Genomic DNA, 64,407 nt, shown 5'->3' with positions numbered 1-64,407 from the left:
TTTTTTTTTTTTTTTTTTACGGTACACGGGCCTCTCACCGCTGTGGTCCCTCCCGCTGCAGAGCACAGGCTCCAGACGCGCAGGCCCAGCGGCCATGGCCCACGGGCCCATCCGCTCCGCGGCATGTGGGATCCTCCCTGACCGGGGCACGGACCCGCGTCCCCCGCATCGGCAGGCGGACTCCCAACCACCGCGCCACCGGAGAAGCCCTACAAATAAAATTTTGAATACAATGCTCAACATACAGTCAAGGATAACTATGTGCACGGGGAAGCAAAATGCCATCAGTGAAAATCAATAGAAGCAACAGATCACATAACTAAACACGGGGACTTTTTTATTAGAACTGTCAGAAACGCACTGTAAAATGACAGTGCTTGCTGTGTTCAAGGAGAGAGAAGCCAAGCTTGAATATTTCAGTAGGAAACTGGAAAGCATAAAAAGTGACTACGAAGATTTGAAAAGAGAACAACCTAGAAAAACTTTTTTGAGTTTTTAGAAATTTTATATCTAAAAATCAATAACTAAAATTAAACACTCAATGAATATGTCCATGTTCTACCCAGTGAGTAGATTCAGCTAAAGAGAAAATCAGTGAATTGGAACATTGGGAAGAAAAACTATCCATAATAAAGCATGGAGAGACAAAAGTATGACAAACACAGAATAGAGAGTAGTAAATACAGAGGCTACAATGAGGTGGTCTAATGTCCATTTAAATGGAGTCCTGGAAGAAATGAGTGAGAATGAAGTGGATGCAATATTTGAGGAGACAGCCATTGAGATGATTTCACAACTAATGAAAGACATCAGTTCTTATAGTCAAGAGCCCTAATGAATCTCAAACATAATAAGCAAGATGAAATGCATACCTAGAGTTACTGTAGTAAAATTGCAGAAAATCAGAGATAAGAAGAAACTCTTAAAATATAATAGAAAAGAAGACATTACTTTCAGTGGAGTGCCAATTAAATTAACTGAGTTCTCAAGAGCAACAGTGAAAGCCAGAAGGCAGTGGAATTGTGTATACAGTTGGCCCTCAGTATCCATGGGTTGTGCATCTACAGATTTAACCAAGTGCGGAATTAAAATATCTGGAAAAGAATTCCACATGGTTCCACACAGCAAAACTTGAATTTGCCTCACACGGCCAACGATTTACATAGCATTTACATTGCATTAGGTGCTATAAGTGATCTAGAGATGATTTAAAGTATATGGGAGGGTGTGCATAGGTTACATGAAAATACTATGCCAGTTTATATAAGGGACTTGAACATCCATGGATTTTAGTATCTGGGGTGGGAGGTCCTGGAACCAGTCCCCTGTGGATACTGAGGGACTGTGCTGAAACACTGTAACTGTTAACGTAAAATTCTGTACTCAGGTAAAATATCCTTCATGAGTGAAGGTAAAATAAAGACAATTTCAGACAAACCAAAACTGAAAGAATTCATCAACAGGCATGCACTAACGGAAATTCGTAAGGGGATATTCTAAGCAGCTTAGAACTGATCTGGATGGAAGGATAGAGATGTAGGAAGGAAGAAAGAGGCAAAAAAATAGTAAGTATATTAATAAATCTAAGCGAACATTGACTGTATAAAACAGTAACAATAATGAGGTTAAAACAACATATGGAGTAACGTAAGATGGGAGGAAAGTAAGTGGAGTTAAAGTGTTCTAAGATGTTTGTATTACCTAAGAGGAGGGTACTTTGAAAAATAACTATGCATATTGAGTTTCTAGCATAATCACTAAAATAGAACAAGTAGCATTTATATTTTTCAGACTAACGGGGAAATAATGGCATTACAAAAATCTCAAACAAAAAAAGGAAGAAGGAGAGAAAAACAAATAAGTGACACATATTGAAGCACAAAATAAGGTGGTAGATTTGAATATAAAAACATCAGCAATTACATTAAAAGTAAAGAAATTAAATGCCCCAGATTAAAAGACAATGATTATCACATTGAGTTAAAACAACCAACCATGTTTTATTTACAAAAGACACATCTAAAACTTAGGCATACAGAAAGATTGAAAGTAAAAGAAAGAAAAAATATATGACTTGTAGAACGTTAACAAAAAGCAAGTGGGTGTATACTATTATCAGACAAAATAGACTTGAAGACCTGGGATATTATTAGAGATGAGAAGATCACGAATTTATGCTAAAAGGCTGAATTTACCAGGTAGATTAAAGAATCCCTAATTTTTATGTTTCTAATAATATAGCTTCAAAATATGTCAGGCAAAAACTTGACAGAATAACAAAGAAAACAAATCTAGAATTAGAGTGGGAAATTTTTACATACTTTTCTCACTAACTAATAGAATCAGACAAAAGCATCATGAATAATTTAGAATTTTTTGTTTAGTTTCTTTTTCCCCTCAGCTTTATTGAAGTATAATTGACAAATAAAACTAATGTATTTGAAATGTACAATGTGATGATATGATATAAATACATTGTGAAATGATTACTGCGATCAAGTTAATTAACACAGCAATCACCTCACATAGTTACCTTTTCTTTTCGGGGACGGGTGAGAGTGCTTAAGATATACCATCATAGCAGCTTTCAAGTATACAATACAATATTATTAACTGTAGTCAGCATGCTGTGAAGCAGATTCTCAGAACTTCTTCATTGTAACTGAAAGTCTGCATCCTTTGACCAATATCTCCCTGTTTCCCCCTCCCTCCAGCCCCTGGCAACCACCAATCTACTCTCTCTGTTTCTATGAGTTTGACTTTTTTTTTTTTTCCAGTTCCATCCATGTTGTCACAGATGGCAGGACTTCCTTCTTTCTGGCTGAATAGTATTCCTCAGTATCCATGGGTTCTGCATCTACAGATTTAACCAAGTGCAGAATTTAAATATCTGGAAAAGAATTCCACATGGTTCCACACAGCAAAACTTGAATTTGCCTCACACGGCCAACGATTTACATAGCATTTACATTGCATTAGGTGCTATAAGTAATCTAGAGATGATTTAAAGTATATGGGAGGGTGTGCATAGGTTACATGCAAATACTATGCCATTTTATATAAGGGACTTGAACATCCATGGATTTTGGTATCTGGGGTGGGAGGTCCTGGAACCAGTCCCCTGTGGATACTGAGGGACTGTGCTGAAACACTGTAACTGTTAATGTAAAATTCTGTACTCAGGTATATATATATATATATATATATTTATATAAAATAGGTATATATATATATATAGGTATATATATGTATTCTGTATATGTATATATATATTATAGGTATATATATAGGTATATATATGTATTCTGTATATGTATATATATATTATAGGTATGTATATATATAGGTATTCTGTATATATATATATGTATATATACCACATTTTCTTTATCCACTCATCCATTGACAGATACTAAAACAGCATTTAAAGGAATACTTATAGCTTTGAGCAATATACTAGAAAAGAAGAATAAATATAAATAAACGAAGGATCCATCTCAAAAGTTAGGGGGAAAAAACTGGATAAAAGAACACTACGAGGGCTTCCCTGGTGGTGCAGTGGTTAAGAATCTGCCTGCCAGTGCAGGGGCCATGAGTTTGAGCCCTGGTCCAGGAAGATCCCACATGCCACAGAGCAACTAAGCCCGGGCGCCACAACTACTGAGCCTGCGCTCTAGAGCCTGTGAGCCACAACTACTGAAGCCTGCACGCCTAGAGCCCTTGCTCCGGAACAAGAGAAGCCACCACAATGAGAAGCCCTCACACTGCAACGAAGAGTAGCCCCCGCTCACTGCAACTAGAGAAAGCCCACGTGCAGCATCAAAGACCCAATGCAGCCAAAAATAAATAAATTTATTAAAAAAAAAAGAACACTATGAGAAACAAAGGAAATACAAGGAAGAGCAGAAATCAATGAAATGGAAAACAAACACACAACAGAGATGACTAACAAAACCAAAAGTTGGCCTTTGAAAATCAAAATAAGTTTGATTAACTTTTGGTGAAAATGATAAGAAAAATAAGAAAGCAGACAAAAATAATCAAAAGCATGAATTAAAAAGAAAAGCTGGGCTTCCCTGGTGGCGCAGTGGTTGAGAGTTCGCCTGCCGATGCAGGGGACGCGGGTTCGTGCCCCGGTCCGGGAGGATCTCGCATGCCGCTGAGCGGCTGGGCCCGTGAGCCATGGCCGCTGAGCCTGCGCGTCTGGAGCCTGTGCTGCTCAACGGGAGAGGCCACAGCAGTGAGAGGCCCGCGTACAGCAAAAAAAAAAAAAAAAAAAAAGCTGCTTGGGAGATTCGGATTGACATATATACACTAATATGTATAAAATAGATAACTAATAAGAACCTGCTGTATAAAAATTAAAATAAAATAAAATTCAAAAAAAAAGCTGCATTGGGACTTTCCTGGTGGTCCAGTGGTTAAGATTCCACACCTTCAATGCAAAGGGTGCAGGTTCAATCTCTGGTCGGGGAACTAAGGTCCCACATGCTGCGTGGTGTGGCCGGAAAACTTTTTTTTTTTATTAAAAAATTAAAAGAAGGGCTTCCCTGGTGGCACAGTGGTTGGGAGTCCGCCTGCTGATGCAGGGGACACGGGTTCGTGCCCCGGTCCGGGAAGGTCCCACATGCCATGGAGTGGCTGGGCCCGTGAGCCATGGCCGCTGAGCCTGTGCTCCGCAAAGGGAGAGGCCACAGCGGTGAGAGGCCCGCATACCGAAAAAAACAACAACAAACAAACAAAAAATTAAAAGAAAAAAGCTTCAGTCTTTAGGCTTTAAAATAATAATCATAGAACATTATGAAAAATAATGTACAAAAATTTAAATCTATTTAACAAACCTGTATGAAGAACTTACCATGTGGCAGGCACTATTCTATATACTTTAAAAATACTAATTTATTTATCCTCACAACAACTCCACAAACTAGGTACTATTATTTCGTTCATTTCTATTATCATGCCCATTTTATATATGGCAAAACTAAGGCTGAGAGAGTTAAGCAACTTTGCCAAGGTCACTCACTTACGATCTAGAATCTGAAGCCATGAATCATGTTTTAAGAGTCCAAGGACTTTACAACTATGTTATGTGGAAATTTAGCAAGAACTTTAAAAACACTACAAAGCTGACACAAGAAGAAACAGAAAAGATGAATAGTCCTCTAGTTTTAAATAGTAATTTTATTAAAACAGTTATTTGACAGTTTCCCCCCAAAATTCAGATAAGGTGGTTTCACTGGTGATTTTTATCACATACTTAATGCAAAATAACTCTATTTTTGTATAAAAACCTTTCTAAGAATAAAAAAGATGTATACATTGTACAACTTCGTTTGTGAAGCTAGCACAACCTTGATCCCAAAACCCAACAAGGGTAGTATAAAAAAATGTATAGGCCAATCTCACTCATAAATATAGGTACAAAAAATTAAATAAATTATTATATAACTGAATCCACAAATATATGAGAATGATAGCGCTTCATGACCAAGCTTGTTTTATATCTGGAATGCAAAGTGTGTTTAATTTTACAAAAAGCAATTAAGTGTAATTCACCATGTTAATAGACTAAAGGAGAAAAATTATATTATTATCTCAATAGATGCAAAAAAGGGCTGGTTTTGAGAACATTCTACATTGATCCATGATAAAAATTTTTTTTTTGCAAACTAGAAATAGAAGGAAAATTCCTTAATCTGATAAAGACCATTTACAAAATGTGTAGCCCACAACATGCTTTTTTTTAATAAATTTATTTTATTTATTTATTTTTGGCTGTGTTGGGTCTTCCTTGCTGCACGCGCGGGCTTTCTTTAGTCGCAGCCAGCGGAGGCTACTCTTTGTTGCAGTGCGTGGGCTTCTCATTGTGGTGGCTTCTCTTGTTGTGGAGCACAGGCTCTAGGCACGTGCGCTTCAGTAGTTATAGCATGCGGGCTCAGTAGTTGTGGCCCACGAGCTCTGGAGTGCAGGCTCAGTTGTTGTGCACAGGCTTAGTTTCTCCGCAGCATGTGGGATCTTCCTGGACCAGGACTCGAACCCGTGTCCCCTGCATGGGCAGGCAGATTCTTAACCACTGCGCCACCAGGGAAGTCCACACAGCATGTTTTTAATGGTGAAATGTTGAAAGCTTTTCATTTGAAGTCAGAATAAAACAAGATATCTACCATCAACACCTTTTTTCAACATGATCCTGGTGGTTCTAGCCATTATGATAAGATAAGAAAAAGAGATAAAATAAGGATTGGAAAGAAGAAATAAAAATTTCGAATTTCTTAGATGACGTGGTCATCTATGTAGGAAATCTAAAAGAATCAACAAATAAATTATTAGAATTAATGAGCGTTTAGCAAGACTATCAGCATATACCCTCCATTCCCGTACCTCCTTTTTCTCAGCAAAAGTACAACTTTTAAAAAGATACACTAGAAATTTCTGCATTCAAATTTTAAAACTCTAAAGTTAATCAATATCTTCATCTTCTTTCCCAACTACATAAAGACATTTTAATTCTTTTGAGCTTTCCTAAAATATTATTGTTACCTAGTATTTTAGTTCTATCTTTTTTAAAAAAAAACCTTATAAATTAGACATTAACACTGTGTTATATGGACAGCGACTTTTAGATCTACTTGCATATCTACCAGTTTCTTTGTTCAACATTCCTTCTTGCATCTCAGACCTCCTATATGGAATAATTTTACTTTTCTCTAAAGTATATATTATAGAATTTTCTTTAGTGAGCATCTGTTGGCCATAAACTCTCCGACAGCTTGTGTCTGTTCTCGAAGAATGGTTTGGCTGGGAGTAGAATTCTAAGTTGGCTGATATCTCCTCTCAACATATTGCTTGTGTTACTGCACTAGCTTCTGGCTTCCTTTGCAACTGTTGAGAAGTCAGCCAGCAGTTCAACTATTCTTCCTCTGTAGGTGATCTCAGATTTCTCTCTGGCTACCTTCAAAGGACAAAGTCCTCATCCTCAGCCAGGAGATCAATGTACATGCTGGATTGCATGGTAGACCAGGGGAGGGGAGTGGGACAAACACATCATCTGAGCAGAGCTGCCTTGCTTGGATCCGAAGGGTCTTCTCTGCCTCTTTACCTGCTGCAGAAGCCAGATTTAGCAAGAGGAGAGGAAATGGGAACTCCCTTACCACCTTTAGTGACTAAAAGGGTAGGGGGCACCCAGATTTTAACTGGGGACCACTTGATCTGCAGTCAAATGCTCTACCCCTGAGCTATACCCCCTGCCACGTCAGCAAGGTCCAATTAACACCATTCCATGTGCTGCCCCAGTTGCCCCTTCAGAATGGGTTGGCTGAGTTGCCAGACCTGCTTTACTGCTAACTCATCCCCCTGCCTTAGTAGAAGCAGCGGGCTGTTTTCTCCCACAGCTCACAGCCTCTCTACTGTCAGTGCTGGAGGAGGTATAACCTGGGGAGCATTCCCCGAAAGCTGAAAGGTTCTATAGTGACATCTCCATTGTGGTTTCTGTGCTGAGCACCTGAGACTCAAAGTCCCCACTGGCCTGGCCAAGCATGCGACACCTCGAAGAGAGGACACACATGGACCGGATATGGGTCAGAGCATACAGTGCCACACCCTAGGATGCAGGCTGGCCTCTCTCCCATTGTCCCAAATCTCCATATCGTCAACCCTTTCACTGTTGGGTGAGATGAACTGTCTGAAGAAATGACTGTCTCTAAGCTCCCAGTTCGCCTTTCTGTGCTCTGCTCTGTGCTGCTGGGTCTGGGACTCTGTAAACCTCTCTTGTCCTTTGCCAGCTGGCTTCCTGGTTGGTCCTGCCAGCAGGGCTCTGGGGGGACACTGTTGGGCAGCAGCAGGAAGAAGTACTGTCCTTCCTGCCTACTGGGTTCCTGTCCGTGTCACCTGGCTGTGACAGTCCATCCCAGGGGACTGCCACCTGCAGTTTGGTGCTCATAGGGCCAGCTTTGTCATGTCACCTCAGGGACACTAGCACCTCCTTAGGGGTTGGGGTCCCGGATCCACAGAGACCCTGCCCAGGTTTGTAAGATTGAATAAGTTCATCCTCCTCCAGCTGTGTCCACAGCCCGGGAGTCAGAGTGGTTTCTTGCAGGCACTCCCTCCGTGATGCTTTTCCCTTTCACCCTTTCAGTCCTGTGATTTCCAATTGTTGTGGGTTAAATTGTGTCCCCACCCCCCCAAAAAGATGTGTTGAATCCTGGCCCCCAGTACCTCAGAATGTGACCTTACTTGGAGAGGGGCATCAAAGATGTAATTAGTTAAGATGAGATCACAATGGAGTCAGGGACCCTTAATCCAATATGATGGAGTCTTTATAAGAAGAGGAGAGACACACAGGGAGAATGCAGCCATGTGAACTTGGAGGCAGAGATTGGAGTGACGCATCTACACGCCAAGGTCGCTGAGGATTGCCAGCGACCACCAGAAGCTAGGGGGAGGCCAGGAAGGACCCTCCCCAAGAGCCTTCGGAGGGAGCCTGGCCCTGCCCATACCTGGATTTCAGACTTCTAGCCTCCAGAACTGTGAGACAATAAATGTCTGTTGCTTTAAGCCATCTATTTTGTGGCACTTTTTCACAGCAGCCCTAAGAAACTGACGCACAGATTTACATTAAGTGCTTTCTGTTAAAATGACCAGTGCAATTTTTGTCTCTGGACTGGACCCTGAATAATACAGAAATTGGTACCATTGGGATCCCAGGAAACAGACCCTCAAAGAGGGTACTGGGGATCCATTTGGTCTTGTTCTTCATCTTCAAGGCAGGGCCGAGTGTCTGACAGGACTCTGAGTCATAAGGGGTGGCCATCTAAGGTGCTGTAAGCTCCAGCTAGGCTCTCCTTTTGAGGGTGGTCTCTATAAGACACAATATTGTCAATTCAGCTCAAGGAGGAAAAAGGAACTTTCACAGGGGGCACCCGGACTTGAACCGGGGACCTCTTGAACTGCAGTCAAATGCTCTACCACTGAGCCATACCCCCTGCTGGCAAGGGAACCCTGTAATTAACAGACTTCTTTACACGTCCACTCACACACAGCCTGCCCATTCTGACTCAGCAGAGAGCTGTTACTCTCACTCAACTGTACCTGTCCCCCTTTATGTCATAGCTATCCTCCTTTTCCAAAAAGCACCATCATTTCTTGGCACCAGCTTGGAAGGTCACTGAAGGTTCTGTCTGGGACAACAAAGTCTGTACCTGGCTTGATACACAGGCAGAAGATGAAGCTCAGAGACTCATCGGCAGCTTTTCAGTTGAGCCCACTTTCAAATAACCTATGAAGTGGGACGGAGATAAGCATCGCTCCCAGCTCACCTCCAAATCCCGCATCTGTTTAAGGCACTTGAACTGTTTAAGGCACTTGAACTTTCACATCGTTACTTTAGCCTTCTGCCTCACGTGTCTCCTTCCCCACACAGCTCACTTCTTCCTGTCTTCCCTTTAGCCATCCCCTGCCATCCGCGACGGCATCAATTTTCTAAATTTTTTGTTTCTTTGGATTTCTCTCTCATCGCCCAATCACTGTCTTTTGTGTCATTCCCCAGAGGGGTCCAGAGGCTTGGTTGATTCTAGGGCAGGTGTCGGGTTGATGGCAGAAGGACTCGGCATTAGTTAGACGTTGGTGCAAAACCACATACCCCCAAACTCAGCAGCCTAGAACAGTAAGTCTGTATCATATCGTGCGGTTCCAGAGATTCTGGCATCTGGGGGTGGCTTAGCTGGGTGGCTCTGGTTCAGGATCTCTCATGAGGTTGTGGATAAGATGTCAGCGGGGGCTGCATCATCTGAAGGTTTCACTGGGGTGGGAGGAGCCACTCCAAGCTGGCTCACTCACACAGATGTTGGCAGGAGGCCTCTATCCCCTGCTTGATGTATCCTCATGACATGGCAACTGGCTTCCCCCTGTGTCAATCTCATCCCAAAGCACCCTCACAGACCCACCCAGAGTATTGTTTGACCAAGTATCTGGGCACCCCATGGCCCAGTCGGGTTGACACACAAAATTAACCACCACATATATAAGCGTATAATTAGTTTTGTAAGATCTTACCAAACTGTTTTGCAGAGTGGTTGTACCATTTTACATTCCTAGCTGCAATATACAAGTGATCCATTTTTCCTGTATCCTCACCAGCATCTGGTGTTACCACCTTTTTCATTTCAGTCGTGCTGATAGGTGTGTAGTGACATGCCATTGTGGTTTTAATGTGCATTTCCCTAATGGTTAATGATGTTGATATCTTTTCAAGTGCTTATTTACCATCTGTATATCCTTTTCTGTGAAATGTCTGTTCATATTTTGTGCCCATTTTCTAATTGGCTTTTTTGGTTGAATTTTGACAACTTTATGTATTTTGGATACAAGTCCCATTTTTAATACTTTCACATTCAGTAACAGTATTTAGTATTGTTCTGTGTGTCTTTTAAAAACCCAGACGGCATAATGCAAATGTATAGTTTTGCATCTTAAATCCTTTTGCACATGACATCATATTTTTAAGAGTTATCTATGTTGCTCTTGTATCTGGTACATTGAACTTGTGGGACCCAAGAGATAATAATAAAAGCAACATTAGGGCTTCCCTGGTGGCGCAGTGGTTGAGAGTCCGCCTGCCGATGCGGCGGACACGGGTTCGTGCCCCGGTTCGGGAAGATCCCACATCCCGCGGAGCGGCTGGGCCCGTGAGCCATGGCCGCTGAGCCTGCGCGTCCGAGGGAAAAAAAAAAAAGCAACTTCATTTTTGCCTTTCACCGCGGAGCGCCTGGGCCCGTGAGCCATGGCCGCTGAGCCTGCGCGTCCGAGGGAAAAAAAAAAAAGCAACTTCATTTTTGCCTTTCACTGTCCCTTTAAATTTTCTCAGTGAGATATTTCTCTTGCCCAAGTGACTTTAATAATAACACTTAGGTAACAGTCTGAATTCGTAATTAAAATGTCCAGTCTCATGTAATAATCAATACGCTGAAATTGACTTCACTTTTTTTTGGGGGTGGGGGGCACACCGCACTGGACCTTAGTTCCACGACCAGGGGTCGGACCTAGGCCTTCAGCAGTGAAAGCGCAGAGCCCTAACCACTGGACCACCAGGGAAGTCCTGTGAAATCGAGTTCAACTTCTCTCCACCCCTAGAAGTCGGAGAGTTGGGACATGGTTCTTCCTTTCTCTCCTCCACGGTCACTCATTCCCAGCACTTAGGGTGGGGAGGAGGAAGGGAGGGAGGAGAGGATGAGGAGAATAAGAAAGCTCCTCGATCAGTACTGTCGTGAGGTAGGTTTGCTTTCCCTGGGCCTGGCAAGTGTTGGAAATTACTCCTCAGGCATTTCCTCGGGTTTCCTCCGAGGTCTCCATCGGGAACATTCGACTGCTCCTATGACCTGGCAAAACATTTTTCTCCTGGCTTTCCGGGATCTGTGTCACACAGACTCTCTCTGTTGGGGTTCACGACCCATCCTCTTGCGCAGAGTTTGATTTGCTCCAAAATGGCTGTGTGGCCTGCGGGAAATACTCACGTGCCCTTTATCCCCACCCACTCTGGTAGCACAGGCCAATTCCAAAGAGCTGCCGGCTCCTCTCCACCTGCAGAGTTTTGTGCTGGACACACCTCACTGCAAACCCCAACTCCAGGGCACGTGGACCAAGGCCTTCGGTGGACTCTGTGAAACCCCTTTGCTAGACTTAAGAGTGATATTCACAACACATCTCTCCAGAAAAGTATTCCTCACCCGTACCCTGATCTCCAACAACCTGACCCTCTTATACCCTCGAGGTGGGTGACTCATCTGGTTATCAGACCTGACTTTCCAATTTCACTCCTGCCTTTAGTACCTGATACCTATTTCATTTTGGACACTCAGTTAAAACTTCCTTTTAATTGCTTTATTTTATACATTATAAGACTCCAGGAAGTTTTATTTACCTATTCCACTATTAATGGACATACTAAGAATGTTTCCTGTTTTTGCAAATTAACAGTAGTGCTGCGATGAACATCTCCTGATACATTTATGCTAGGATTTCTCAAGGGAATATACCCAGAAATGAAATATCTGGATTGTATGCACACTTTTAATTTTAAAATTACAGTTTTAAATAATTTTAATATTTATTTTACTATTTTGATTGCCAAGATTTTCTCCACAGTGAGTGTACCAATTATACTCTCATTGTTAGCAAATGAAAATAATATTTTCTCCCTCACCGACTTTCGATCTAGTTAAACCTCAACTTGACTTTTGACAGGGGGGTGAAAATGGTGCCTCTATTATTTTAATTAATTTTCATTTATTTGATTTCTAGTAAAGCTGAGCATCTTTTCATATGTTTATTTGTCATAAAAAGAACCTCTTCTGTAAATTGCTTATTCTGTCTTTGTCCATTTTTTCTGTTGGGTTAACTTTTTTTTTTTTTTTTTCTGATTGCTCTATAGGAATTCTTATATATATATTTTTTTTTATTTTAAAAAATTATTTATTTATTTATTTATTTTGGGTTGCGTTGTGTCTCCGTTGCCGCGCACGGGCTTTCTCTAGTTGTGGCCTTCGTTGCGGCGCGCGGGCTTCTCATTGCGGTGGCTTCTCTTGTTGCGGAGCACTGGCTCTAGACGTGCGGGCTTCAGTAGTTGTGGCACATGGACTTAGTTGCTCCATGGCATGTGGAATCTTCTTGGACCCGGGCTTGAACCCGTGTCCCCTGCATTGGCAGGCAGATTCTTAACCACTGTGCCACCAGGGAAGTCCCCTTATATTTTTAAATAATTAAAATTTTTAATTGTGGTAAAAAACACATAACACGGGCTTCCCTGGTGGCGCAGTGGTTGAGAGTCCGCCTGCTGATTCAGGGGACGCGGGTTCGTGCCCCGGTCTGGGAGGATCCCGCATGCCGCGGAGCAGCTGGGCCCGTGAGCCATGGCCGCTGAGCCTGTGCGTCCCGAGCCTGTGCACCGCAATGGGAGAGGCCGCAACAGTGAGAGGCCCGCATACCGCAAAAAAAAAAAAAAAACCACATAACATAAAATTTACCATCTTAGCCGTTTTTAAGTGGACAGTTCAGTAGTGTTAAGTATATTCACAATGTTTTGCAACAAATCTCCAGAAACTTTTCATCTTGCTTATATTCTGGTGCAAATCTATTCTCCACCATATGCGTTGCAAAATTCAGGGTCTCTTGCTAACGAATTTTTGTCATGTAAAACTTTAAATTTTGATACAATCAAATTTATCTTTTATAGTTTGTGATTTTGGAGTTGTGTTTAAGAAAGCCTTCCCTGAGTTATACATATTTTATAAACAATGTTTGTGCCCCCACCCAAATTCATACATTGAAACCTAATCCCTAATGTCATGATATTTGGAGGTGGTGCCTTTGGGGGATGATCAGGTCATGAGGGTGGAGCCCTCATGAATGGGATTAGTGCCCTGGGCGCTAATTTCTGGGTCTGTGGTATTTGGTTATAGCACCCCAATGGACTAAGGCAATTTTATTTTGTATATTCTTCTAAAAGTTTGAGTTTATATTTAGGTCTTTAATCCATCTGGAATTTGTTTGTAATGGAATGAAGTAGGGATCTTATGTGATTTTTTTAGGAGCCAATTATCCCAGCACCATTTATTATATAGTCCACCCTTTCCACATTGGTAACATTATCTAGGTCTTATATTCTGAGGTCATGCTTCATCCAGAGCAACACTGTCCAATATAAATATAATGCAAGCCCCAAATATAATTATATATTTTCTAGTAGCCACATTAAAAAGCAAAAATACTTATTAAAGTTAATTTTAAAGATCTATTTATTTAACCCAAAATGTCTAAAATATTATCACTGCAACATGTAATTAACACACAAAATTAATAATGAAATTATTTGCATTCTTATTTTTGGTACTAAGTATTCAAAAATCTGCTGTGATTGCAAAGGATGCTTTCATGTTTTCTGACTGTGCAGAGCATTTCAAATGCCCTTGTTGTGTATGGGGAATTTCTTTCCTTGCAAGACCCTCAAAAGAGAAGCTAGAAAACTCTGTTCTCCAGGCTCCAATAATGAGAGGTACTCGTGTAAGGTTTGAAGAGAGAAGAGGGAGGTGTAGAGTCTGTTTTGCTCGCAAGGATGGTGTCATTGTCCAGTGTTCAGGGCTTGTTTGGTACAGATGTAGTGCACGTGCTGGTTTCTGGGAAGGAAACTGGCACCTCCACCTGGGCAGCACCAATGCAGTGGTGGTGGTTCTTCATCAGGCCAGTTCTACAGCTTAGCTTGGGGCATTGTTCCTGGAAGGCTCGTCTGCAGACTCTTTTTTCCACCACTCCTACCTAGTGAGATACATATATATATATATATATTTTTTGAGATATATATTTTTAATAAATGTTTACAGCTTAGTCTGCCTTCTGTGGCAGGCACCCAAGGGCCCTGATGGCCCCAGCAGACTAAAGCCTAAAGTGCTTTACTGCTCCAGCCCAAGGATGCTGAGAAACATACCTCCAAGGGCATGAATTCAAGCAGTGAGTTTCCAACTATCTTTGGTCAAAGACTAGCTTTATTTTTAGTTTCTTAAAAAGCTGTCACAGCTCAATACTAGTACATCCGACTTGCGGACTTTGAGACCCACTAAAACCAGAGCTGGCCAGTGTCAGATTGTAGAATTTCTAAGCATCGACAAAGAGGTCTTGGGCTGGTTCCTGGACCACACTTTGAGCAGCACCAGTCTAAGGGCCATGATGACCACGAATTCCTCTGGAATCTAGGGATGACTTTATCACTGTGCTAAGTTAGTTATGTAAGACCTCTGTAGAACTGCCTTTTCCAGCTGCTAGAAGAATCACACTCCACTAGTTAGCAACTGCATTCAGCTGCTGGTAACCAATTAGAAATGAGAGTGGCTATTGTGCTCCTCAGTACAGACTCATTCACCATAGTACCATGCATTTCTTTTTTTTAATTTCTTTTTTAATTTTATTGAAGTATAGTTGATTTGCAATGTTGTGTTAATTCCTGCTGCACAGAAAAGTGACTCAGTTATACATATATATATTCTTTTCCATTATGGTTTATCAGAGGATATTGAATATAGTTCCCTGTGCTCTACAGTAAGATCTTGTTGTTTATGCATCCTGTATGTAATAGTTCGCATCTGCTAATCCCAAACTCTCAATCATTCCCTCCCTCCCTCCCCCCACCCCCGGGCAACCACAAGTCTGTTCTCTATGTCTGTGGGTCTGTTTGTTTCTTAGACATGTTGATTTGTGTCGTATTTTAGATTCCACACATGAATGATATCATATGGTATTTGTCTTTCTCTTTCTGACTTACTTCACTTAGTATGGTAATCTCCAGGTCCATCCATGTTGCTGCAAATGGCATTTTTCATTCTTTTTAATGGCTGAGTAATATTCCATTATATATATATATATACACACCACATCTTCTTTATCCATTCACCTGTCGATGGACATTTAAGTTGTTTCCATGTCTTGGCTATTGTGTACAGTGCTGCTGTGAACATAGGGGTGCATGCATCATTTTTTTTTTTTCCGGTACGCGGGCCTCTTGCTGCTGTGGCCTCTCCCATTGCGGAGCACGGGCTCCGGAGGTTCCCTTCTCCCCACACCCTCTCAGCGTTCATTATTTGTAGACTTTTTAATGATGGTGTGAGGTGGTACCTCATTGCAGTGTTGTTTTGCATTTCTCTAATAATTGGCAAGGATGAGCATCTTTCTGTGTGCGTATTGGCCATCTGTATATTTTCTTTGGAGAAATGTCTATTTAGGTCTTCTGCTCATTTTTCGATTGGACTGTTTTTTTTTAATTGAATTGTATGAGCTGTTTGTATATTTTGGGAATTAAGCCCTTGTTGGTTGCATCACTTGCAAATATTTTCTCCCAGTCTATATGTTGTCTTGTACCATGCATTTCTGATGTGAAAGAAAGGAAGTTCTTGGGGGAACTTCCAGGCAAGGAAGAATACAAATGCACACGGTCCCCTGGGCTCTCTTTAACCTGCAGAGAGGTGGGCTTGAACCAGGCAGAGCTGGGCGCACCAGGGAACTTGCATCCGTAGAAAGACTTTTCTCCTGCACTGCTTTACCTTGTTACAGGGGAGCTGAGAGGGCCTCCCATTGACTGTAACAATGGGAGGTTCCTGGTGTAGGAAATGGCCTTGTTAGAGGAGCCTTTTTTAAATGAGTAACTAAGATCTACTGAGCTAGGTGCTTGAAAAGTTGTTGATGGGGAAGGGGCATGAGTCTCAGAATCATCTGGATTTGTGTCTTCTCTGAGGTATAAACAGGCTAGAAATGTCTGTCTTTCTTTTGAAAAAGAGTATGTGGAGGTGAGCAGACCAGGGCTGGCATGGTCACTCCAGGGTGTCTTTAGGGACATAAGCTCTTTTTATCTCTGATCAGCCTTCCCTTAAATGTGGGTCCCATTCTCAAGGTTGACTCATGGTCCAAGTTGGCAGCTGGCACTCCAGCCATCACATCTATGCTCCAAGTAGGAAGCATGAATTAGGCCAAAAAGGGGACATGTCATGTTTGTCCTTCTTTTAAATTTTCCCAGAACTCTTGTCTGATGACTGCTTCTTATCACTCATTTACCTCCCCTAGCCAATGAGAAGTCAGGAAATGTGGTCTTTTAGTTGGGAACGTAAATGCTCAGTATAAAATCAGGGCTCTATTACTAAGCAAGAGGGAAGAATGTATTTTGGGTAGTTAACTCACTAGCTCTGCACATATATTTATACACGTATGTGTGTGGAGCACAGTTTATGCTTATTTTTGTAAAGGGGATAAAATATGGACAATATCTAGGGTCTGTATGTTACATAACTCCAGGGACAATGTGATTGGTGGAGTTGTGTAATATACAACCTGTGGGACTGTACTTGGCTGCCCTGGCAATAACCATCATCTTCCCAACCTTCCATCTATAAAGACCTATCATATGAATGCCTGCTGTTTTTCAGAGCTAATACAATATTTTGCTCAGTTGATGAACTGGTATGTTTTCACTTCTGTTTGATTACCAGGAAACTCAGAGATACATTTTGCATTCAGCAGCAGTAGCTTCTCCTAACCTGGGCTCTCGGGAATAATAAATTTACATCCTCTCTCAAATGTTCAGTTCTTGCCTTATTTTTTCCCTTGAATTTTTAAAATTGTGGTGAAATATACATAGCATAAAACTTATCGTCTTATCCATGTTTAAGTATACGGTTCAGTGGTATTAAGCACATTCATAATGTTGTACAACGATCACCACTATCCATCTCCAGAACTTTTTCATTTGCCAAACTGAAACTCTGTCCCCACTAATCAAAAACTCCCCATTCCCCCCTCTGCCAGCCCCTGGTACCCACCAGCCTTCTTTCTGTCTCTATGATGTTGACTACCTCATGTAAGTCAGCCCTTGCCTTTTTTTAAAAAAAAATTTATTTTATTTTTATTTATTTTTGGCTGCGTTGGGTCTTTGTTGCTGCACGCAGGCTCTCTCCAGTTGCAGCGAGTGGGCTCTACGCGCGTGGGCTTCAGTAGTTGTGGCACGTGGGTTTCAGTAGTTATGGCTCACAGGCTCTAGAGCGCAGGCTCAGTAGTTGTGGCGCACGGGCTTAGTTGCTCCACGGCATGTGGGATCTTCCCGGACTGGGGCTCGAACCCATGTCCCCTGCATTGGCAGGCGGATTCTGAACCTCTGCACTACCAGGGAAGCCCAGCCCTTACCTTTTAATACTTGCTCCATTGGTGGACTTTTTATTGCATCTTTTACTGCAAGCTGCCTCAGATCCTATTTTTTTGAAGCTAGCTTGGTAAAAACAAATAAAATCAGGATGGTAATAATTAGGCACAAGGGAGACACAGAGAAAGCTTAGGGCAGACTTCCTCTGCCCCTCCAGGAAATGAGTATGGTTGAGGAGGTGAAAACGTAGCTCATGAGAAATGTCACAGGAGGAATACTGAAGTCTTTACCCCTTGTTGGAAATTTAGATTCCATGAGGCTGGGCCTCCCCAGAAGAAGGAGGTATAACTTCCACTGGAGTGAAAAACAATCATGACAGAGGGGGCACCTGGACTTGAACCAGAGACCTCTTGATCTGCAGTCAGATGCTCTACCCCTGAGCTATACCCCCAGCTGCCTACATCTTTTTCACAAGGCACTTCCATAGTTGCGGTCTTTCCTAAGCTGTGCTCTCACCGTCTTGTGTCTCCCCGGGGAGCTTCCTGAGCTGCTTCTCTGGGCACCCACCTGCACACCTGTCAGAAGTGCTCTCCTTCCTCAGGGTCTGCGTACCTATGCCCGCCCAAACATCCCTTTTCCCAGGGCACGTCTCAGCCCCGTCCCTTATTATTATTATTATTATTATTATTATTATTATTATTATTATTACTGAATACAGGAGGAACTCTACCCAGCCCCTTAATATCTAAGATGCTTCATTTCTTTTTTCTTTTTCTTCATCTCCCACTCTCTGTTTTGGTTTCCTTTCCCGGGCACCAAGGCCTGGGACCTATGGGAGGCTGTCAGCGTCTTGACTTACCCCAGGAGAGGCGCCTGGCCAAGAAGGCTGCAGCCCCAGCTTTCCAGGGGAAGAGTGGGCAGGGGTGAGCCCAGAATTTGGCATAGCCACAGGGCCTGGCATGGGGCTTGGGCTTACTTCTTCTGGAACTCACACAACCCCGGCTGTACAGTCATACATTTGGTAGTATTGAGCCATCATTGCATTTCTGTCTGAGTCTTTCGTGGTTATGTTGTACCATACAATTGGGTATGATTTTCTGCCATTTCATTCAGATTATTCTGAAGTGAGATTGCCCTTCCCCGATAGAGGAGGGTGGTTCTTTGGTCAAGGGTATGGGAGTAGCTGTGCCCCTGCTAGACCCTCCAAACAAGCGCTCCATTTGTAGGAGAACGTAGGCCCATCAAGCTTCCAAGACTCCAGGCACATCCAATGAGGCGCTGAATGTGACAGTCTGCCTTTCTTGGGAAAAAAAGGGTTAAGAGTGTTGGCAAGTGGATGATTTTTTTCCAGGATTATACAACAACACTGGATGAACACGAACGTACATCTTGGCCCACTTCTCTGATGATTTCCCTAGGATTGATTCCCAGGAGTGAAGGTGTCAGGCTCCGAGGGGCTGGCTGGGTGCTGTGGCTCAGCAGTCACCAGACCCCGGGGTCCTGCGCTCCGCCCTTCACTTCCCAACCCCCACGGCCCTGCCCTTCGCTGGAGCCCTCACCTGGCAGCATCTCAGTGAGGCCATCAGGTATGGAGCCTGGCTCCCAGCCCTGCAGCACCAGACCCCTGACTCTGTGATGCAACCCGGCTCTCAGGACCTCCCTAATCAGGCTCTGAGAGATGGATGCATAATAAGCCAGAATGCCCTCGAGGTTACCTGGGAAACCAAATTAGCTATCAGAAAGTTGCTTCCCGAGGCTGCAATCAGAGCAAAGGGGAACTGAATGCTCTTGAGGGTTTCTCAGGCCAGGGAAAATTATTATGCATTATTCCTGTTCCAAAGTCCCATTCCTTCTTTAGAGGCCAGAACACTCACAGTCACCGAACTGGGAAGCGCCGTGTGTCCTCAGACATCCTTCCTAGATCACTGCACCCTGTCATCCCGCTTCCTGAACGTGCCCGTCCCTCTCCTCCATCTAGCCTCTCAGCCCTGCGATCTGCTCAGTGTGGACAGATCTTAATCCACAGATTGAGGGATAGAAGATAACTCTACAGAACAACTGGATCTCTATTTTGTGTCCCATCCTCCTGAGTGGCAGAAATTTAACGAGTCAACCTCAGGACTCCCCCAACGCCCGCGCACCTAAGTCCTGAAAGGGCTTTCCGAGTACCGCATTGCCGGGGGGTGCGGTGGGCATCTGGTCCTCCGTGTCGTCTTGACCACATTGTGACCTTCTGGTCCCACGCTGGTCCCCTCTGCGTCTCCTCCCCGGTTCCCTGGCTCTCCCGGCCACGCCCATGCTGCGCCCCGCTGCTGGCACAGAGTGGGGGCCGATCTTTATTCCCCGGATCCCCCAGCACCCACACTGTTGGAATTAGAAAGCTGAGTACCGACGATATGCATTCTACAGGGTCATCCCTTCCCTGTGTTGTTAAAGGCACAAAACCTCCCCGGCTGGATGGGGGAGGGGGGGAGAGCATCCTTCGAGGGCAGGAAACCTTGGTTACCAGCTGTGTTAAGACCCAGCTTCCTAACTGGTCTCTCCGTCTCCCCTCAATGACCCCATTACTCTCTCCATACTTCCAAGACGGCTCTTGCAGGGGTCTTCCTAGGACAAGGTACTAAACACTTGCCGTGAATCATCGCGTTTCATCTTCACATCCACCCTATGAGATAGGTATAATTATTATCCCCGATTTACAAATAAAGAAACGAAAGCTTAGAGAAATTCAGTAACCCAGATAGTCTAACTCCAGAACTAAAACCGGTGACCATATTGCAAGAGTTCTTTCTAAAACACAGATTGAATTGGGTCTCTGCCTGGCAGTGCTAGATAAAACATCAGTCGTTCCTTACTGTTTGATTTCCTTCTAGACTATTTGGGAGGTAGGAGCTCATCACCCACTGCTTTGGGCTGTTAGGTTGTGATACCCACTGATGAGGTCAGAGCTCACTTTTAGTGGTACCCCAGTCTGAAGAAGTCACTCTGGACCCCCTTCTCATAGACACGCCTCTCATGGGCAGTCCTGCTGACGGCCGGTCCTACGCACGGCCTGCTGACTCTAGTTTCCCCTTCCTGGGGTGATACTATCTTCAAGTTTCAGGGGTATCAACATCCTGAATGTAAATAAAAGTGGGGCATTCTAGAAGCTGGAGGTAAGCATTTCCCCCACTAATCTCTGGGCAAGATGAGCCATGAAGCCGACCCCTGAGGCAGGGGCCCACCTGGCCTAACAGCAGAAGAGCTGGATGCTCTCCCAGGTGTCATACATCTGTCACCTCATCTGTGCTGCTGGTGATGCCGTTGAGGTCGCTAAGGAGCCAGAAACCATGGTGACCGGTTCTGGGAGCGTGCTTCTTCACTTCACCTTGCTTTTTAGCAAAGTTCCTTTTAAAAGTGTCAGCCTATCTCCATGGTGCTAAGAGGAAAGAGGAAAGGACGTTTTCCCCTGCACACACCAATACAACGTTTATTAACGTAAGATACACAACCAAATCGGAACCAGAAAATGAAAACAGTGCTTTTCATTTGGGGGGCATAGTTTCCTTCTGTTGTAGATTTTAAAATGTGCCTATGAAAAAGGAATTTTTAAAAACTTTTATTATGGTAAATCTTAAATATATACAATAGTAGTGGTATTTATCAATTTATCATCCAGTGTATTGGTCAGGGTTCTCCAGAGAAACAGAACCAAATATATATATATATAATATATTATATATATAATATATAATATATATATAATATATTATATATATATAATATATTATATATATATAATTATATCTATAATATATCTATATCTGGTAGAGAGAGAGAGATTTATTTTAAGGCATTGGTTCCCATAATTATGGAAGCTAAGAAGTCCCATGATCTGCCACCTGCAAGCTGCAGACCCAGGAAAGCTGGTGCTGTAGGTCCAGTCCTGAAAGTGGAGAGCTGATGGTACAAGTTCTAGTCTGAGGCAGGAGAAGACCAATGTTCCAGCTCAGCGGTGGGGCAGAGCCAATCCTCCCTCCCTCTGCTTTTTGCTCTCTTGAGCCCTCAGTGAATTGTATGATGTCCACCTGCACTGGGGAGGAGGATCTGCTTTACTTAGATTTTTACTGACTCAAATGCTAATCTCATCTGGAAATACCCTCACAGACACACCACAAAATCATGTTTAACCAAGTATCTGTACGTCCTATGACCCAGTCAAGTTGACGTGAAATTAACCATCACGTTTAACACTTTTCAACATGCCCGATCTTGTTAGATCTAGAGGCTTGATCAGATTCACATTCCGTTTTTTTCGCAAGAAGACGATCACCAGAAGTACTGTGTTCCTCCTTTGTATATAAGGATGCTTGCTCATCACGTCTGCTTGGCTCTCTTTTTGTGAAATTAAGGTTAACTGGTGTGTTGAGGTGTTATTAACCTCATTATAAATGCCCCTGTCAAACATTCATCTCATCGTCTTGGCAGGCATTGGTGATACTTGCTTATGCCCATTTCCTCGTTAGGAGTTGCAAATGGTTTTATTCAAATTCTCCACCTTTATTAGCTTGAGCTTCTTTTATAAGGAAGACTTTTCTTTATCAACTATTTGGTTCTGTTTGGAATATAGTTCATATAGAAGACGTAGAACAAATGCTTCATTCTTTCCTTTTATTTACAAGTTTTCAGAATAATGAATTGATCCCTTAGCAACCTGTAAATTTGACAGTGAGGGCTCCAGTAGTCTGAGAATTTCCTTATTTTCTTTATGGTGTGAGTGTGAACCTGTGTGCGTGTGTGCGTGTGTGTGGGCGTGTGTGCGTGTGTGTGTGCGCGCACAGGCAAAATGAAATTGCCAGGCTGAATGGGCTGCCAAGGAGATGCCTTTTTTTTAAAAAAATAAATTTATTTTGATAAATTTATTTATTTTTGGCTGTGTTGGGTCTCTGTTGCTGCTTGTGGGCTTTCTCTAGTTGTGGCAAGCGGGGGTTACTCTTCGTTGTGGTGTGCGGGCTTCTCATTGCGGTGGCTTCTCTTGTTGCGGCGCACGGGCTTCAGTAGTTCTGGCACGCAGGCCCAGCAGCCGCGGCTCGCGGGCTCCAGGGCGCAGGCCCAGCAGCTGTGGCACACGGGCCTAGCTGCTCCGCGGCACGTGGGATCCTCCCGGACCAGGGCTCGAACCCGTGTCCCCCGCATCGGCAGGCGGACACTCAACCACTGCGCCACCAGGGAAGCCTTGAAAATGTATCAAGAAACAAACAACAGTTCGAGCCCATCGTCAGGGCGCTTCTCAAGGTCCGCCTCCGCGCGGTGTAAGTACATCTGCCACTAGCTTAACCGACTCGAGCAGGAGAAAAGTGGGTGAAATGAAGTGCCACGCGGGAAAGGGTCTGCATTCCTAAAGCTCGGGTCAATTCCAGGGGCCACCCCTTCCTTCTCGATCCCCGCGGCTCGCTGGGATTTCCCTTTTACTCTTCTCGGAGCGGCTTTGGGCCTTAGGGGTGGGGCCCGTCTCGGCGCTCCCGCTCTCCGCAGAGCCCCGAGGTCCCCTCTGCACCGACGGGTTCCCAGCATCAGGATCTGCACAAAGAACGCGCACGCGACGGGTCGGGGGGACGGGGCCGGCCAGGCGTGCGAGAAAACAAGAAAACCAGAGCGGCTTCGGCCCCAGAGGGACGGTCTCGGGGCGTGCAAGGACGGCGCCGGGCCGCCCGCTCGGTAGAGAGGCCTGGCGCGCTTTGCAGAAGCGCCCGCGCCGCAGAACCCCGGCTTCGGGCACAGCCCCCTCCTGGGCGCGCGACGACGGGCCCCCCGCCACCACCGAGAGGCCCCGCGTTCCTAGAGCGGCCGCGGGCGGCCAGGTGCGGCGCGGCGGCCTCCGGGCCTCCCGGCTCCGGCCGCCAGGGGGCAGCACGGCCCGGCCGCGGCCCCACGTGGCGCGGGCGCTCGAGCGAGGCCCAGGACCCGGCGTCCGGCCAGCGCGCGCTCAGCTGGTTCGGCCGGTTGGTGAGTGGAGGCTCGGCTGAGGAATTTGAAAAAATTCAGCTCGCTATAAATTAAATTTTAAAAATGACATACATTTATTTAAAACGTAAATATATAAATCTATAGAAATCCAATTTTTAATTTAAAAAAAGAGAGGTTTTTTATTAAGGCCTAGCTCCATCATCCTGCAGCACCGCTTACAGAGCGCCTGGGAGACAGAAGCTGTCCCTCCCCATTTCACAGGTGCTGACTTGGGGCCCCGATCTCTGAGGGAGTCGATGAAGTCTCAAGAAGAGATGAAGCTGGGGTTCGGCGAGGGAGGCTGAGGACGGGCATGGCAGTTCCCTGGGAGCCGGGAAGGGCTCTAAGGATCCCCAAGGAAGTGTTCAAGTCTTGGCGATGTGTGGCCAAGGGTCCTGGGGGCTGTAACTTGGCCTGATGATCCCTTGTCTCCACAGTGTAAGTGTTTGCTGTAAAAATAACTTCTGTAATCCTGGCAGCTTCTGACAGGGCCTTTCTGGACATCTGTGCTGCTATTTCCTTCTGCCTTCCAGGGATTCTTGGTGGGTGTCAGCTCTCTAGACTTCACTGGTGAAGTCACAGGGACTCGCCATATAACCTGATATGAACATCTGCCTGGTAATGTAGAGGTTATAGAGAATAGAGATGCATGTACACCCTAAAAGGAAGAAATAAACTTAAACCCTGTGCCCTGTCAAAGGTGTAAGCATGGAATGTGTCAGTGGATAAATTAAACCCACAGAGTTTGGACTGAGACTGGGAAACATTGAAGCAAGGGAGAAGGGTGGGTAGGACTTGCCCAGGGCAGGGGGTGGGGTTTGAAGCAGCTTCCTCTTCAGAAACCCCTCAGGGCAGCCCCCAGGGCGGGGGAGGGCTGAGCAGGTGGGTTTAGCAGCTACCCCTCCCACTCCAACCCCAGCCCCTCTGCCTCTGATTATTTTACATATTTAGCTTCTGAAAATGGTTTTATTTAAACAAGGGATTCTGGGGCTAAAAACAAAACGTTGAAAACACTGACAGATGAAGTGCAGAAAATTTGGCTGATCATTATAAATTTGATGAAGATTTTGTGTCCTGACTCTGAAAGAGATTCTAAAATATAGTACTATAGATTTAGTTTCTACAGAGAGGTGATGAACTCTTCCAAACAGCCCACTTAATTTCACAGGTATGGAGATGGTTAAAAGTCCTCATACTGGGTAGCAAATGAATTTCTTCTGGTACATTTACAGATGAGACTTAATACTTCCTCTTGGAGAAATAACGGGCTCATTCAATTCTGAGATAAGTTCTTATTCTTTGGAACTCAGAAGTTCCCTTTACAGTAAGAAAAAACAACAGTGCTATTTTCATTTTGGGGAAAAGGGTTTTAAATTAAATTCTGAAATTCAGTTATATGACAATAACATACTCATGCGAGTTAATCCTTTTGGTAAAATGAACACCCAAGCATGTTTGTATGCAGTTTAGTTTATGCTTGCTCCAAGACTCTGAAGAGCTGGCACAGATCTGGGCAAGAAAAATGTGTCTATTTCTTCTCAGTATGTCTACCATTTGAATTAAATATACTGGCGTTATTTGGATATTGACTTGCTTTTTTAGTAGTACTCTGAAACATTTGAGGGTTTTTTTCCCCAAACTTATTTCAAGATGTATCACAAACCTTTGGCTTGGTAAGGCATTGATTAATTCAGGATAAGCTAAAGTGGGAAATGAATAATAATTTTAGTTGGACATTTGTTACATTTGTTATTATTAAATTGTTTAGGGGTAGCTTTGCAAACCAGCTTACTGCCTTTACTTTTGGACAAAATTAATGTGACCATTTTCAGTGATGATGATCAACCCCCATAAGATAAAATTTTTATCTTAGATTTTAGAATTTGTATAATTGACCTGCAGAAAATTTGGTCATGGAACTGTATGGTTCTTCGATCATACCTTCAGTGGAAGAATGGCAAATGTCATGCTTCATAACCTGTTTAATTTTCTTAATTGAATTGAGCTTAAATCCAATCAATTTCAATCCTTTGAGGGCGTATCTTTAGTATTTGTGTATCTGTAAACAAAGAACTGATTGAATGTAGTTCTTAAAAAGCTTTTATGCTTATTAGACTATACTGATTCTAAAAGGAAACAATCTGTTATCCCGATATTCATTATTTAAATAAAATTGCTAGTGAGGATAGAAATTTTCATTGGTACATTTTGGCATTAAAATTCAACTTTTCGGGCTTCCCTGGTGGCGCAGTGGTTGAGAGTCCGCCTGCCGATGCAGGGGACGCGGGTTCGTGCCCCGGTCCGGGAGGATCCCACGTGCCGCGGAGCGGCTGGGCCCGTGAGCCGTGGCCGCTGGGCCTGCGCGTCCGGAGCCTGTGCTCCGCGACGGGAGGGGCCACAACGGTGAGAGGCCCGCGTACCGCAAAAAAAAAAAAAAAAAAAAAAAAAAAAAAATTCAACTTTTCATTACCCTAGTTAATGGTCAGTAGTGATGCTCCTATCTTAACATCCTCGAGTTATTTTGAGAACTTGTTTGTTATTTCATGAAGAGAAGCAGTGCGTTTCATTCACTGGTTGTGGTGGAAGGAATGGTGAGAACCCAAGAGGTAGCACAAGCCTAAAAGATTTGAGTTAGGGTGTAAGCACCATTTTATTGGGGAGCAGGTGCATTGTCCTTATGAAAATCTTCACCCAATTCCCTCTCTGACTGTTAAGCAAATGGCTTCTTAGGTCCCAACGTAGAAACAAACACAGAAGGGGAGCCCCTCGCCTTAACACATAAGCCTCTTCCCGAAGTCCCCACGGAAGAGAGGGGCTGGGCCTAAAATGGGGGCTGAATTGACGCCCAGCCACCAGGGCGCACAGCATCTATTCTCCCCGGTTAGGAGAGCCGGATGCTGTCCCGGGGTCGCCGGGCTGGGCTGGTCTGTCTGCCAGGTCCAGAACTTACACGCAGTGGTGTCCATGGGAGAGTCAGAGCTGCAATTCGGGGAAAGTACTGTTTTGCCTTCTTTATTAAGGATCCACGGAGAAGAAGTTGGGAGGTAGTCTCCAACAGCAGCTAACAGCACACACTGGACGTTTAAATTCTGGCCGAGTGACCTCGGGCTAATCGCTTAACCTCTCCAAACTTCATTGTAAAGGGGTATATAATACCGATTTCACAGGTTGTGAAGTAAGTTGGGAGTCTCCAACAGCAGCTAACAGCACACACTGGACGTTTAAATTCTGGCCGAGTGACCTCGGGCTAATCGCTTAACCTCTCCAAACTTCATTGTAAAGGGGTATATAATACCGATTTCACAGGTTGTCAAAAGAGAAACTGAAATGAAAGCGTTTACTTAGCACAGTGCCTGGAACATGGTAAGACCCGCTGAATCATAGCGGTAATTACTATTATCCCTAATAAACTCAGGGCTAGGTCCGATTTCTGACCGGAAGTTTTCACGGAAGGCCACTCACTATCAGTAGTATTCCGTTTAACTTAGTTTTCTTTTCTTTTTCCCTCCCTTCCTTCCTTCCTTCCTTCCTTCCTTCCTCTCTCCCGTCCTTTCTTTTCTTGCTTAGAAAACTTACTTTAGCCTGGAGTTACCTTTGGTAGAAAATAGAAATAGAAGGGTTAGACTCTATTATGCTTTAACTAAAAACACCCGTTTCAAAGAACCCAACTGGAAGTGGTCAGTGCAGAACTGATTTATCAAAGATTTACATCTAGAAGTCCCCACTATGCCTGGGAAGCAGTAAGAGGCTTCAGCAGCCGCAATGCTTTCCAGAAAGCTGGAGGAGAGGCCTTGGCCTGACTCACTGTTGCCCTGGCAACAGTAGGGCCTGGAGGCCTCTGTCCCTGATCCCTTAATCTGAGGAGCTGCCACAACATGGCCTCAGGAGAGGTCCCCACAGACACCTGGCTAGAGCGACCCTGTCTGAAAGGAGGGTCAGAGAAGAGATGGTGGCGTGATGGCTCTTCCTGCCCAGACAGTGGCCTGAAGGTCTCCGTCGCTTTCCAGACCCCAAAGGTTCAGTCCGGAGAATTAGGCCGCAGTCTCCACCGGATTTTAAGTGCTGTCAAGGCAGCGGAGGGTTTCCTAATCCTTTTGTGTTTCTCCATGGAGCCCAGTACAACGCTTTGCACACGAGGGGTGCCTAATAAATACGGGCGTCTGTGTGGCACCGAGCGCCCTGTAAGGTGCCAGCACCACGGTTCGCTCCCTTCGCTGCCCCTGCCCGGGTGAGCGAGCCCGGCACCGACCACGCGCTCCTCCCCGTCCTCTTTTCTCCAGCTGCAAACACGGGCTCCACGACACTAAGGCCAAGGCCTCTAAAATTCTTTTTTACTCTTACTGTGTTCACGATTTTTGGCAAATGTATGGCACAGAGCATGTTCTGCTCGGTATATTGGTTCCCCTAATTGTGTCTTAATTTTTAAAATCTGAGGGTAAAATGGAATGACTTGAAAGAGGCTCTGACTTCTCTTTTGTCGGTAACCATTTGGGTTATTTGGTTATGTGGCCAAACACATGGGCTTTGGAGTCAAGACGACTTCAGATCTTGGCTCTGCAGTGTGGTTGCTGTGTGACTCTGGGCCAGCTTACCCTCTCTGGGCCTCAAGCTCTTCACCTATAAAATGAGCGGGAGGTGCGCACATCCGAGCTATGAAGCCTGCGAAGGTACATAAAGCCTTCAAAAGTAAGAAGCCTTCAATAAATGGCAATTATTCTCTTTGGCACACAACTCCATGGGGCCAATGGCAACTGACAGTTCAGGAGTTTGAAAGTCTGGCTTTCTAATTAAGGGCCCCTGGGGAAAGCGCCGTGAGGGTACGGGATAACCAGGAGGGCGGGTACTACCCACTGCAGATGCTGGCAAGTGGCTGAGACGTGAGTTTTAACCCCTGTCTGCTCCGACTTCAAGACCAAGGGGTAGTTGTCTGCGTGATTTGACTTGAACGTCCTCACACCAAAGTAATTTTCTGCTTCTGGCTGGTGGGGAAATTGCCTTCTGAGAGCTTCATTCTTTGGGGACACAACACTAGCCCACTACCTGCCCGAACTTCTGCTTTTACCAGGTTAAGCTGTCATTAGCCACAGGCTGATCTGAAACTAGCAAACTTTCATTCAGACCTTAGGATGTGCCCAAGTCTTTGCTACATATTTACTGCATTGTTATTAAGCCTCAGAACAATGGCTCATTGTCTCCAGTTAACGGATGAGGCAAGGACACGGTCTGTTAACTAGCTTGTTCAAGGCCACACAACCATCATGTTTAAATCCACCTCTGTTCGACTCCAGGGTCTGTCTACACTGTAGTGAGCCCCCGTTTGATGTTGGTCCGTGGCCACTGTCAGAGATTACGGCAGATGGAGAGCGAGGATCACGATGCTGTTCGGGAGTCGGGAAAAGGGAGAGATGACTTGGAGCCCAGGGAGCTGGGCCGCGAGGAGGAAAGGGCATGAAGAGGGGGTTCAAGCCAAGGGAGGTCGGGGCACAGAGGACCCCTGACAGCCCATAAGACGTACCAGTCTTTGACTATATTGAATCCTTTATAAACCAGATTTCCTAGGAAAAGAAAGGCTCACGGGCACGGTTCCCACAGACCCCCACAGTTCTCTGAGGATGCCCTGGTACCAAAGGAAGTTACTCTCTGAGTTTCCGCCTTGGATTTCACCGGAAACTACCACGGTCTCCCACTCAGGTCTGACCGCCCCCAGCACTCTCCGGGTTCTCAAATTCCAGGACTAGTAAGGATTTTGAGAAGCTGTGGCCTTCCACCAAATATCTCCAAAATACCTCTGCTCACATCTCTTCGAGGCTTCACACATCCTGGTGTTCAAAAGAGCCATCGCCTCTGTCACGCCTCCAACCTCCAGCACCAGATGCGTCGTCCTCGGACCCGTCCACTGACCACCGCTAGTTCCCCCCATACGTCTGACTACAGACTGTCCCCATCCCCATTGGCTGCAGCCTCCTGATACCCACTTGCACCCGTCTCTCTGCTGCTCAGCGATCGGCAATGGCATCTCCTACGTGATCAAATTCAAACTCCACACTCTCCAATCTCAGATCCGAGACTCCCCTGCACCCACGTCTACTCCCAGCCAGCTTGTCTGGCCCTGTTTTCTCTCCACAAGCCCTTTCTCCAGCTCAGTGGGTTTAATCAGTCACTGATCCCTGATTCAGTTGGGCCCACTTTCCACACTTCCGCCTTCAAGAATACCCACAGCTGGAAGGCCTTCCGCATTCCTCTCATCTGTGAAATCCTCCAGCTCGGATCCCACGCCTGCACGGAAGCTACGCTGGGTCTCTGCCGCGTCCTCCCGCGGTCGGCAGTGCATCTATCACGCGCTTGGCACTTAGGTGTTTCCTATAGGCAAACCTACCGACTTGCTCCTAGATCTGAATCTACTCTCCAGCCGGTTCCGCAGGTCAGGACCCAGAATGGCCTCCTCTCCAGCCCTTCCCATCAGCCCGGCCCTCTAACCCTCCCTCTGGCTGCTGGCCCTGGTGTCCTACCATCCTTCTGGAAAATTTCAGTGTAAACCAACAAATCATATCCTTTCCAATAGGAGATCTCGGGCCATGGCTTCCCCCGTCTGTGCCTGACTTTATGCATCTTTATAAAGGAGGGCGTTGATGACCCACCTCTACAGCCCCTTCAAAGTCAGTAAGGTAGCAACTGTGCCCTCTGAATTCCTAACCCGCTTTAAGTGTCTGTCCTCCCCTCTCCGCCCCCAGACTCACTACCTTCAGCAGCTCTTGGCTCTCGGGTGCTCTGCCTTCAGTTAGAAGTCTGGCCTCCCCAGTTCACAGGGCTGAGCCGGGCACTCTGCTAGCCTCCATGAACCGTCCCTTCAAACTGCCTGAATTCTCTCTGGGTCACTGTCAAGCCCAGGACAACAAGAGCAGATCGCTCTGTGGGCAACATAATTTGCCCACAGAGTTTTGCCCACAGAGTTTCTTTTTCTGTGCCCCACTGGAGGGTGATTGGAAATGAATGCATAGCAAAATGAGGGTGCACTGATGCATTTAACAAGTCGAAGGAGAGTAATTTGGGCGCAACGTGCAAATAAAAAGTGTTCTGACTGGTGCCCTTTGTGGCTTTCCCAAAGATTGGCACCAGGTGCCTCTGCACCCCTTCCCTACGCCTCCCCGCACCGCAGGCACGCCACCCCGTCACCAGCTGCTTTTCAAGCCAGGCGGGAGGGCTTCCTGGGCCTCCCGGAGGCGCCCAGCTTCTGCTGCCGGTATTTCCAGCGCTTTCCAAACCTGTCACTCTCCCTCCTCCCTCCTGAACCCCACTGTCCTACCGACACCAGGGCGCAGGGAGCTCCACCCTCCCGTAGGCTCATTCACCTGTCAGGCTGCTCAGGCCTGCCTCTCCTTTTCGGCTTCATAACGGCGGGATCTGCGCCCCCTTCACCACCCAACACGGGGGATGAGCACAGAAAAAGGACTCAACAGAACCTGTCCACTGACACTAGGCACACGTCCCTCGGCCACCTTCTCAAACCCTCCCCTTCAAAACCAAACAAAAACGGCAAACAGGAAACGCTCGTCTTTTAAAAATTACTCTATTATTATCAAATAGAACCACAGTATCCAAAATGTAATTATAAAGTTCTATCCCCTACTAAGCGGCCCCGCCCCGCCCCTCCGAGTGGCCGGCGGCCAAATCACGCCCCCCGTGCTGATTGGTTTCATCCATTTTATTGTCAAGGAAATTAACAGCCCGAAGGGGTTCCCCAGGTCCACGCTCCCCCCCGCCCCGGGGCCCCGGGGAAACGCGGCAGCCAGCGGCCCGGTCTCACCACCCCGCGTCCTTGGGAGGAGGGGCGAAGGGAGAGGGGGGCTCACAGCAAAGGGGCTCGGAGGCGCCCCGTCCCCGCCCGCCGGGCTCGGGCCGGGCGACGGGGCGGCCCGCGCTCACTCGCCCGTGTGGGTCCGCAGGTGGTACTTGAGCGACTGCTTGTAGCGGAAGCACTTGGCGCAGTGCGTGCAGGGGTAGGGCCGCTCGCCGGTGTGCGCGCGCTGGTGCTCCAGCAGGTGGTGCTTCTGCGTGAAGCGCTTGCCGCACTCGGCGCAGTGGTAGGGCCGCTCGCCCGTGTGGATGCGCCGGTGCTCCAGCAGGTGGTGCTTGCGGATGAAGCTCTTGCCGCACTCGGGGCAGGCGTGCGGCCGCTCGCGCGAGTGCACGCGGCAGTGGTTGGTGAGCTTGGACTTCTCGCTGAAGCTCTTCTCGCACTCGGGGCACTTGAAGGGCCGCTCGCCCGTGTGAGTCCGCTGGTGGCGCAGCAGGTGCGACGGGCGGCTGAAGCTCTTGCCGCACAGGCTGCAGATGAAGGAGACCTCGTGCTTGCCCGCGTGCACGCGCTGGTGGATGACCAGGCTGATGTGCAGGCGGAAGCTCTTCTTGCACTCGGGGCACGTGTAGGGCCGCTCGCCAGTGTGCGTGATCTGGTGCTTGGTGAGGCTGGACTTGTGGCTGAAGCTGCTGTCGCACTCGGGACACTTGTAGGGCTTGGGGCCGCCGCCGCCGCTGCCCGAGCTGGGCGACTTGGGGCGCGGCTTGAGCGCGTGCTTGGGGGCGAAGCCGGGCCCGCGCTCGGGCGAGGCGTAGCCGCCGCGGACGCGGTGGATGCGCTGGTGCAGCGTGAGCTGCTGCTTGTGCCGGAAGCTGACCTCGCACTCGGCGCACTCGTACGGCCCCTCCTTGATGTGGTTGCGCTGGTGGATGATGAGGTTGATCTTCAGCCGGAAGCTCTTGCCGCACTCCATGCACGTGAAGGGCCGCTCGCCGCGGCGGTTCCGCTGCTGCTGGCTGGCCGCGCCCCGGTTCTCGCCCGGGTGCCGCTCGCCGTGCGACGGGGGCGCCAGCCTCTTCACCGCCGGGTTCCCCAGCTGCAGCGGCGGGGGGCTCTCCTCGCCCTCGGGGGACAGCTCCCCGGGCAGGGGCGTCGGGTACATGCCGGCCTCGTACCTCCCGGACAGCTGCCCGAGGGACTGCAAGTGCTGCGGCAGCTCGTCCTCCTCCTCCTCGTCCTCGTCCTCCTCCTGCTCCTCCGTCTTGATCACGATCCCCTCTGCTCCGGGGACGCGGGACGGGGGAGAAAGAGAGAGAGAGAGAGAGAGAGAGAGAGACAAGACGCCGTTAGGTGTTGCCTGACGCCCCTAACCCGGGGGAGGTACCCCGCTTCGCCCTCGCCCACGGCACTGCGTGGGCGTCGTCCGCCCCAAGGCCTTCTTTCGGGAAAATGCAGCTTCCCGCTCCCGCGGCCCAGGGAAGCCGGGCCGGCCGCGGCGCTTGGCTCGGGAAGGAGCCCAGGCCTAAAATGGGCCAGTCGGAGACCTGCCTTGGAATTTCATGCGGAGGAAGCGGGGACGATGGCATCCTCGTGGTGGGACGCGGGCGCTGCGTTGTACCCATCGCCCGACGCCGCCGGCGGGCAGGGACCGGCAGGAAAGAAGGAAGCTAGACGCAGAACCCTCCGAGAGGCAGCGGGTCCAGGGCGCCCGAGGTTGGCATACTCGAGGACCTACCAACTCCCCAAGCCGATAAACACCCCTTTCTTACTCAAGCCACTTGAGGATTGGGTTTCTAACGCCAGAGTCAAAAGGGTCTCGGCTCATCAAGTTCCCAACCTCGTCCCCCTCTGCCGTCCCGTCTCCCTGAACTCTGCTCAGCCCCGCTGGTCTCCTTTCCCGGGCTCACCTGGAGAGTTCTCCCCAGGTGCCTGAACTGACCCTCCTCCGTGTCTCCAAATCGTGCCCATTACTTAACACCCGGCTCCAATCCTGTCTCCTCCTGAAAACCTTGCTTGACCAGCCCGACCTGCATCCCTCAAGCCCCCCTGAGCCGCTAGCACGTGCGGGGGCGCCTCCCCAAGACTTAAGAATCCCGCCTCCTGACGGGGCACCTCACCTGCAGAGGTGGATGACTCACCCGCACAGCCTCTACCAGCCCTGACCCTGAAGCCGGGGTGGGGGGTTTCCTCTGCCCTTGCCGCAAGCTCGGGTGTGCAATGCCCCACACGCGGTCAGTGTTCCACGAACACCCCAAATGGTGGATGTCCTCCGCCGCCAGCCCTCCGCCCTCTAGCCTGACCCTTTAGGACCTAAGATGTTGGCTGTTCTACAGGGTCCCTGGAGAATGTAAGTCCGAGAGAAAAGGAGAGGCCTCCAGCACCTATTTGAATTTTCTCAGGTGCTTGAACTTACCTGGCCCTCCCTAAACACTTAATTGGGGAGCTCTATTTTTAGTCGCCAACTTTGTGTGACATGAGAAAGTCATTCACTTTTGAGTCCACCTGTGAGATGGAAGATGCAATACTGTAACAGTCTGCATCCGCAGAATTCTCAAAAGCAAACAAATGAGAACTTTTTCAAAGCATCTCACACCTATGCTCTCTCATGTTCCCAATATCTTATGGGAGACGTAAAGCAAGAATTATACCCATTTCACAGACTTGGGGCATCCGAGCTTGGCACTATCAAGTAATGTCTCCAAATAAATAAAGTCAGACCTTTTCAGAGCTTGCAATTTAAGGACCAGCTAGTCTGTCCCCTCAACTGATAAGGAAACTGAAGCTGGCAGGGTTCGTGACCCGGCCAAGGCCTTCAAGTTTGTCAGCGACCGCTAGGCCACAGCACTTCCAGCTACTCCTCTGCACCCAGTTAAGTGGCGGTGTTAAAACCAGAACATAGGTGTGCCAAGTCCCAGCTCAGGCCTCCCGTCATAAGACAATGCTGCCCCGGTCCTGTCGGGACTCTCAGCAGGAAGTGACCCAGAACATCCCTGGAACACGATGCTTAAAAGATCAGGAAGGAGGAAGCAGCTTCAGAGATTGGTAACTCATTGCCCTGGTGTTCATCCTGAAAATAGGGTTGTTTATGAAAGGCAGAGGGGGAAATACGGGCCTTGGAAGATTTAAACTCTCCTTGAGTTTCCAAGTTGTTTTTTCCTAATGAAATAAGAATGAAACAGTTGGCCCTAAAATTCAGGTCTCGAAATCCCACAAAAAGCTTACAGTATTACTAAACGGTACTGACAGAATTCATGGGAGAGTTCAAAGGGCAATCCGGAAGTGCTCTTATGAAGCTCCCCTTCAACGATTTCTCACAATTTGCCTTGTCTTTCACTATTCTCTAATGAAAGACAACATGGTATATTAAGACGATTTCTTGAATATCATGCACTTATTTAAATATAAGGAGTTAGATACACATCTTTTGACCAAGAACAATGTCCATATTTTATGTGCAAAAAGGCAAACTGCAAGGGATTAAAATAAAATGAGAAAAAATTTTTTAAATCATCAAAATAATACTTCTAAAAACCTAAATAAAATGGATGTGGATACATTTCTAAGTATAAATAATAATATTAATTGATATGATGGCTAATGACTCTTTTGCACATAAACAAAACATACAGACAAAAACCAAAACCCAAGCAGTGGGTTCTACCAAATTTTCAAGGAGTACACAGAATTCCTATCTTACACATTATTTTTAGGATACAGAAAAAAAGAGCAAAAGCTTCCCAGTTCCTTTGATAAGTCTACTATAACCTTAATGATGATTCCAGAAAAGTTCAGGTTCACTTCATTTATGAATATAGTTGTAAAATTCCTGAATAAAATAGCGGCTAAGTCTAGTAGTGTACTTAAAAAAATACACCACGATGATCAGACAGGGCTTTTCTCAGGCCTGCAAGGACGGTTTAGCATCAGAAAATTGACCACAAAAGATGTCCTGGCCGTGCTGCTGCAAGCCCACTTCCTCACTGTTTCCTTGTCGTCACCGGGAGCACGAATGTGCAGGACGGTGACCCTGAGCCTTTGTGATTAAACAAAAACGATGCCTAGATTCTACCAGAGAAAGCAGCCTCGGCCACTTACAAAGATGTGCTCTTCAAGGGTGGAAATCAAGCCAGTTGAGGCTTCCAGGGTGACAAGGGAATGACCAAGGACACGTCGGGAGATGGAAGTGCTAGCATTGCCACTAGTGTGGGACCTTCTCTGCCTGTAGAGGGAGGGGGCCGGAGAGATGATCTCCGCCAGCCCCTGATGTCCTCATCTGACCTGGTCTTTGGCTGTTGACACCCTCTTTCCTTGCCGGGAGATGGATGCTTTTAAATCCCGAGGCAGGGAAGCTGTACCTAAGGCCATGCTTGGTTCTGTCACACCCGTTGAGCCCTCAGTGTCACAGAACCTCTCTAATGGAGACCACAGCTTCCCCACAGGCGCCAGCGCCCCCACTCACCCGCGCAGTCTCTCTGCTGTGCCAGCATCTGCTTGAGCTCGCTGAACTCGCCTGAGCTCTCCGTGGACGCCTCCAGCGGGTTTTCCGGCTCCTGCATGTCCAGGTCCGGCTGCTCGCCGCACGGGTCCCCCAGCTCCGAGTCCTGGAAGCCATGCTCCTCCACCTGGCCCATCAGCGGCTCCGGCGTCTCCAGACTCTCGGAGCCCTCGTCGTTGGTCTGCACCTCGATCTTAATCACGATCCCGTCGTGAGCTGGGAAGGTGGGGGGTGGGGTGGGGGGGAGGGCAAAAGAATCCAGAGCATGTTCATTCCACCTGCCAAGGGTTTTGTGGCCCTAGAATTTATATTTCCAAAATTCTTATTTTAGAGACCCTGAAGAAATATCCTGAGTTGGCAGTGAGTAGGCATGGACACTGTGTAGACTGGAGTCAAGTTAAAAGAGACTCAAGTTTGTTTCCATGACCCCCTATAATTTTGAAATAAGGGTTTCTTTTAGAAAGAGATCCTAATTCCCTTTCCCAGGTTAGGTCAGCCAAAGGCAACAGTTTCTCTCTCTCCCCCTCAACCAAGCTGAATAAAGAAAAGGCTAATCGTCTGGTCTCCCCGCACACCTTTTCAACACTCCCCCACCAGGTGTCCTACAGACCAGAGGCCCCCAGCCCCTTCCTGACCTCCGTTTGCAGGCACAAGAGGGGCTGCGGGGTTAGTTTTTCGTTAAACAGCATCTGATTACACACATGGCCCTGACATTTTTTTTTAATCTGCCTGTACATCTGTAGGTTCATTTCAAATGTCGTTACACACATAGGCCTCACTTTCAATAAACAGGATTCTAGCGCGCATTTTTGCTCTTTAGTGCAGTGTTTCTTCCCCTTTTAACTTGCCTCCCCTTCTCCTCACTCCCCACTCGACAGGTATGACCTTCCCAGGTCACTCCCATAACTGCCCTCACACTTTTCTCTATGCTTATGTAGTGATTTATCACAGCACGTTTACATTTATGTTTTTCTTTTCTGGCCATTACTGGTTTAAAAAAAATAAAACTGCCTTATACATAATCCTCTATGTTCCTTTCCTCACCCAAATATCTTGTCGAAATCCCCTCACACCGACTTCTGTAGGCTAACGCGTTCCTTTTCAAAGCTGGGTATGTTCCACGGTAAGGATAATACAGCAATGTGTTCCACCATTTCCTTATTGACAACATTCACTTTCTGCTGCCAGGCTTTTGCCATGGTGAACAGCACTGCCATAAACATGTGTTTATATCTCTAACCATAAAACAGTGCTTTTATTTTTATGAGCGTCCCAGGAGTGGGACTGCAGGGTCAAAAATTAAAAATATTTTAGATTCTGATAGATGTCATCAGACTGCTTTTCCACAGGCTGTGACTATTCACATTTCTACCAGCCCTTTTCCCCACGTGCCTGCCAGCAAGACACCACTGCTCTTTTCAATCTTCCTCAGTCTGATGGGTATAAAGTGACAACTTACTGATACTTTAATTCTACTTCCCTGACGAGGGTAATCTGAATATCATTTCTTTTATTTATTGGCTTTTTAGAGTTGATTCTATGTGAACTGTGTTCTGTCAACTGGTCAGAGTCCTTTGATTCCTGTATTAAAGATTTTCTCTTACTGGCATACTGGCATTTCAAATTTTTCCCCCAAATCTATCATTTGTCTTTGACTTTGTGTTACCTTTTATCATGTAACTTTCCTAAAGTTTTCGTCTTGTCAAATATGTCCCTCTTTCTAACGGCTCCTGGGTTTTCTGTCTTAGTTAAGAGGGTCTCCTCTGGTCCTAGATGGTTCATCTGATCTCCTGGATTTTATTCCCAGGTTTTTATTGTTTTATTTTTTACATTTAGCTCTTTATTCCACCTGAAATTTCTTTGTATCTTGTGTATAGTATGAGGTAGGGGTTCAACTTTATTTTCTTGCATATGGGCAGAGCTGTGCTAGAATAAAGCCCCTTAAAGGTTGAAAATCACTTTGTTAATTAAGGAATTAATTAATCATTTTGTTAATTCACATATAATGCAGGAACATATTCATTCATCCTTTGAATGTTTATTCAATAGCTATTTATTGAGCACCACCTATGTGCCATGCATGTTCTAATGGTGGGACACATCAGTGAACGAAACATCATAGCTCCCCGCTCTCCTACATCTCACATAAGGCAATAAACATAATTAATGAATTATATGGTGTGTTAGAAGGTGATTAAGTGCTGTGGAAAAAAGAAAAGGCACCAGGAACCCAGTGAACGAAGCCCCTCGCTGTCCTGCGCCGTGTCCACTTGTCCCGCCCATACTAAAGCGACCCACGCTGCCCAGAAAGCAGACCGCCCGGTCATGCTAGCAGCTGATGCCACGTGACCTAAAGCTGGCTTCTTTCGGATGCCTGGCAATCCTTCAATTCCTCTCTGATCAGCCAAGTAATCGATTCGCAGCGGCTGGCGAGTGGACCGCATAGAAAGCAGCCCTGATGCCCCAGGCTGCACTCCCCACGGGCGTTCCGCGCAGACCGCGCCTACCTTCCCTCCAAGCTGAGTCTCCAAAGGCGTCTTCACCCAACCCTCTGTCTTACAAAAAAGATACGAGTCGTCCACGCTCACACCCGGGGCTTCCTCCCGCTCCAGCTCGGCGTCAGCCCCCTGCATCCCCTTCCTCCCGTGGCCCTCCTCTGGCCTCCTCTCTTCTGGGCTCTGCACTACCTCCGCAGCTATGACTCCAGCATCGGAAAGATACCTTCCCCGACTTCAGAACTCCTGAAGATATTTTGCCTGCCTCCTCCCTAAGATAAGTTTTTAAAACCATGCACCCGTTTGCACCTTTTTGAATAAATATACAAAATGCTTCAATCACTGCTAAGGATGTAATTTCTGGAGTATTGTAAATATTGATATTTTAAAATAAACTCTTCCATTGCCATTTAATGTTGCTAATGGAATCTAAGAACGCTAGCAATTTAAAACCCACCATTATTCACTTAAAAACTACACGAACAAGTGCTTCTTTGACACTTGAAATTTTAACATCATCCCTTTTCACCATGGACTTCTATTTCCATTCCCACTTTACCCACAGAATTTTAGCCTAACAGACCATATTTTTATGCCTAGGTGCCTTCCTGATCACCTCATCTACTGCACCGAAATGTGTTATGTAAACAGAAAGATTAATTTTGCTTTCATTTCTAATAACCACAGGGTTCTAAGTGTTACTTGTCTGCCTGGCTTAAGTCATCCTTAGTTATTATTATTGTGGAATGAAAAATAATTATTCAAGATAGGAAACAAAAAACCTGTAGGAAATGTATCTCTTACAAGGATGGATGGGGACTTTTTCCCCAATTAGTTCATTTATCTGAGAACGAATATTCTTATTGCTTGAATGAGACAGCGTTCAGAATAAAATCTGCTCCTATTTTTCGTTTTTATAAATATAACCATTGGGAGAGCTCATTTACATAGATCTGTAGCTGGGCTGGCGGGAGCTTTGCTATGGAGTCATCACTCCATTCTTTGAACTTCTGAATTATAAATACTGCAAAAGCACATGGTTAACATAGCATCAAAAATTGTTTTTAATGACCTATTAGCTGACAACTTAATTAGGTTCTCTTTCAATTTTGTCGAAAGCTAAGTATTCCAAATGATCTAACTTCCAAAAGAATTCACCATCCGGGCCCCAGAGCCACCAATGTACTTCTGGTTCTGTCCCCCAACATTCTGGCTTGTCTCTTTGTTTGGTGAGCCAGAGGGCTTTTTTTTTTTTTTTTTTCTTTTGCGGTACGCGGGCCTCTCTCTGTCGCGGCCTCTCCCGCTGCGGAGCACGGGCTCCGGACGCGCCGGCTCGGCGGCCACGGCTCACGGGCCCAGCCGCTCCGCGGCACGCGGGACCCTCCCGGACCGGGGCGCGAACCCGCGACCCCTGCATCGGCAGGCGGACGCGCAGCCACCGCGCCACCAGGGAAGCCCCAGAGGGCTTTTTATACATCAGAGAAACACTCCATAATAAGGCAGGATGGGCAGGAGGTGCCTCCTCTCCTTTTCAATGGTAGGAGACATGGGAGACGAGGCCCAGCGCCACAGGGGACCGCAGGCGTCGAGTGCCCTCACCGGTACGTTTTGTGAAGGAGAACAGGTGGACAAAGACTTGGAAGCTCAACCTGCAAAGCCCTCTGTGTTGTGCCTTCTTGGAAAGTCACCTGGACCCCGGGGCATGGGTACTGCGGGCCGAGGACCACTGCCTTCCCATCCTTACCTCTCCCCCAGGACCCCCCACTCCACCAGACGTCCCAGGCCGCTCTTAGCCCATGGTCGGTGTGCTCTTCTCTGACCCCCCAAGCGCTCGTCTGCCCCCCTCTCTCCGGCATCTAATTCTTTTCCCTTGACATATGCATCGGTTACACATTTTCGTGCCTCTCCCCCGCTTGTTAGACAGCAGGGAGACCAGTGTTTCCCACCAAAAAGGTCTCTCTGCCCCAAACAACTTCTGAAAGAGTTCTGACAACCAGACTGCATTCATAAGCAGTAATCTGTTCTCCCATTACAAAAATTAATCAAAGACACACACACTGTGGGAATATAGTTTATGACCAAAGGTAGCGCTTCAAACCAGTGGGAAAAGGTTTAGGTAAATGAAGTGGAGACAACTGGCTTCCTGACTAGAAGGAAAAAAACCAAAAAACCATCTTCACATATCTCACCTCAAAATAAATTACGGATGAATCAAAACTTTAGACATAAATAATGAAATCATACTAGTATTAGAGAAAAGCACAGCTTTTTCCCCTCCCTCCTTCCTTCCTTCCTTTCTTTAGTTTCTTTTTTTTCTAAACAGCGTTGAGCTGAGGAACAGGCTACCTACGCTGAGACCCTCTGGGACTTCAGAGATTCCTCCTGGAAGCTGTCTGGTCAGTCACACCAAAACATATTAAATGTGCACAACACATATCAACTGTAATCTTTTGGTGAAAATTTTTGGTAGCTCTGCCTTGATGCTGTTTGGTGATAAGAAACATGTAATTTGTGACTGGTTGTTAATCTCTGTAATCACATTTCTTCATAAGAACTCTTCTGAGATGGGAAAAATCTCTGCTACAAATTGTTTTCAAACGTATTAAATGTTTGTGGACACTAAATTTAATAATTAATGAAGCTGGTATAATGTTATATTGGGAGACACAGTTAAACATTTAATTATTTACATTTTGTAATTTTCTTTTTGTTTTCTGGAGCAAAAAAAATCTTATTTCAGCTTTCAAATATTTTTATAGATTTTTGGAAAGCTCATGGGTCCAAGGCCTCTGATCATAATGTTTACTGAATAAAACAGGCCAAGTAAGTATTTCTACACTTGGTATGAAGCCCACCCACCATAAAGAAAATTTCTGGTAAATCCCAATACATAGAAACATAAAATTAATAAATTGGAACACAAAAATTTCAAACAGCTATATCACAGATACACACAAAGGTAAACCATAAATTTGGAAACATATTTGCATACGTAAGACAGACTACAGCTAATATCCTTAATATTTAAAAAGCTTTTATAAATCAATAATAAAAAGATGAATAATCCAAAAGAACAATGGGCAAACGATGATTCATAAATAAGACATACTGGTGACCAATAAATACGTGAAAATATGCTCAACATCACTCTTACAGAGTGCATGAAAACACCAAAATATTGTCTTTTCCACCAATCACTCCGGCAAATAATAAAAAGATAATATTACCACCTATTGGCACGGGCGTGGGGAAACAGGTTTTCTCATGCATAGATGAGAGTGTGTAAAGTGGCACAATTGTTTTGAAGGGCACTTGCTAATATCTATTAAATTTTTAAATGGGTATATCCTTTGACCCAGAAAGTCTACTTCTAAATAAGTTTCAGACGAGTGCATGAAGATTTACTTATAAAGGATCTTTAATGAAACACTAAAACTTATAAAGACTCTAAATGTATATCAATGGGAGTTTATTTAAAGTATGAAATCAATACACAGAATACTACAGTCTGCTATTTAAAAAACAGAGACTTACATGTTTTGACATGTAAAGATGTCAAAGGTATATTTTTGGAAAAAGCAAGTTGCTAAACGATGTACTTCTATGTTGTTGGAAGAAATTTCTTTAACGATGAGAAAGTATTATATAATTAAGGCTGTGTGTGTGTGTGTGTGTGCGTGTGTGCGTGTGCGTGTGTGTGTGTGTGTGTGTGTGTGACCATATGCACATAAACTGGAAGGAATAAGCTGTTGACTCTTCTCTCTCTCTCTTTTTTTTTTTGCCTGCACCCTGCAGCCTGTGGGATCTTAGTTCCCCGACCAGGGATTGAACCGGGCCCTGGACAGCGAAAGCGTGGAGTTCTAACTACTGGACCGCCAGGGAAACCCCGAGCTGTTGATTCTTGAGGGAGAATTATATGGGACTTTCGCCTTCTCTGCATTTTTTCTTTTTGAATTACATTGACGCAACTTCAGAGTTTCATTGGAAAGTGAAAACCAGCGTGGCCACATTAACTTTCTCCACCAGCTCAAAGCACAGAAATGATGGCTGCCAAGGGCTTTCCAACCTTTTCATGGCTACACTTTCTGTTAGATTTTTTAAACCTCGGTATATTAATTTTATGGGTTTTTTTTTGTGTGTGTGGTATGCGGGCCTCTCACTGTTGTGGCCTCTCCCGTTGCGGAGCACAGGCTCCGGACGCGCGGGCTCAGCGGCCATGGCTCACGGGCCCAGCCGCTCCGCGGCACGTGGGATCTTCCCGGACCGGGGCGCGAACCCGTGTCCCCTGCATCGGCAGGCGGGCTCGCAACCAGTGCGCCACCAGGGGAGCCCAACCTCGGTATATTAATTCTAAAAATCTTCTTTAAAAAGTTATATGTACACATAGGCCAGAGGGATGAAGGGTTCTTCAAACCTCATTTTTAAGAAGCTCGCCTCCACCCCTCAACCTGCTCCCCAGAGGCAATCACTTTCAATTCTTCTAGCTGATTCTTTTGTCACTTATATTCATAACTCTACATAACATAATGGCATTGCTACTCCTTGAGTTTTCAATTTTAAGCATAATCTACTGACTTCCAAGAGCGGGAGGTGAGGACCGTCTCTTCCCCAACCATCCACATCTCTTCCAAATCCCTGAATTTTCCCAGCCTGTACTTCTGGTTGAATTAATGTTGGGTGTTTACATTATTGGATTATGTAAATGCTATTTAAAATTGAACCATGTAGCATACTATAAGTACCCTTCTATGCCTGTAAACCTTTTTGCTTCCCCTGGAGCTAGTTTTCTTTTCTTTTGCTTAGCTTACTATTAATTACCACTAAGTCAGCTCCAATGTCTCCCCCGACCCTGCTCTATAACCCTCCTCTCAGAACATCCAAACATAATGGGGATTCCTCAGTTTTACCTACTTGAAGAAAAATTTTCCGGAACCCTCTGGTATGCTCCAGTGTGGACTGGTACCTCCAGATCCACAGCCGTCTTTTGGGGATCCCCTTGGGCAGCACCCCAGGGATTCCTTCCCTTCTCTTGTGCTGGAGCTCCTTACACCTCTTCCTTGGTTTACTTCCTCGTCTGGCAAAGTACCTGCCCCAGCTTGAGAAAGGGCGCATGGCAGACCTTGAACATCTCAGTGTCTCGATTTCACTCTAATATTTACTTAGTCTGTCTAGATATCAAATTCTAGAATGTTGGAAAACATTTTCCAATTTTAAAATTTAAAGCATTTTAAAGGAATGATTCTACGGTCTTGTAGCTTCCAATACTGTTGAAAAGGCCAATGCCATTCTAATTCTTGTTCCTTTGTATGAACCTGGTCTTCCTCCCAGAAGTTTGTCAGATCTCCTGGGTCCTCAGTTGCTCTGAAATTTCTGGCTGAAGTATTTAAGGCTGGGTCAATTTTCATCCGCTGTTCTGGACAGTTGGCGGGCTCTTCGATCTGGAAAGCTGTCTTAAGCGCTGGGAATTTTTCCTGAAGTCTTTCATCTCTAATTCCCTTCTCCCTGTTTTTGCTATTTTTTTATCCTGATATTTCTATTATCTGGACATTAGACTTCCATCCTTTACTTTTCTTATTCTCTCCCTATTTTCTTTTTTGTCTTTTTTTCTCGATTTTCCGGGCTGTGTATTCAACTTTATTTTCTAACACTGCTACTGAGTTTTAAATTTGCATTATTATATTTTTAATTTCTAAGAGCTCCTTTCTATTTTGTTTAGGTAAGCATTATCCTTTCGTCATGGATATTCACTCCTTTTATCTAAGGAATATGAAAAAATGTATATTTCAAATGTATAACTATATATAAGTATTTAAACATACTTCCCCCCCAACCCCGTATGGTCTCTGTTTCCTTGAAATTTATTTTTTTCTGCTTTTTTCCCCCCTCTGTCTCTGTATGTTAGAGGCTCTTCCCAAATGTCTTGTGGTTCCTGGTTGTCCATTTATATTAAAAGTTGAATATTCAAAAGAGAATTGCAAGTTTGGTGCCTTCAGGTAGGGCTTGGTTTCCCAGCAGGACTGTTTAGCTAGGTCATTTCCCTGGGAAATCTCTTGGGCTGGCCCCAAGCATCTCCAGATGAGGCTCTTCCAATATCCTGCCCTGAGGGTTTAATCTTGGATGTGAGCATCATTGGGGGATTCAGGTTAGGGAAGAAGGCTAGAGATCTCAACATCTCTGTCAAGCTTCACTCATTCCCTTGTTTTCAACATGGCACCCACCCCAATCATGCCTGGTGTCCACGTCCAGAAACCCTGTTGTTCACCATCTCCAGAGAATAAGCCTTGGTCACCTACCAGGGTCGGCTGAGGCAATGGAGGGAAATGGCAGTGTTTAAAGGCCTCTTAAGATGTTTGACCAATGCTCTGTTTTTAGCCTCACCTTTCCCCCCATTTCCAAAGACACCTGGAATCTCTGGTACCGCTAGTTCCCGAGTCTTGAGCAGGGAGGGGGGGGGAGTGCAAACTGGGTTTCTTCCCCAGCACCAATTTTGGATTCTGCTTTCTCAATCAGCGATCACCCAGCCATCTGCTCTCAGCCTTCCAAAACTTAGCTGCCGTTGTCTCCTTGTCCGTTCCTTTTAAAAAAAGTCCCTTCGCTCTCGTTTTAGAAGGACTTGGGGAGGTGGGAGTAAACACACGGTCAATCTGCCACCTTTAACTTGGAGTCTTTCTTCATGCGTTGTTTTTTAAAAAACTTATTTTTACTGAATAAGAAGTAATATACGCTCACTTCAGAAAATTCTAAAAAACGTAGAGAAATACGATTTGGGTATGTTTCCATCCCATTTTTCCCCCAGTTTTGTTAACATCGTTGACTTCCTATTGCATTTACATTATCCACTTTTTCTTTTTTTGGCTATGTCGCGTGGCTTGAGGGATCTTAGTTCCCCGACCAGGGATCGAACCTGGGCCCTCGGCAGTGAGAGCGTGGAGTCCTAACCGCTGGACCGCCGGGGAAGTCCCTACGTTTATCCACTTCTATACCCTTAACTTCCCGTATCGACTGGCTCATTCCTGTCAACATGTCAAACAGGCTTTGGCAATCCCCATCTCAAGCAAACAGGAGCCCCCACGCTGCCCGGCCCGCCAGCGTTTCTCTTCCCCACCCACAGCTACCCTGGAACCATCTCCACTTCCTCGCCTCCCACCCACTCCTCAACCCACTCACAGGCTTCCACCTCAACCATGCCGCCAACGTTTCTCTTTCTTGCTAAGGTCACTGAGGCTGCCAATCTGCAAATCCAGTGGACGCTTCGCGCAGTCTTTGCCTAACTAAACCCCGCTGCAGAATTCAACCCTGTTAACCACGCTCCCTCCTTCCGGAAACACTCTTCTCTTGAAATACCCAACAACGCACTACCCTAATTTCTTGCTACCTTTCTGGCCACTCCTGTTTCCTTTGATTCTTCTGGTTCCTCCTCCTTTTTCCAAATCCTACAGCAGTGGTTTTCAATCCTGGCTGCACATGAGAATCATCTTGGAAGCTCAAAAACAAACAAACAAAACTAACACCTGGGCTCCACCCAGACCCGTACATTCCAACTCTCCAAATCGACTCTAACAGTCGGGGCCGCAAGCCAAGGGCACAGGCTGTGCTCTGTCTCTTCTCCCGTCCAGGCTGGGAAAGCTGACCCCGTCCACGCTACCAAGGCCCACACGGCTGTCTCTAGCTCAGGGCTCTTCTGTGAGCTCCGGGCTCCTTTACTCAGCTGCTTTCTGAACACCACCTCCTTGACGTGTCCTGGGACCTCACACCTAGCGCGCCCCTCTCGTTTCTCTGGGTTGGAACCTCTTGTTGTCCCCCACCTACCCCCTCACTCACGCCCCGACCTGGACTCACCCTCGGGACCCCCCTCCCCACAGTCGACATCCGCCAGACACCGACGCCAAAATACACCTCGCCAACACCCACTGCGCCCCCTGGGCTATGCCAGGCCTCCCCCCTCGGCTACAAAGAGAGCCCCTCGCTTCCAGTCTTTCCCCCCTCTGAGGAGTTCTCCTCCGAGGAACGGGAACTCCCGCTGTGCTTCCACTAAAAGTCCCACCTCCTCCGAGGCCTTTGCGGAGCACCTGGTCTCAGTAAGGCCTTTGCTGCTGTGTGTGCCGGAGCCCTGGATGCCTGTCTCCAGAGCACTGCCACAGTGGCTGGCTGCATTTTTACATATGTGGGGTGTTCAGTTTGTTAGCATCAGTCTCTTGACATAGTACCTGGTACAAAACATATTAGATGAACTTAATAATAAACATACAAGTGAAAATATGGTGTAAAAACTCTTCACGTGTGATTTTAGTGGCTGTATAACCATCTATCATAATGTAATATAATATTTGTACATCTTAATCCATATTTTTGGATTCTTTTCTAGGCTATAGACTCTCAGAAAGGAAATTATTAGGTTAAGTAAATGAACATTTTAAATATTTAAAACATATTTGAAGACCAGAAAATATCAAATTGCTTTTTAAAAAGACTGAAACTACGTACACTGTACGAGAACTTGGATTTCAGCCATGGCTTCTGGCTTGTTTGTTTTATTCTGCTAATTTGTTAGGTGACAATGGTCCCTGGCTTCCCCAGGCCTCCTATTCGCCCTCAAAGAGCCATGAATGGGCGCCCCGGCTTGGAGGATTTTGAGAGCAGGGTCGCCATCTGAGTCACCTTCAGGTCTCCTTGCCTTAGGGATCCCGACAATAAATACTAGTTTACTGGACGCATTTACTCTCAGCCAGTTCACAAAATTGTCATGTTTGGTGTACTTGGAACCATGAAAATTCTCAATTGGTATCACCCTTTGGGTCTGGCCCAGGGCTGGCCTTGTGGCCACTCTTCTAAGGGGGAGGACACACGAATGACAGGTGACCACTGGCTCTGATAACTGCAGACTCACAGGACAACCCTGCTACCCCGAGGCCCGGGCCTTGCACACACACAGAAGTGTGGGTTTACAGCTGGCCCACGGGGCAGTGGTTCCCACTCCTCGCCTGTCCTCCCTCCAGTCAGGCTCCTAGTGGCTGAGACGGTTAGTGGAACAAACGGCACATTCCAGCCACACAAGGCAGCCTCTGTGAGGCCGCCGCTGCCCACAGAAGCTCCGGCCTTAGACGCGCCTGTGCCAGAACGAACCCCGCCTGGGGCCGAGGGGGTTGGAGTTATTTGCTCTCAATTCTGGCCCCACTTTGTGGGAGGCCCACCTGTGATGAGGGTGTGAACAAGCAGACAGAGGAAGGGGCCCATGTTCCCATCCCAGCCCTTCTAAGAAGATGCTACAGAAGCAGTACCAGGACCACAAAACCCCACGGGGACATCGGATGGGGTCTAGGATTTTTACCACAAACCACCTCTCCCCTTTCTCACTCTCTGCCCCCCAAGCCCTCTTTCTGATTCCCTCTCCTCTGAATCTCTCCGTTCCCACCGACACCTGTTTTTGGACGCGGCCACGCAAACCTTTCACATACAGACATGTTTTCCTCCGAACAAAAGATCACTCGGCCCCGTGCCACACGCTGTCCCCGACACCCACTCTCACCTCATTTACTTTCACATCCATCTTTTTTGCCTGCCAGGATGAATTCAGGATACGCCTCTTCCCTCCATTTCAATCTCCAGACACACCTCTAGGGAGTAATGACGGTTCAGGGTCTCTCTGCGACGCGCCAGAACTTATTCTCCCTCAGAGTCCTGCCTCTTCTGGAAGTTACCTCTGCTGCTACACCATGGGGCCGGCACGACTGCGTGTGATTCTGGACCTCCTCCTGGTGCCAGAGTCGACGGCATTACTTCATACAAAAGACCTGGCTGTTGGCCCCAGTGAGTTCTCCTGCTAGATTATCCTGCTTTTTCAAAAGACAGGATCGCCCATGACATCTGGCCACAAAGGACAAGGATCTGCTCCCACATAAGACCTTCAAGGGAAGGGACGCAAGGCCAAGGGCAATTCCAAAGCAGGGGCTCCAGAACGAACCACGCCCCGAAAGCACTGCCGTGCAAGTGTGAGGGCTGCTGAGCGGCCGCTGGGGAAGGGACGGCTCCCCACGCAGACGGACACAGCAGCTGGCGTGTCCCGTGCCACTGGAACCTGCCGGTCAGCACGCCAGGCCCTGGCTATCAGTACCGGTCCTGTTTCACGGATGAGAAAGTGGCCCTCCAAAGGGCCGAGTAACAAAAACCACAGGGCGAGGACGCAGAGAAGCCGGGGTTCAAGTGCCGGCAGCCCGACGCTGGCGTCTGCACCCGAGCCCACGGCCAGGCCAGCCCGCGCTTCTCCGCCGCCTCGCCTCACCGCCTCATCTGGACCCCGCCCCCCACACCGGAGGATGCTTCAGGTAAAGCCGCGTCTGTCCCCGTCCTTCCACTCACCGGCCACAGGACCAGGGACGTGGCCCTCCTCTGGGAGCTCGAGGCTCACCAGCACCAGCATCCCGACAAGGGAACGCCTTTCTGCCAGTTTTGGTTCTGTTTCCGCAAAGAGTGAGGTGACGCTCGGTCATGTCAAAAGCTCCCCGAGACAATGAACGCAACGGCATTCCTAGCTCAGCCACTAGGGCCACTGGCGATCACGGAGGCCCCAGGCAGGTGCCAGCTCCTGCAGGCTTCCCTGAGGCGCTCAGCCTGCTAACACAGCCCGCCAGGGCCTACCGTGGGCTGTAACACCCCACGCCGGGCCTCCGGGGTGCCGGAGGGCCTGGGTCGCCTGGCAGCCACTCACCAGCACTGGGATCTGCAGGCGCGTCGCCCTCTTCAGAGTCCTCCTGCTCCTGCATGGCCGGCCTCTCCCCGCGCTCCATCTGCGACATGAGGTCTGGTTTGGAAATTGCATAGTCTGGGCAGGAGGAGGAAAAGAAGATATCCTATGGGGTGAGTTCGCACTGGATGCTACAAAGATGTCACCTGTGTGACTGTGACACTGGGGGCAGCTGCCCTACCCAAGGCCGGCAATGCTGCAGAAGGAAGGGCCAAGTTTCCAGCCCTTCTCCTCAGGGCACACAGAGTGTGTGCGCACGCGCGCGCGCGCGCGTTAACCGCGTCCTGGGTCCTCCCAGCGGCATCAGCAGTGGGGCACCACTGGCCCACTGATGGAAAGTGGTCATCTGTGGCTCACAGGTGGCCAATGCCAGCTCAGGTTTTCATGACAAAGGGAGAAGATATTTGAAATTTTATAAATTAAAAAACTGATCTTTTTTTTTTTGCGGTACGCGGGCCTCTCGCTGTCGTGGCCTCTCCCGTTGCGGAGCACAGGCTCCGGACGCGCAGGCTCAGCGGCCACGGCTCACGGGCCCAGCCGCTCCGCGGCACGTGGGATCCTCCCGGACCGGGGCACGAACCCGCGTCCCCCGCATCGGCAGGCGGATTCTCAACCACTGCGCCACCAGGAAAGCCCAAAAAACTGATCTTGATAAGAAATAGAAGCCATGAAACAAAATACTGATAGTTTTTTTTTTTTTTTTTACATTACAAAAAGTTTAAAGTTCTTTGGAAATAAATTTAAAAGATAAAGAAACTTGGAGGAAATAGTATCACACACACACATTTGTAAAAAATAAGGCAAAGGATTAATGTCCGTAATTAGATATAAACAGCCTCTACAGTTAGTAAACTTAAAAAAATCAAAGATATGAATGGGTAATTCGTAGAAAATATGCAAATGGCCAATAAACATATTAAAAGATGCACAAGCTCCCTAATCATCAAAGAGATACACGTTCCAATAATGCAGCGTCATTTTCCACCATCAGAAAAGACAAATCTTTACAATAGGAGAACCTCAGTTCCGGCCAGGGTGTGGAGGTGGCGTTGTCACACTCTGTTACGTGAACAGACACAGCCCTGGGTAGGGCCCGTGGAAGTGCCCGTGACGCTGTAAACGAGCCCCCTCTTTCCCCGGCAAACCCACCTCCTGGAACCCATCTCACTGCAATACTCGCGGAAGAGCACAGATGCAGAGATGCTGATCGCAACCCGCCGCGGCGGTGAGGAGAGGGACTCAGGTGCTGCTCAGCAGCGGTTCTCTATCAACAGCCCAACGGGTCATCGGGAGCGCTGCGCTGTCTTTCGAGCAGGCCTCTGCGCTGGCACGGAAAGCTGCCTCTACTACTGTCAGGTAAAATAAGTGAAGGATCCCCTTCGTGCAAACCACAAACCGCACATGCACGAGTGCAGCAAAATGATGAGAAACAATATCGGCCCAAGGGTTCACGGTGGTTACCTCTGGGGAGCGGTGCTGGCTGGGGGCGGGGACTGCTCTTTATGACACAAATCTAAATTGCTGCATTTTCACAATTATGTATATACTTTTAAAAGGACAGAAAAAAATAAAAAGTTACCCCATGGAGAGGTATAGATGTATAAAATTAACAATTCCAGCAAGGATCGGATTTTCTATACAACAGCGTATTTTATGTTTTTCTGATTTTTTTTGTGCCCAGAGAGTTCCCCATATCAGAGAAAAAGAAACATATAAAACTAAAGCCTAGGGCTTCCCTGGTGGCGCAGTGGTTGGGAGTCTGCCTGCCGATGCAGGGGACACGGGTTCGTGCCCCGGTCCGGGAGGATCCCACGTGCCGCGGAGCGGCTGGGCCCGTGAGCCGTGGCCGCTGAACCTGCGCGTCCGGAGCCTGTGCTCCGCGACGGGAGAGGCCACGGCGGTGAGAGGCCCGTGTAATGCAAAAAAACAAAAACACTAAAGCCTATTTTCCCAGGTCTCCATCCTCAAATACTCTCATTAGCGAAAACAACAAGAATCCACCGACTGTGGGATATGAGAGATCCCAGTGAAATCGCAACTTCCTGGTAGGGACCTAGTACGACCGTTTACTCCCCGGGTCATACCTCGTCTCTGCGTGAGCGGACGAGAACCTGGGGGACGTGAGCGCTCGGCCGACGACAGTGTTCGGCCGCCTAGGTGGTCTATCGGGAGGGCTGACACCTGTCCTAGCTCCCACACGGGCGAGGTGTGAGGATTAAATGTCATTCTCATAAAGCACCTCACACTCTGCTTGGTAATAGTCTGCTGGACACACTAACTTCAAGAGAGACATATATATGTATGTATGTACACAGACGTATATAGGGGCCATGGGGAAAATAATACAAAGGTGACAGACTGCTGACGTCTGAGTCTGTCCCCCGGCCCCCGCGGGAAGCGGGGCGTCTCTGCTTACGAGCCGTGCTGATCTGTGCTGCACTGAGGTATGTGGGTATATGGGTGTCTGCTCTCGTTCGCGGTGCTCTGGAAAATTGTCTCTGGGAGTTCAGCGCTCCCGGGGCTCCTGAGGAACCCCCGCCAGCAGGCGGGAAGCGGCGGGCAGCGGAGCCGTCACCTTACCCATGGAGACCAGCGACTCGTAGTTGCCCCGCATCACGTTCTTGTACAGCTCCTTCTGCCACTCGGACAGGTTCCCCCACTCCTGCTCCGAGAAATGGACGGCCACGTCGTCAAAGGTCACGGGCACCTGGAACCACACAACAAACTCAACTCGGACTAACTGGAAGGCATCACGGGCCCTCAGCTGCCAGATCCCAAGGCTGCCGACGGCTCTGGCCCCCGGGCCTGTTTCCAAACTCTTAGGACTGGAGTGGGAAAGGCCCAGAGGCCCAGCTGTGGGTTTCCACCAAGGACCTCTCTAGAACTCAGGAGGCTTCAGCCACCGTCCTGGCCCGAGAGAGTCGGGGCCCCGTGATGTCTGGTCCTTGTCCTCTCTAACGGGACAGTCCTTGCTGCTGTACAGTGTGGTCTGCAGACCGGCAGCAATGGCACCGCTGGGGAACCTGCTAGAAATGCAGACTCTCAGGCCCCGCTCGAGACTCACTAATTCAGATTCAGCGTTTGGTAAGATCCCCAGGTAATTCGCGTACACAATACAATCTGCAAAGTGCTGGCCTAAGCAACACGGTCCACGCGTTTCCCCCCCGTGAGGCTGTGAAAAGGGGCAGGAGCATAAAAGAACAGAAAGAAAACCAGGTCACGTTTAAGTGCTTTCCTCTGGGAAATAATATTAAAATCTAACCATCCTCTGGTTTTCTGGGATACCTCTGGAAATCATATTTTTACTGGCGTTAACGTGATTTATGAGTTTACTGATAAAAACGTTGAGCAGGACGCCGCCCTGTAACGTTTCACCAAGTCCTCCCCCCACCTCCACGGGGAACCACACAGGTTCACACTTGTCCACAGCTCGACCACTTGGCCTCCAATTTGCCTTTTATCCTCAGACATCACAGACTGAACGCCATCTACACTGACAGCCCCCATCACTAGGTCGTCTCTCTGATCTACAGCCTATGCTTTTATCAACAGGAGAAATCATTTGGTTTTGCTGCGTCCTGTTCTCAGCGATGTGAAGTTGGTGACTAGGTATCATCATACTGTTTTCCTTCTTAACCATGGCTTTCCCTTTCTTTGATATTAAATTCCTAAAACACATTCCAGTCCTGGTCACTCCTTGGGAAGCCCCGGTTGGGATAAAGTTACCTTGGGAACTTCTCCATTGCTGCCCGGGGGCAGCCGCAGGATCCAGAAGTTTCTGTTCTTCAGCAGGTTCTCCATGTTCTCCAGCCGCCTCTGCAGCAGCCCGTACTCCTGCAGCAGGGTCCCCAGCACAACCCATTTGCTCTCCAGGTGGTTTGCAAACTCCACGGCCGTCTTCTCGCAGTCGGCTATCTTTTTCTCATTTGTCCCGGTCCTGCCCTCCAGGGTCAGGAGCCGCATGGCTTGGGCCTCCAGTTTCCTCTCCACCGCTTGGACGGCAGCCCACACGGCCAAGCGGGTGATCTCCGCCGTTGGGAGTGGCGTGTCCTTCTGGGCCGCAGAAGAGATCTGGAAGGGGGTGTCCTTTTGGGAAACCGGGCTCTGGAGCAGGGGGTCCATGTCAGTCTCGGGAACTGTGGGGGAAAGGGTCAAGGGGTCTCTCTCGGGGACTTCGGGGGAGTGGAGTGGGGCTTCTTGATGATGAGTGGAGTGGGAGAGAAGCGAGATCTCTGGTTCAGCAGCAGCTGGGGGTGGATACGGGGCCTCTTCTTGGGAAGTCAGGGGGCCCTGGATCTGAGTCTCTTGCTCGGAAGTGGCAGGATACAGGAGTGAGGGTCCCTTCTGGAGCACATGCGGCATTCGGCCAGAAGTCTGTTGCTTGGGAGCGCTGGGAGTCTGGGGTAGGGAGCCTTGCCGGGGAATGGCGGGAGACAAAGAAGGAATTTCTTTGGGGGGAAGAACGTGGGATTGGAACAGAGTTTCTCGAGGGAGTCCGGCAGGGGCCTGACGCGGGGTTTCCTCTTGCACAACGTTGGAGAATGACAGAGGTGAGGAGCGTTGGGTCTCCATGTCCAGCTGCTGGACCTGTGTTCCAGAAAGAAAGGACAGGATTAAAGGCCAGAGTCACCAGCTGGCAAATACATCCCCCAAATAAGCACCAACATTAAAAGGGCTTCAGGCTTTGTAGCAATATGTTCCATGGACATGAATAACTTCTTGAGACCCTAGCATTGATCTACACGTCAATGACAACTGCTAATAACAACAAATAAAAGATGGTTATGCCACCTTCTGCTTCTATCGAGCCATCTCCTTTTTCACAACGTACGCTGCACAGGTGTCATCTCGTGAGTAGTGGTGTGGAGAGGAGGAAGGATACTGGCCTTGAATTAGAACACCTGGCTTTCAGTCCTGTCTACACCAATGCTGCCTGGGTTGCCCTGGCCCAGTTATTCAACTTCTCTGTTCTCAGGGTCCTCATCCATCAAATAAGGGTCATAATACCTGACACAGCTGCTGCCTCACTGAGTTCTTCGAGCACTGAGCGTTAAATAGAATAAAACTTTGAAAAACAATAGAGCAGAATTTTGTCAACGCCAGGCTAGCCTAAGACTGCCAGCGAGCTGGGGCCGGTTCTGTCAAGGCACTTACCCCGAAGGTGCACTTGACATCCAGCCCCACCGCTTCTACTTGTATTATCAGGCAGTCATGGTGCCATGTTCTTTCCCTCACTTTGTCCAACAGCGATGACACACAAGTACCTTAAGCTGCCCAGACTCCTTGATAAAATCTGCATTGTTGACTTAATAACATTTCTCAAACGGTTGATACGGTAGAAGTTTGCCTTTGCGGCACGTTCAATGGACCCAGCCCCTGGTGAAGAGGCTGAACGGGCTACCATGCATTCCGGCTGGCTCCTGCTACACGCAGAGGAGAAGACAGACACTGAGACAGGAGTGGGCGTGGCCATTCAGACTCTCCTGAGGGAACCAAGGCTCCCGGGGCTGATGCTCCCCGGCGGGTAGGTGGACCCTGGCCATCCGGAGTCCTCCCCATGGTTCGCGAGGTGGGGAAAGAGGAGGAGAGGAGGCCTGGAAGGACCAGAAGCAAAGCTGAAGTCAACCAGTTCTGTGAGCTGCGTCGAGGTTGGTGGGGACTAGAACCAAAATAAAGACCGATTCCTTCCGTTACTTGAAGGGGGTTTCGATTATTCACACTCTTCCCATTCCCCACCTTGCCATGTCCATGTTCAGGGAACATGGACATGTTCCCTTGTGTGTCATCACAGAAGTGAAGCCAAGGTCTTCTGAGTGACCAGCTCTGTATCTATCTATCCAGAATGTCAATATGTTTATTGGAAATGAATAGAATTGCTTGTATATCAATGTTTGTCCATTCCCTCATACTCTTCCTTCAATGAATCTGCTGAATGGTCAATTACTGTGTGCCATATAGAAGTGAGCTTTAAAGTAACCGAAATTTCCCCTTTCTTCGTTTGAAAATTAGCATATTCCTGGTGTCCACTCTGAAATACAGTACGTGCCCAACAAATGTCTGCTGGATGAATAGTATAAATGACTGGGTTACAAAGAAATTATTAGTTAATAATGAAGTTCCTTGAGTCATTTATCAAAGACTCATCTAAACCTATTTATACCTTCTGTTGCTTTCTTTCTTTCATTTGTTCATTCATTCACTTATGTGTAGCTTAACTGAGACAGCATCACGCTTTTAAGACAAGGATTGAAGATTTAAGGCCTTGTTCAGGCAAAAGGTTTTTGAGGTAGTACGATCCAATAGCGCTGCAGGGAACCAGGTGTGAGGGCTAATTAGTCAGCCCTGACAATTATCTGGCATTTGTTATGAGCCATGAACTGTGTTTTAAAGGGTTATCTAATTTACTCTTCACAAAACCCTATAAACAGGGACCACTAGAATTCTTATCCACACTTAGCACAGGAAGTTGTGGAGGCTCAGAGAGGCCAAGTAACTGGCCCAAGGTCACACAGCAGTCTGGCTCCAGAGCCTGGGCTTCCGCCTACACCGTAGGTCGCCTCTAGGCCTCATCTATCAGATGAGACAGCTGGTCAGTATGTGTTCTGAATCCTCTTTACCTCTAAGACTCGGAGGCTTGGAGATTAAACAAAGACCTGTGGGAAGGTCCTGCCCGTAGACGTTTCCATCTAATGCTGGGGTCAGGGACCCCTTTGAAAAGCTGATGAAAACTATGGATTCTCCCCCTCAAAAAAGACACATGGGCACATACACCAAATCCCGTGAGCACTCTCAAGGGAATCACAGAGCCTGAAACGCAAGGCTCGTCGGCAACTAAGCCACCTCTCAACTCTGCACAGGCGAGGGCAAGGCTGGACGACCCTCTGGGATAGGAGCCTGAGACACAGAAAAAGGGACGAGCATAATGCAACACAACAGGCACATGTATGGCCCTGTCCTCACAGGGGGATTAGGGTATTTGCCTACAACTAGTAGGAGGAAGGGAAAATCCCCAGGGGCCAACGTAGTCACCCTGAGTAATACAGGGGCTTAACTGAAACAATGAAGAGAAGCTTCAGGACAGTAAATTAAGCCATTAGCGCAAGACATCTTTACTAACTAGTCTACTCAGTGCTCAAAGGAAAATACAAGTTCTCTGCTCTGAATTATTAGACTGTCTCTGTCCATTCCCGCATTTGGAGGACTGTAGAGCAATGAGGGGCCACAGGAGCACATCCCCTCCACCACCCCCAAATAAAAGCCCCTTGCTGTAATTTCACCAGTCCCAGTAAACCTGTGGCTTGATACCACCCTAAGCAGAAAGAAATGACCAACGAGAGGAACGGAGCTGTAAATATAAAATGTGAGATTAATAAGCCTGCATTCGCAAACGCTTGCGGGCAGGGGGAGAATTCTTCTGGTTCTCATTTCACAGGATTTAACCCACCTTCCCTACCCCATGTATCCTAAGAGGATGGGGTCTCCAGGATTCATTCATTCGCAGAAAAATACATAATCACACCTGACTTATAAAGAAAGCCGTGCCATTGTCTTGTATGACCCAGTGTGGTTCACCCAGAATTATATACCATTCAAGGGTCCTGGAGATCTAAGCATTTAAAAATCATTTTATTTTCCCAAGAGTTTTATTTTTAATATTATCATTATCATTCGTATTATTATGATCAGTTTTTTGTAAGACCTGAGAAGCTCTTTAGAAAGCTCTATATCCCGACCCCTTCCTGCACACAACAGGAAACTGAGGCTCAGGGCACTGCCCCCCATGCAGCAATCCTCCTCACAACACAGCTACTGCATCTCAAAGAGCAGGTCTGCGGGGAGACTTTGAGACTGATTTTTAAGACTGGTCCAATGAAGAGGCAAACCAGCCCCCAAACCCTTAGTAGCTTGCCCCCCAGACCCCCATCCGTCCAGACACCCAGAATTCGAGCGGGTCCCCCGGACGCAGAGACTGGAGGCCGAGGAGCCCGAGCCCGAGGAGCCCGAGCCCGAGGGTCACCTGCTCCTCACGCCGGGGACGCTCGGCTGGGCGCTGCCCAGCCTCCCACACGGCAGTCACCTCCCCCCCCGACGGGCCGCGTCGCCCGAGCGCCGGCCCCGGCCCCCACCCCAGCGGAGGCCGCCGCCAGGGCCGCCCCCTCCCCGTCCAGGCCCGCGGCCCGGAGGCAGGCATTTCTGCGGACGCAGGCGCCGAGCCACGGATGACTCGCTACGTGACCTTGGGGCAGGCAGGGCCGGTCGCCGCCAGGTGTCCGTGCCTCAGTGTCTCCGCTCTGCGAAATGGGGAGAGCCGCGTCAGCGCCGCGCTCCGGCCGCGGGAGGCTCGGCGGGGCCGAGCTCTGCGGAAAACGTGCGGCGGAAACCCCGACGGACGCGGCGCCGGCTCCGCAGAGAACGAGGCGCGCCGCCCTGGGGGCCCGCCTCCGGGCCCGCGTGCGTGCCAGGCCCCGGGCGTCCCCGCAGCCGCGCCCGGACGGCGGCCGGCTCCCCGCTCGTAGCCCCCGCCCCCACCGAGCAGGGGCGCGCGAGCCCTCCGGGTCCCCCGCCCCCACGTCGCGGCGTTTCCGTCCCTTACCGAGACCCCAGGCCGGGCCGCCGAGCCCGGGACGCGCAGGCCGTCCCCAGGGCCCCGAGTCCGCGCGTCCGTGCGCGCGCGGGCCGCCCTCACCGGAGCCGGGGCCGCCTCGGCCATGGCCCTGTGCTGTCCGGCCCGGGCCGGAGTCGCCGCCGCCGCCGCCGCCGCGCGGCCCCACGCAGGCCGGCCCCTGGGCTCTCCGCGGGCGGCGCCGGCCCGGCCCGGCCTTCCCCGCCCGGGCTCTCGCGGCCGTCGGGCCCGGCCTGCGCGGGGCGGGCGGGGACGGAGCGGCCGAGCCCGGCGGCGGCGTCGGAGCGGGTCGCGCGGCGGTGCGGGAGGCCCGGCGGGCTGCGCCCCGGCCGCGAGCTGGGCCCCGGCCCTCAGCACCGGCCCCTCTGCGGCCGCGGCTGCGACCCCGGCTCCGGCCCCGGCCCCGGCTGCGAGCTGCGCTGCCGTCCCGGCGCCTCTTCAGCAGGGGAGTTGCACAGCAGCTGCCATGTTGATACAAACTGCATCCTGGGAGGCATGTCCCTCTCAGGCCGTTTAAAGAGAAACACTCCGAGGCTCGTCGGAGGCTGCAGGAACCCAGACAGCTCCATCTACAGCCGGTAGGAGCGAACAGTGTCGAGCGAGCAGCCAGGCGGCGACGGACACGCCCTGAGCCCCGGGCCAGCCCGTCGTGCCGCCCGGGCCGAACCGCTCGGGCCTCCCACCCACCAGGGCCCCCGGCCTCTCACCTGGGGTCCTCGCCTCCCCGGGCACCCTAGGGCGAGACCCGGAGGCGGGAGAGCGGAGGAGAAATAACAGCGCGCGGCCGAGGCGACGTGCTGGGGTCTGGAGGCGGCTTGATTGGCTCCGACAGCCTTCCAACCGCCGGATCCCCCCGCTCCTCTCAAACCCAGAACCCGGGTCGTTCCCTTTCAAAACCTGCGCTCACAAAGGGATCTAAAAAACCCGTCACACTAAAGAAAGCCCGGAGTTCATGTGACCGGCTCCGTGCAGCCCGGGTTCCAGGGGAGCAAGGGGGTTGGGTGCTTTTGTGAAACGCCCGAGTGTTGTTTTCGACCTGAAAGGACAGAATGCCGAGAATCAGAGAGAGAGCTGGGGCTGGAGGGGGCAGACCCGGCGTCTGGGAGGAAACTGAGGCCGGGGGCGGGAGGTGGGGGAAGTGACTTGTTTACCCCAAGTTGCTCTTTCGGTCCCTTGTAGGAATCCTCTTTCTAACCAGCAGAGCGATCCCAAAAGGAATGGGAGAGCCTGGAGCTGGCGACTCCCTTTCCTGGACAGGTTCACTTATACACATTTTTAGGGAGTACGTACAAGGTGGCATGAACGGGTAATGACCTGAAAAAGAAAGTATAAGCAGGCCTCCTGGTTACAAGTGATGAAAACCCAACTGGAACTAACTTAAGGAGAGACAGAAGTAGACTATATTTGTTCACCTAAAGGCACCCGGTGGGGTGGGGGGTGGGGGGTGGTCCCGGCCAGGGCACTTGCCCTGGGAGGCAACAGGAGCAAGACTTAGTCTGCTGTCGTCTCAGATCTCTCTTTAAAAATGGAAAGTAACGGGTAGAGAGAAGGCCAGGGCCACCCAATCCTTTCCCTTCCCTTCCCGGTGCTTCTCCTACCACGTGTCAGTAAACAGTGCATACCACCGGTTTTGGTATTTTAAATCTTTATGTGAATGATGTACTTCAGTCCATATCCTGTTGGAACTTGCTTTTTTTCGTACATCATTATGTTTTTTAGATAGAGTCATGTTTAAACAAGCCTATCTGGCTCATTCGTTTTAACCACTGTATAGTATTTCATTGAATAAATAAACTACAGTTAACTTTCCATTCCCCAGAGGGGAATCTGCATAAATGTCTCTTTGCCCACCATGCAGAGCTGCTCTGCACGGTGTCCAGAGGGACACCGAGACACAGAGACACTCAGTACTGGGGACAGGAGTGCTTCCATCTTCCCTGGGCTCCCCAAAGTGCTCACCAAAGAGGGGGGGCCCAGTGGCACTCCCACCAGCAGTGCCTAGGTCCTGTTTTCACATCCTTGCCAACACTTACTGATAATGGACTTAAAACCTTTGCCAGCAGGATGAGTGTGAAATGGCAGTTCATTATTTTACTCTTTATTTATATTTGTTCCCTGATTATTAAGGAAGTTGAACATCTTTTCATATTTATGAGAGATTTGGTTTCTTCCTCTGTGCATTTTCTCTTCATATCCTTTGCCAGTATTTCTGTTGTGAAGCCTTTTTCTTATTGGTTTATAGGTGTTTAAAATCATATTCCGGACATTAATTCTATCGCCAGACACTTAAGGTGATTGCTGATAGGATTGCATTTAAGTCTCCCATCTTACTTACCATAGTTGTTTTCTGTGTTCCAGGCATTCAGTGATACTTTTTTCTTTTGCCTGCTTTTGGATTGAGTATTTTTTTTTAGTAATTCTATTTTCATCACTCACTTATAAGTTACACATCATTTTTAATGGTTGCTCTACATTTTACAATATACATCTTTAATTTTCAACAGCCTGCTTCACGTAAATTATACTACTCCACCTGTGGTGTTTAACCTCACAGGAATTTACCCACCATCCTTTGTGCTGTTGTAAGCATACATTTTATGTTTCTAGATGTTACCATCCGCATAATATATTGTTGGTTGTGCACATGGTAAATATCTTCTCCCAGTCTGTCTCTTGTCTTAACATTTTTCATGGTAATATATGTTGCACAAACATTTATTTTTAAATACAATGAAATTTAGTACCTTTATTTTTAGGGTTTGCACTTTTATTTTTTGTTTGTTTTCTTCCCTACCCAATGCCTTAAGGATATGCCTCAATTTTTTATTCTAAGATGTTTACAGTTTAGCTTTTACACAGTTAGACCTTTAATCTAGAATTGATTCTTTTAGCTTTTAATACAAGTTGCATCTTTACTGAGATATAATTCACATAGCATTAAATCCATCCATTTAAAGTGTATAATTCAGTGGTTTATTATGTCCACATAGTTATGCAACCATCACTATGACCTAAGTTTAGGATATTTTCATCACTCCAAAAAGAAACCCTGTACCTAGTAGCAGTCATTCCCCATTTGCCCCTAGCCACTCCCACTCAGCCCTAGGTAACCACTAATCCACTTTCCGTCTCTACAGATTTGCCTATTTTGGACATTTCAGATAAACAGAATCATATAATATGTGGTCAGTTGTTACTGGCTTCTTTTACTCACATAATGTTTTTTAAGATTCATCCATGTTGTAGCATGAATAGTATATCATTCCTTGTTACTGCATTGTAGGGATAGACCCAATTTTATTTATCAGTTCATCACTTGATAGACATTTAGATTTTTTCCACGCTTTGACGATTATCAAAAATGCTGCTGTGAACGTTTGTGTACAGATTTTTGTGTGGATGGATATTTTCATTTCTCTTGAGTGGAATTCTAAGAGTAGAATTGCTGGGCCAACTATTTAATATATATTTTTATTGGAGGATAATTGCTTTACAATGTTGTGTTAGTTTCTGCTGTACAATGAAGTGAATCAGCTGTATGTACATCTAAGGAACTGCTAAATTGTTTTTCCAAAGAAGCTGCACCACTTTTCATTCCCACCCACAGTGTAAGAGGGTTCCGATTTCTCTACATTCTCACCAACACTGATTCTCTTTCTTATTATAGCTATCTATGGGTGTGGAGTGGTATCTCACCGTGGTTTTGATTTACCTTTCCTTAATGGCTAATGATGTTGAGCATCTTTTTATGTGCATATTGGTCATTTGTATGTCTTCTTTGGAGTCATGTCTATTCAGAACTTTGCCCATTACAATTTTTTTTAATTGTGGTAGAATACACATAACATAAAATTTACCATTTTAACCATTTTTAAGTGTACATTTCAGAGTCAGTATGTACATTCACATTGTGGTATAGCCAATCTCCAGAACTCTTTTGATCTTGCAGAACTAAAACTCCATACCCATCAAACAATTACTCCCCATTTCCCCAGCTCCAGCTCTGGGCAACTACCATTCTTCTTTCTGTCTCTATGAATCTGACTATTCTAGGTATCTTATATAAGTAGAATCATACACTATTTGTCTTTTTGTGACTGGCTTATTTTACTTAGCATAATGTCAGTCATCAAGATTCATCTGTGTTGTAGCATGTGTCACAATTTTCTTCCATTTTAGAGGTGAGTAATATTCCATTGTATGTATAGATCATATTTTGCTGATCCGTTTCTCCGTGGAGGGACACTTGGGTTGCTGCCACCTTATGGCTATTGTGAGTCATGCTGCTATGACCATGGCTGCACAAATATCTCTTTGAGACCCTGCTTTCAATTCTTTAGGGGTATATACTCAGAAGCTGAATTGCTGGATCATATGGGTTCCATTTTTAATGTTTTGAGGAACCATCATAATGTTTTCCACAGCGCTGCACCATTATACTTTCCTACCAACAGTGCACAACAGGTCCAGTTTCTCCACATCTTCACCAACACTTATCATTTTCTGTTTGTTTTGTTTTGTTTCAATAGTAGCCATTCTAACAGGTGTGAGGTGGTATCTGATGGTGCTTTTGATTTGCATTTCCCTAATGATCAGTGATGCTGAGCATTTCTTCTTGTGCTATTGGCCATTTGTATATCTGCTTTGGAGAAATGTGTATTCAAATCTTTTGCTCATTTTTAAATCACTTTTAAAAAATTGTTTGCCCATTTTAAAATTGGGTTGTAAAAGTACTATATATATTCTAGATACAGGTCCCTCATCAAATATAATATTCACAAATATTTTCTCCCATTCTGTAGGTTGTATGTTCACTTTATTGAAAGGGTCTTTTGAAGCACAAAATATTTTAATTTTGAGGAAATCCAATTTACCTATTTTTTCTTTTTTTGTTTGTTTTTCTGGTGTCATATCTAAACAACCATTGCCTAATCCAAGGAAATGGAGGCTTATGCCCATTTTTCTTCTAAGAGTTTTATAGTTTTGGCTCTTACATTCAGGTCTGTGACTCATTTTCAGTTAATTTTTGTATAAATTGTGAGACAGGGGTCCAACATCATACCTTTGTATGTGGAAGTCCAGTTGTCCCAGCACCATTTGTTAAAAAGACCATTTTTTTTTACCCCCATTGAATTGTCTTGGTACTTTTGTCAAAAAAATCAATTGACCATAAATGTGAGAATTTATTTTAATTCTATTCCATTGATCTATATCTTATCTTTATACCAGTACACACTGTTTTGATTACTGTCACTTTGTAGTAAGTTTCAAAATCAGGAAGTGTGAGTCCTTCAGCTTTGTTCTTTTTTTTCAAGATTGTTTTGGGCTACTCAGGATCCCTTGAACTTCTATGTGAATTTTAGAATGAGCTTATCAATTTCTGCAAATAAGCAATCTGGAATTTTGATGGGACCCAGAAGTCAACTCATCAGCTAATATCCCAGTAAGAGGCTCCTAGGTTAACTAATCTATGATGATTCTTTTCAGATGAATGTAAGATGAGAAATCCAGTATTAATAATTTTGGATTTTCTTTTTGTTTTAATTTAATTTATTTTTTTATACAGCAGTTTCCTATTAGTCATCCATTTCATACACATCAGTGTATACATGTCAATCCCAATCACATAATTCATCACACCATCACCACACACCCCGCAGCTTTCCCTCGTTGGTGTCCATACATTTGCTCTCTACATCTGTGTCTCAGTTTCTGCCCTGCAAACTGGTTCATCTGTACCATTTTTCTAGGTTCCACATATATGTGTTAATATACAATATTTGTTTTTCTCTTTCTGACTTACTTCACTCTGTATGACAGTCTCTACAAATGACCCAATTTCGTTCCTTTTTATGGCTGAGTAATATTCCATTTTATATATGTACCACATCTTCTTTATCCATTCGTCTGTCGATGGACATTTAGGTTGCTTCCATGACCTGGCTATTGTAAATAGTGCTGAACCTCTCCAGCATTTGTTGTTTGTAGGTTTTCTGATGATGCCCATTCTGAGGTGATACCTCATTGTAGTTTTGATTTGCATTTCTCTAATAATTAGTGATGCTGAGCAGCTTTTCATGTGCCTCTTGGCCATCTGTATGTCTTCTTTGGAGAAATGTCTGTTTAGGTTTTCTACCCATTTTTGTATTGGATTAATTTTTTTTTTTTTTTTTTTTTTTTGCGGTACATGGGCCTCTCCCGTTGCGGAGCACAGGCTCTGGACGCGCAGATTCAGCGGCCATGGTTCACAGGCCCAGCCGCTCTGCGGCATGTGGGATCTTCCCGGACTGGGGCACGAACCCGCGTCCCCTGCATCGGCAGGCAGACTCTCAACCACTGCGCCACCAGGGAAGCCTGGATTACTTGTTTTTTTAATATTGAGCTGCATGGGCTGTTTATATATTTTGGAGATTAATCCTTTGTCCGTTGATTCGTTTGCAAATATTTTCTCCCATTCTGAGGGTTGTCTTTTCGTCTTGTTTATGGTTTCCTTTGCTGTGCAAAAGCTTTTAAGTTTCAATAGGTCCCATTTATTTATTTTTGTTTTTATTTCCATTACTCTAGGAGGTGGATCAAAAAAGATCTTGCTGTGATTTATGTCA

The 64,407-nt window shown here is 47.2% G+C and overlaps 1 protein-coding gene and 3 non-coding genes across 5 annotated transcripts; all 4 read right to left on the bottom strand.

Annotated features, from left to right (window-relative positions):
- Nucleotides 1–7,176: 7,176 nt before the first annotated feature.
- TRNAC-GCA (transfer RNA cysteine (anticodon GCA)) lies at nt 7,177–7,248 on the bottom strand. The gene has a single exon. It is a non-coding gene; the product is annotated as a tRNA-Cys (tRNA).
- Nucleotides 7,249–8,912: 1,664 nt separating this feature from the next.
- On the bottom strand, nt 8,913–8,984 carry TRNAC-GCA (transfer RNA cysteine (anticodon GCA)). Its single transcript has one exon. It is a non-coding gene; the product is annotated as a tRNA-Cys (tRNA).
- Nucleotides 8,985–18,047: 9,063 nt separating this feature from the next.
- Nucleotides 18,048–18,119, bottom strand: TRNAC-GCA (transfer RNA cysteine (anticodon GCA)). The gene has a single exon. It is a non-coding gene; the product is annotated as a tRNA-Cys (tRNA).
- A 13,070-nt stretch (nt 18,120–31,189) lies between these two features.
- ZNF777 (zinc finger protein 777) lies at nt 31,190–58,658 on the bottom strand. 2 transcript variants are annotated; one of them, XM_007122383.3, is made up of 6 exons: nt 58,513–58,658; nt 52,909–53,769; nt 51,763–51,889; nt 49,147–49,260; nt 35,911–36,162; nt 31,190–32,729 (listed from the first exon to the last, which is right to left on the bottom strand). In XM_007122383.3, the coding sequence occupies exons 2-6, from the start codon at nt 53,752–53,754 to the stop codon at nt 31,573–31,575; spliced, it is 2,496 nt and encodes an 831-aa protein (XP_007122445.1). In that variant the 5' UTR covers nt 53,755–53,769; nt 58,513–58,658; the 3' UTR covers nt 31,190–31,572. The 2 variants fall into 2 exon arrangements, with proteins under 2 accessions (XP_007122445.1, XP_023983389.1); XM_024127621.3 differs by lacking the exon at nt 58,513–58,658 and adding an exon at nt 57,776–57,870 and having other exon boundaries at nt 31,210–32,729.
- Nucleotides 58,659–64,407: the final 5,749 nt, after the last annotated feature.

This window comes from Physeter macrocephalus, chromosome 5 (genome assembly GCF_002837175.3).
Source record: "Physeter macrocephalus isolate SW-GA chromosome 5, ASM283717v5, whole genome shotgun sequence".
NCBI lineage: Eukaryota > Metazoa > Chordata > Mammalia > Artiodactyla > Physeteridae > Physeter > Physeter macrocephalus.
This window is presented reverse-complemented; position numbering and strand designations above follow the sequence as displayed.

Bases quoted from the DNA above. Each gene is read 5' to 3' on its own strand.
- ZNF777 (XM_007122383.3), bottom strand. From the start codon at position 53,754: ATGGAGACCCAACGCTCCTCACCTCTGTCATTCTCCAACGTTGTGCAA. The intron at 51,890-52,908 runs GTAACTTTATCC...GTGTGGTTCCAG, and splicing joins GCAATGGAGAAGTTCCCAAG to GTGCCCGTGACCTTTGACGA. The intron at 32,730-35,910 runs GTGAGTGGGGGC...TCCCCGGAGCAG, and splicing joins ACAGCAGAGAGACTGCGCGG to AGGGGATCGTGATCAAGACG.